At 36.4% G+C, this 69,442-nt stretch overlaps 8 protein-coding genes across 17 annotated transcripts; all 8 read right to left on the reverse strand.

Annotated features, from left to right (window-relative positions):
- Positions 1–413: 413 nt before the first annotated feature.
- On the reverse strand, positions 414–4,961 carry LOC113708874 (G-type lectin S-receptor-like serine/threonine-protein kinase At1g11300). 2 transcript variants are annotated; one of them, XM_072064786.1, is made up of 8 exons: positions 3,557–4,961; positions 3,167–3,274; positions 2,876–3,066; positions 2,573–2,783; positions 2,182–2,419; positions 1,896–2,046; positions 1,410–1,791; positions 414–588 (listed from the first exon to the last, which is right to left on the reverse strand). In XM_072064786.1, exons 1-7 carry the CDS (start codon positions 4,845–4,847, stop codon positions 1,489–1,491), a joined length of 2,493 nt encoding a protein of 830 aa, XP_071920887.1. In that variant the 5' UTR covers positions 4,848–4,961; the 3' UTR covers positions 414–588; positions 1,410–1,488. The 2 variants fall into 2 exon arrangements, with proteins under 2 accessions (XP_071920887.1, XP_071920886.1); XM_072064785.1 differs by having other exon boundaries at positions 1,385–1,791.
- A 6,521-nt stretch (positions 4,962–11,482) lies between these two features.
- LOC113708002 (uncharacterized) lies at positions 11,483–17,289 on the reverse strand. Its single transcript, XM_027230426.2, has 3 exons — positions 17,040–17,289; positions 12,293–16,825; positions 11,483–11,757 (listed from the first exon to the last, which is right to left on the reverse strand). Exon 2 carries the CDS (start codon positions 16,805–16,807, stop codon positions 12,323–12,325), a length of 4,485 nt encoding a protein of 1,494 aa, XP_027086227.2. The 5' UTR covers positions 16,808–16,825; positions 17,040–17,289; the 3' UTR covers positions 11,483–11,757; positions 12,293–12,322.
- A 3,749-nt stretch (positions 17,290–21,038) lies between these two features.
- LOC113708024 (probable RNA-binding protein ARP1) lies at positions 21,039–24,015 on the reverse strand. Of its 4 annotated transcripts, none has more exons than XM_027230453.2 (6): positions 23,406–24,015; positions 23,149–23,302; positions 22,863–23,040; positions 22,715–22,757; positions 21,920–22,148; positions 21,039–21,344 (listed from the first exon to the last, which is right to left on the reverse strand). In XM_027230453.2, exons 1-6 carry the CDS (start codon positions 23,613–23,615, stop codon positions 21,301–21,303), a joined length of 858 nt encoding a protein of 285 aa, XP_027086254.1. In that variant the 5' UTR covers positions 23,616–24,015; the 3' UTR covers positions 21,039–21,300. The 4 variants fall into 4 exon arrangements, with proteins under 4 accessions (XP_027086254.1, XP_027086255.1, XP_027086256.1 ...); XM_027230454.2 differs by having other exon boundaries at positions 22,863–23,025; positions 23,406–24,006; XM_027230455.2 differs by having other exon boundaries at positions 21,039–21,367; positions 23,406–24,001.
- Positions 24,016–30,104: 6,089 nt separating this feature from the next.
- LOC113707646 (nuclear transcription factor Y subunit B-1) lies at positions 30,105–34,114 on the reverse strand. 4 transcript variants are annotated; one of them, XM_072065057.1, is made up of 7 exons: positions 33,906–34,114; positions 33,440–33,697; positions 32,227–32,673; positions 32,059–32,136; positions 31,900–31,948; positions 30,678–30,958; positions 30,583–30,619 (listed from the first exon to the last, which is right to left on the reverse strand). In XM_072065057.1, exons 2-3 carry the CDS (start codon positions 33,670–33,672, stop codon positions 32,445–32,447), a joined length of 462 nt encoding a protein of 153 aa, XP_071921158.1. In that variant the 5' UTR covers positions 33,673–33,697; positions 33,906–34,114; the 3' UTR covers positions 30,583–30,619; positions 30,678–30,958; positions 31,900–31,948; positions 32,059–32,136; positions 32,227–32,444. The 4 variants fall into 4 exon arrangements, with proteins under 4 accessions (XP_071921156.1, XP_071921155.1, XP_071921158.1 ...); XM_072065055.1 differs by lacking the exons at positions 30,583–30,619; positions 30,678–30,958 and adding an exon at positions 30,105–30,392; XM_072065054.1 differs by lacking the exons at positions 30,583–30,619; positions 30,678–30,958 and adding an exon at positions 30,105–30,437.
- Positions 34,115–37,554: 3,440 nt separating this feature from the next.
- Positions 37,555–42,350, reverse strand: LOC113708948 (uncharacterized). 3 transcript variants are annotated; one of them, XM_027231686.2, is made up of 8 exons: positions 42,038–42,345; positions 41,342–41,827; positions 41,096–41,213; positions 39,987–40,105; positions 39,410–39,495; positions 38,724–38,833; positions 38,604–38,636; positions 37,555–38,084 (listed from the first exon to the last, which is right to left on the reverse strand). In XM_027231686.2, exons 1-8 carry the CDS (start codon positions 42,157–42,159, stop codon positions 38,025–38,027), a joined length of 1,134 nt encoding a protein of 377 aa, XP_027087487.1. In that variant the 5' UTR covers positions 42,160–42,345; the 3' UTR covers positions 37,555–38,024. The 3 variants fall into 3 exon arrangements, with proteins under 3 accessions (XP_027087487.1, XP_027087488.1, XP_071921132.1); XM_027231687.2 differs by having other exon boundaries at positions 41,342–41,816; positions 42,038–42,335; XM_072065031.1 differs by lacking the exon at positions 38,724–38,833 and having other exon boundaries at positions 42,038–42,350.
- A 2,402-nt stretch (positions 42,351–44,752) lies between these two features.
- On the reverse strand, positions 44,753–46,216 carry LOC140014246 (uncharacterized). Its single transcript, XM_072064686.1, has 2 exons — positions 45,222–46,216; positions 44,753–44,972 (listed from the first exon to the last, which is right to left on the reverse strand). The coding sequence occupies exons 1-2, from the start codon at positions 46,214–46,216 to the stop codon at positions 44,753–44,755; spliced, it is 1,215 nt and encodes a 404-aa protein (XP_071920787.1).
- Positions 46,217–62,482: 16,266 nt separating this feature from the next.
- LOC113709047 (uncharacterized) lies at positions 62,483–63,119 on the reverse strand. Its single transcript, XM_027231797.1, has 2 exons — positions 62,604–63,119; positions 62,483–62,497 (listed from the first exon to the last, which is right to left on the reverse strand). Exons 1-2 carry the CDS (start codon positions 63,117–63,119, stop codon positions 62,483–62,485), a joined length of 531 nt encoding a protein of 176 aa, XP_027087598.1.
- A 1,856-nt stretch (positions 63,120–64,975) lies between these two features.
- LOC140014247 (uncharacterized) lies at positions 64,976–66,934 on the reverse strand. The gene is made up of 3 exons (XM_072064687.1): positions 65,907–66,934; positions 65,252–65,416; positions 64,976–65,048 (listed from the first exon to the last, which is right to left on the reverse strand). The coding sequence occupies exons 1-3, from the start codon at positions 66,932–66,934 to the stop codon at positions 64,976–64,978; spliced, it is 1,266 nt and encodes a 421-aa protein (XP_071920788.1).
- Positions 66,935–69,442: the final 2,508 nt, after the last annotated feature.

Consider the following 69,442-nt stretch of genomic DNA (forward strand, 5'->3'; position numbering starts at 1 on the left):
GTCACGGATTTAATAGTCACAAAATTTTTTATGACTTGTATAAGAAAGTCACATTATCAATTGTGACTTGTAAGAATACCTTTATGACTTGTATTTTGAATGTAATAAAAAGTCAAAAAAACTAGGATTTCTTTGTGACATGCAAATAATAGTCACAAAAGATCTTTTGTCTATTGGGACCCACTAGTTAAATTAGACCCCAGTAGCCTTGTGACTAGCGGACTTGCGAGTCACAAAAACATCTTCTTTTTTCTTTTTTCTCTTTTCTTTCTATTTTTATTTCTTTTCTTTTTTTTTTGGAAGGCCAAAACTTAAAAGAAATCCATTCACAAGCCTCTTTAGTTGATGCCCATCAAGAAATAAGAAAAAGACATAAATTCATTTATAGCAAATTAACTAGCTACTCCTTCGAGTATTAATGAATGAAACCTTCCATTAGTTAACATACTAATCGAGTCTCGCAGTACACACTAATATTCATCAAAATTACAATACCACAAATACAAATAGGTAGCACCAACTCAACTTCATAGAGAATGGCTCGAGTGATAAGAAAACGTTCTAAGAGCCAAGAAATGATATCCTAACCTGCAAAATGAAACACATTTAGAAAAGGAATTACATCCCGAACATGAACTTTCCATAACAAAAACCAATGATCCCTAAAGTGAGTAATCAGTTTGACCATAGCACCAAGATGATCTTCAATTTACAACATGGTCAATCAGTTTAAGCTTACGATCTTAGTGCTACTAGTATTTTTCAGACTCCATTTATGTGTATCAAAGGAAAATAGGACGTTGATAAATAGACAATCAAATTTAAAAGTGGTTACTTGTTTAATGTTATTTTACCAGTCTTCTGTACATCAACGAATTGAAATACCCACAAGCCAGTAACACTTTAGATTCTTTCAAACAAAGCAAATAAGTAAAGGTGAACTCTCAAGTAATTAGCATTATTGGATTCCATATTCAAGCTTAGTGGTTCTAAGTGATACATGGTCAAAAGTCATGCAAGAAAATTCGTATATAGATAAAGAAATATGAACATAAAAATTTCCTAAAATTGAGTTATCTGTCGACTAGGAAAAGTACTAAAAATCCAATCTAGAACCATGGGTAAGGCATAGACATCCAAATACGTCATCCAGAAACTAATGGTTTTCTGCAAATAATCCAAATTGTGCGTTGAAATCTGCTCTTATCTCTGAGAAAATAATTTGAGATGCATAAAGTCAGCCTAAGAAACGGAGACTAGAAGAAAGTATTCAAAGCAGAGACTATTGCTAAAACTGTCCATGATAGCAAGTAAACAGTTATTTATATACTTTATACCCAGTAAGCTGTCAAATATATGGTCAGACTGAGATGCATAAACATACCAAGCAGTTGATTATATGCTGATACCTCCAAAGCAAACTGATGTTGTGCTACATCCGTCTTGGTGAATGCATTACTAGTACTGCATACTGTGAAGTGGATTCTGTTATCGGCCTTCAACAATCGTTACAGTGACATTGTTAATAGAATCAACCCTTTGCGAAGAAGAATCACTTTCTGAAGATCCTAATCTTCTTGTATAAGCCGGTAATTTGGGAAGAGGGAGATTTGAAATTTCACTGTTAAGCATGGATAGAACAGCAGAGATATCTGGCCTATCTTTTGCAAATTCTTGCACGCACAATAGCCCTGCATGGACGTATCTCAAGACCTCTTTTTCGATACCCGGGACAAACATAGCTGCATCTATCAGTTTAACTGCTTCTTTTTCATTCCACAATTTCCAGGCCTGAGGAAGCAAAATGAAACTGTGAATTTAATTTGCTTTATGCAAGAATGAGATAAGGAACTTTGCCCTTATGATACTCTTCATAGTCGAAGATATTATCTTACATATCCAAGTAGACTCAGCTCATTCTCGTGATAATAGAAGTTACTATTTCTCCTTCCTGTCACAATCTCTAATAGCAGCACCCCAAAGCTGTAGACATCTGACTTTTCTGAAAACATGCCTTCCATTGCATATTCCGGGGCAATGTAGCCACTTACGTTCATCACCATATATATAGGCAAAAAGAGTAAAAAAGTAGTTTGAGTTATGAGGACTACAAGGGGAAGAAAAACAGTTTAGATTTATTATGAACTGATTGAATTAAACAAGAGAGCGAACTGTACTCACTATGTACCCACAACCCTCCTTGTATTGGCTTGATCTTCATTGCCTCCAAAAATTCTTGCCAAGCCAAAATCTGATATCTTGGGTCTCAGTTCTTCATCTAAGAGAATATTGCTTGCCTTTAGATCTCTGTGAATGATTTTTAATCTTGAATCTCTGTGAAGGTAAAGGAGGCCTCTGCCAATCCCATCAACGATGGTGACGCGTTTTTTCCAATCGAGTACACTTGGCTTATCAGAATCTGATAGAGCAATAATGACGTAGATCAAAATGACTCAGTATAAGGTATTACGGAAAATTTGCTGTGCCGTATAGTGCTGCTAGTCGAAAAACCTGGTTTTTTGGAACTGAAGAAAAAAAAAAAAAAAAAGTGCTGCGATGTTCATCAACAAACCAAATAGATGGAAGTCCAGGCTTTTGTTTGCCATGTATTCATAGACTAGCATTTTCTCTTCTCTTTCAGCACAGCAGCCAAGGAGTCTAACAAGGTTCCGGTGCTGGAGTTTAGAAATGACCACAACTTCATTCATAAACTCCTCAATGCCTTGGCCAGAAGTGTTGGAAAGCCTTTTCACTGCAATTTCCTGGCCATCTAACAGCTTTCCCTGCAGATGCAATGATAATTAAGTTCCAATCCTAGCAAACAACTCATTTAGTTCTTGAAGCAGCGTGGAATACCATGAGGAGCTTACATTACCTTGTAGACTTGACCAAAACCACCTTTGCCCAGCTCATTGCATTGTTCAAAGTTATCTGTTGCTTTAGCTAGTGTTTCATAAGCATACAGAGGTAGCTCTTCTAACTTGGCTCGGTCCCCAGTTTTGCTGACCATGTTTTCCACATTATACGCAGGTTCAAACAAAGACACCTGATCATCTTGGTCTTTACCTGTTTATGAGCAGGTGGTAGGTGAATGCATGAATATAAATCACAACACACGAGAAATTAATTAAGCACGGGTTGAGCATATTAAAGTAAGTAATCTCACCTTTGTGCTTAGTCCACCATTTCCAACAAAAATAAAGAGAGACGGCAATAAATAAAGATGCTGCAACCACTATGACTGCAGTGACTGCTTTCGTATCCTTCTTTTTATCTGTATTTCAAGTGTTGAAAGCATAATCTCAGAATTTTCATACAAGGAATTATGTAATATGCCCTCATTTTGGTCATTTTGATACCTTTCTGGTAGAAACACAACCAAATTTCATCATAACTTCAAATAGATCCAAAAAAATGTGAAAATTATCAGTTTTGGACTTTCGGATTGATTGCAAATTAAAAAAAAAAAAAAACTGGGCACAAATCCTTAGACAAGTATAAGCAATTGATAAGTGAAACACCTAACTATAACAAGAGTATGGAAGATATATCTTACCAAGTTCAGAATAAGGTACGCGTACATACAAGTCTGCCCCATCATAGGAGAAGTGCTGCACATCGATTAGGTTGCCACTCCAGTGCATACATCCTATCCCTTTGTAATATGCATAAGCTGTGCAAGAGCAATTTTTCAAGCAAGAACCACCACACGCTTCTTCTGAGAATACTACCAGCACAAGGAAATCTGGAACTTTCATGTTTGGGAGTCTCACAAATCCATCTTCTTTGGCATCTGTACTGGAAGATTGATTTCTCTCACATTTCAACAATTCCTTTCTTATGCATCCACCACTCCAATTTCCTCTGTTCCATTCCTCTTCATCTCTTGGCTTAAAACCTCGCAAACACGTACACATTGGTGACTGTAGACGATTGCAGCTTCCAAAAGGTCCACATTTGCCATAAATATCACATTGGCTTTCTAGACTTGACCACGTTACATTCCAATCTCCTTTACCAAATGAGACCTTTGCCTGTAAAAGCCCTGAGGAATTCAATGCGTAGTAGAACAGATCCGGATTATTTACAGAGTTGTAGGTAAAATAAGTAGATCCTGAATTGTCCTCCGCCCGATCTAATCGACTCTGATAAGCGGAACTCATGCCAGGTATTCCGATGAACGTATTACCATTCCATGGACCACTGCGCCAGCGAGGTACATTACTCTCCCAAACAAAGAACTGCTGCGGTCGGAAAAGGTTAAAGCCTGCAGAGAAATCTCCAATGGAAGGATCAGAAGGGCTTCTCCAGGAAGTTAGCTGGAGCTTCTCTTTTGCACCCGCACTTAATCTCATCGTTGGCACCAAAGAATCAGTAGGAATCTGGAAACTCTGCCACATCGTACTTCCATCTGAGTTGTCTGTCAAGACTAAGTTCCCAGTATCCCAAAGTTTAGCACTTGAGCTTGCCACAGACTTTGAAACATTAGAAGACCATATGGTCTCCCTCTCCCCATTCAAGATTACAAGGTTACCATCTCCTGCAATTGTCAGAATTCCGGTAGAATCCTTAACAGGTTTGTCCCTGTTAGCCACCCATATAACAGTTGTTCCAGGAATATTGTACATGATTCCAACATAGCGATTAGTAGTGTTTGCAGGACTAAAAAAGCCCAACTTGAAGGTTTGCCCGGAGGATACTATAGTTTCATTGTCTTGGACAGGCCTACCGATAGTAATGGTGTCTATGGCAGTACAAACTGTTAAACAGCAAGCAAGTACCAGAACAAAAGATTCCCTCATTGAGACTGGAGATTCATTGTTTCTTTTTCTTGTCAGTGCTGCCATCAGAGTTAGGCCAGAGGAAGGTACAGCAGTCCTGGAGGAATTGTGTTAATGTTGGATATGTCAAATTCATTAACTCCCTGAAAGGGGTAAGAAAGTAGGAGAAATAGGGAGTCCAAAATTGTGGCTGCCTGTATCTCTGCGATGAGCCTTGAATTAAATGGCTAATCCAATTATTTTTTTCTTTCAACTTCTTGGACCTCGTGTTATTAGACCTCGTGTTTTTTTCCTGCCTTTGACGTTTCTGTCCTGGTCCACCTGGATGGCTACGTGACTAGTACTTGAGTTACTGGTGGTCTGTTGACCTTAAGGTCTGCTAGATCAGTAACTTGTGATATCAATTGTCCTTGCTTAGCACATCAAGAATGACTAAACACAGTTTGAATATTTTATTTTATTTTTTTGCATCATTTATCAGCTTGCTCAATATGATCTCCCTTGGAACGACTATTTAAAAAAAAAAAGTTATAGAAAAATCAGGAAAAAAATATTGAAAACATGGCTCAAACAATTTGCACGCACTCCCACTGAATTCTAGCTCAAATAATAAATAAATACGAAGATCAGATGTTCCTTCTAGTATTTTATTCTCTTCTCATTCTTTTTCTTTATTTGGTTGCTGCCCTGCTGGCTACCACTATATCTTTTCCTTGCTTTGCTTTTGATCTACCGAAGATTAATCCACACGGCTCGTATATCATCAAACTTTAACCACTGAAACTATTCTATTACAATTGTAAGCTTATTATAGTGCTAAATCACAGGAAGGGCATACTTTTATGGGCAAATTCCACTTTACCCCCCCTCCGATTTAGTTTTTTTTTTTTTTTTACATGACCCTCTATAGTTTCAAAAGCTATACATAACTCCTTCATGGTTTTGATTAAAGTGTCAAAGTGATGGAAATTATCATTCGTAACGGAGTCACCTAAAATGTCAAAAATACCCTTATGTATAATTGAAATTTATTTATTGACCAAGGGGGGTTATGTGTATATTTTGAAAACTATAAATGGGTTATATGGTAAAATATAAAAATCATACGGGGGTCAGTGTGTTATGTATTTATAAGGGTAATTTCGATATTTTTAGAAGTTCCGTTACGAATGATCATTGTCGTCACTTTGACATTTTAATCCAAATCATGAAGGGGTAATGTGTAGTTTTTGAAACCATAGGGGTTATATAAAAAAGCACTAAACCACAGCGGGTTAAAATGTAATTTGCCCTACTTTTATTACCACTGACAAGACAAGCTCAACATGCCATTCTATTATTAAAGTTGCTGCCCAACATGCTGCGTCATTAAAATTAATTAAGCAAATCAAAGTGCTTTTAGTTCTTTCAAAGACTGGTTCACCTTGTCTTGGCAGTTATCATGCACTGGATGCATGTGCTGTCTTTGAAATAAGCAAATTTTCTCACCCAAAATAAGCTCTTGAATTGACACATTGAAGTTTCAGCCAAAACAAAAAAAAAAAAAAAAAGAAATTTTTGGTCCCGAATATTTGCGATTTGAAGTAGATTTAGGGCCATTGACAGGTTTTCTCAATTACTAACGGAATTAATCATGTGCAATCACGTGTTCCTTAAATCAATTTTTTTTTCTGAAAAAAAGCAATGCAATAGCTAATTTTGAACAACAAAAATAACTCATATGATGACATATAAGTAACTGATGAACCAAGAAATAGGAAAAATTTTGTTAAACTATATGCAAAAAATTGATTGTTAAACTTTGAAGATTATCACGATACTCAGAAAAAAAAAAAGAAGATTATCACGAAGTTAAGTGTTCGTGGATCGAGGAATCTGATGGATATTTTATATATTTTTCTTTTTGATTTTTATCAACTTTTGATTTGTATACCCCTTAAAAAATTAGTATGATAACACTTAGTAGCACTGTAATAGGGTCAAACACATACTAGAGCTCAATATATGAATTTTCTAAACAAAAAAAAAAAGAATTAAATATTAGAGCTTTCTAACAAAAAAAAAATGTAACTATTAGAGCTTAATATATATCCGATTATCATTTGCAAATCTCAGCTCCTGATCCACACTCCCTCATTTGGCTTACCTGAAAAATATGAGAAAGGAAAAATTCAAAAAGAGAATTATTGATGCATGAGAGGACTCTTAGAACACGTTCCTCAGTGTTGATGCCTTAGGCGTTATTGTTGATGAGGAAAGACTGTTTACTCAGTGTTCTTAGAACATGTTTTGTATAGCTTTTCTCGAGCCGTTGCTCGTATATGTACTCTTTCTCATTAAAGCAATGAAAATATCCTATCGTTTCGAGAAAAAAAAAAAAAAAGAGAGGACTCTTAGAATCCTTCCTACTATTGTCAGGTTTAGTGTTGGTTCGAATCTTGAATCTAATAATTGGAGGTAGGAACTAGGAAGGTTTGGAGGGGTAAATTTAAATTTAAAAAAAAAAAAAAAAAAAGGCGGGATAAAATGTGGGGAGAGAGAGAGCGTTGAAGGAGTAGTACACAACAGAATTTGTGTCGCTTGAGTCCTACGGACCTACTCATGGACTTGTATTGGATGAGACAAAGAACATGATAAATGAAACTTCCCTTGGAGATTTTTTGGTTTGGTTTAGCTTTGAAAGTCAATAATGTCATTAATGACAGCCGAAAATCTTTGATTTTATGCATGAGGGATCCAATCCAAGATGAAAGGTGTTGTAGAACATTTTATTATTATTATCTCCTCTCAAAAAGCAGTACGAGGCTCGTACCAACTAGATTTCTTTTGTGCCTTACTTGTGCTATCATGTTGAAGCAGTAAATGTTTCCTCCGGGGGGGGGGGGGGGGGGGGGGGGGGGGGGGGAAGATACCATGCTTACATTCGCATTGGTCTTCCTGACAACAAACATCTCCTGTGGCTTCATGCCTTTTCTGGAGATGATGATCTTAAGTATCACTACTTGAATTGAAAGCGGGGGAAGGTTTTCACTGGACGTTTAGAATGAGAAGTTTTTCTTTGGTCATTTTTGGTTTTCCAGTTTTTGATGGCCATAGATCAAGCGACCATTGTGGTGGCACTGGCACTGGCACTGGCACTGGTGTATGTAAAATCAGATGGTTTCTATCTATTGCAAAAACCATCAACCCTGCTCCCAGTGATTGGGTGGGATACTACAAAGAATGTTGTATGATACAGAGATATTGGATTATAATCTTGTCATTAATGTTCCTCCAATCCATACATCTTTCAATTCCAATTTCTTGGAAGATACCGTGGTTGTCAGGGGACGTTTACTCTCATCAAAATTAATGCACCTGTTCGCCTTTCAAGAACGATAATAATTCAAAAATTTAAGCTGTCCTGTGGGGCTTGAATTGATTTTTCATTCAATAATGCAGATCATCTCAATCTTTATCTTTAGAGAACGAATTGCACTGAACAACAGAATAAATATCTTTTCCCTGTGCTCCTTTAATGCAAATAAAGGATTTGATAGTGTTTCATTTCGACTGGTTTTTTGTCTTTTTTGCTTTGGTAAGTAGGTAGGTGAATTCTGTCCAAGCCGACGATGTTTCAGCATGGGCCTTGGTGGGATAAGTGTCGTCTTCAATTCATGCTGCAAATGACACCGCCCCAACTCTTGAGGATGAGGATTCGTCTTGCAAAAGGTTTTTTTTTTTTTTTTTTGTTTTTTTTCTACTCTATGCCCAAATTTAACAGAGGGGGGGTGGTTTGAAAAGGTAAGATTGAAGGATCTTTAATTGGTTTTGTTGGGTAGTATTGAGCCCTCTTACCCCAAAAGCTAACTCAAGCGAGGAGATTTTTTTTTTTTTTTTTTTTTGACAATTATAGACTAACACACCACAATTTCCATCATTAATGTAAGATAAATTCACAATTTTCTCGTCACAAGGCTGGCTCTGATCATTAACGTGATTATTGTATGATGAAGAGCCTTTCTCTCGCACTTACAGAGTAGCACCAAACTCTATCAACGACCGATATGGCACAAATCCCACAATCTCTCCCTTCACATATCAAGTCCTACGTGATTGATGAGTCTTTCCCTTACACTTATATATATGTTTGGATCAGCTGTTTTTGGAGGTGTTTTTGAAAAATTTTACTGTAGCAGAGTTTTTATAATATATTTTAAAATATTTTTAAAAAAATATTTTGAAATGTTTAAGAGTAGCAGAGTTTTTAAAATATATTTTAAAATATTTTTTAAACATAAAAAAATTTAGATTACTTTTTATAGTACCTTTTAGAATATTTTTTATAAATTTTTATAATATTTGAAGAACTAATTTTTGAAAAATAGAAGGATCCAAACTTATAATATGAGTTATTTTAGCGGGCCTCTAATACTGGAGTAAGGTGTCGTTGGGCCTTCACGCCGCATTGGATGGAATAATCTCTACCTGACACATTAGGTCCTAGATTGGATATATTTATCATACTGGGTAGAGTTCCTATTGTAACCAAAATCTGTTACAAGCTCAATGGTGGGGCTGAAATAAACCCAGTAAGTTGAAGCCATTTTGCTGTAACATACTGAAGTCTCGTTACTTAGTTACCAAGCCACAATCTTTAATTTTTCCTTTCGACTGTTGTGAACAATACATGTGGGCCTCAGCATGGAATCAAAATGGTGGATGACGCATCACCTAGTAATGGAGCTTAGGAGGCCATCCCTGCTGCGTCCATGAAAAAAAAAAATTTTTTGTTTCAACAAATATTAAATTATTTGACAACAAATTTCTCGAGATTCTCTAAATGCTAACTTTTAACTATAATTGTCTTTTTTATTTCACATACATCGCAAGAAACGAAGGGTGCTACAATAACTTATATATATATTTCTCAAATAATTTTTATCCACCAACAACCGCAAATAACACACACACACACTACCTAAGGAAAACCCACGGTCCAACCCAAAAAGCATGCTGACTTTCAGACTACACTGAGGACCTTAAGTAGTACACACACACACACCACTCACAATCGATGTGGAATAATTTTTACCCAACATACTACATAATTGACATCTTTATCATCTGCTAATTATTTCTTGAATAATTTTTAATAACTGCTAATTAGCAGAACTAGAACATTAATCTCCCTTCCATGCCTGTTACAGCATTCCTCCTTTCCTATATTCTCATCTGCTGCTAAAACCCATCATGCTTCTGTAAATGATAGAATCCTCAAACGATGAAACAAATTGAAATATAAGACCCCTCCTAAGTCACCATATGAAACAAGAGGTTACAAGTTTATCTCATTTTCGACCCATACAATAAAGATTTCATGTAACAGTTGTAGGGGACTAGGACAATTCCGGGTATTGACTGCCCTCTGGAAAAGGGTAGTCATTTTCTGATATTTGGTCAACTAACAAGTTTGATCTGCCATATCTTCATAAGCAATGTCAAAGAGGAGAAAAAGGAAATTAAACAATGTGCTGATTCTGCTAATTCATGACATGTTGCTCTTGACTCCCCCAGTAACACATGTTCCATATCAAGAAGATTTCTAGCTCCAAAACAACCAATAATCAATCTTCAAAGGGCCACCGCTGAAACACTTCCGCCTGACCATCTCCCATGATGATACATTCCCCCTTCTCTGCTACCCCAGGAACACACACTTGCACTTTTATGGTACCTCTATCGAGTCAGTGTCTAGCCTAAGTCATTGAAGGGACGACCTTCTGGAAAAGCATATATCACCAATCCACTTGCCCTTTGTTAGTATCTAGTCAGAAACTTGTGCTGTTTCTCGTGGACTTTAACCATTGAGATATATCAGATGAGTATCTGAAGAACGGGACCCTAAAGAATAAAGAATTCTGAATACAAAAAATGGTGTCCTAACAAAAAAAAAAAAAAAAAATTTAAAAAAAATAAAAAATAGAGAGAGAGAGAGAGAGAGATCCTCTTGGTAATCCACTGGAATTTATTCAACAGACATCCTAAAGGGTTCTGGCAAACTTCTCCGAGTCAACAGATTCTAGAGTGAGAACTGCAATAATCTCTAAGCATCTGGTAACCTGCAATCTATCTTATTTGTGCTGATAAACTGATGTCTCAGTACCATCATCCTGTTTACCCGAAAATGTATGAATCAATATCCTAAAGAGTTAATGAAGCCAAGTTGTGGACATACATATGCGCATCTCATACTTCAGATCCTCCTCCACAGCATGGCTCTCCAGAAGGCAGGACACTTTAACAGTAATCATAGCTCTGAAAGTTCAGTTGTTTATTTGGTCTGTTAACGTGCAACTTTGTATTGTATCTCCAAGATTAAGAAAATAAAGCACTTCCATAAAGGATCCATTCACATGAAGCTTTTAAAGATTTCCCTTGCTCAAAAACTAAACAAAAGGACAAACAAATGAATGAAAATAAAGTAAATCATGTTCAGAAGAGGAGGAACTACTGAAGAATCTTTTCAATAAATGATAAGAACAGTAAGAGCAAAATGGATTACAGGCTTGCATCCTTTTAGGGAGTGGCATAAAATTCTCAAAATGCCTGCGATCTGAATTATACCCAAGAACAGCTTGACCAGATTTTAGACTCATCTAGGGCTGCAAAATCCCCTTCATCAATCCACCAATAAAATGTATAAACACTACATACAACAGTGAAAGGGAAAACTAAAGATTAATCTGAATGATTTATAAGTCAATCACAGAAAAGATACTGAAGGTGGCAAGCAAAGCAAGACACCACTTGGATTCAGAACCAAAAGGCAGCACCAGGCCATGCATCTTAATGTAGTATACATAAATACAGCAATTAGAACAAATTTTACATTTTTAGACAACAACCAGAAGAACTAATCTGGTTACCTCCTCCTTCAGTAGCCTAATCCAGTAAACATGTTGCTGAAGCAGCAGCACTCTGTGTAGGCCCTCAACTATATAGAAAAGGATAAGGGGAGCAAGAAAAAGAATAGGTTCAGATATAGAAAGTACATATGAAAATTCCTGTTCAAAGCAAGTGACAATGTACAATAACAAATGTTATCTAGCAATAAACACAGAAATCAGGATACAGGCATGAGAAAAGAAAAGTTCATTATCTATTTTAACATTATGAGATCCACTATTAAACTATAACTCATTTAATTTCTGCAGCAAACTCATAACACTTTCTTCATCATAACAATCTGAAAGGGTCACAAGCGTATGAATTGGTTGACCCTAAAGGGTCCTTTCTAGACAGCTAAGTTCGGGATGCTAGAAATATCCAGAACATACATAACTTGTTTGACTCTGAATAGAAACATCATTCCAAGCACAAATATGGTTAAAAGAGAGAACCCTGAATCTTATCTGTCATCAATTCTTAAAGAAAAAGGAATCCACCTTCAAATTGCACTAGAGTTCCATTGAATGCAATAAAGCAGAAAAATAATCTCAATTCTAAAAGAAGATTAACTATCTAAGTACCTGTAAGTCCCCTCAGCTAAGCAAGTAACATCAGGTTGCATCTTCTGATCCTTGCAACATAAGAAGGGGCAAAGTGCTAGAAGTGGTTGATGAAGAGTAGCTAAGCTGGTAACCGACGACCATTGACCCAAAAATATTGATCCTTCCTGCACTACTACAAGCAGCTTCTGCATCAGCACCCCTTTTAAAAATTACTCTGGCACGATGAGAATCACGATCAACTTCAGTCTCATATTCTTTCAGCGCCCCAAACCTTCTGAACATGTTATTCAAATTTATCTCTGATGGGAGACGATCTCCTTCGGAAAAGGTTAATATAAGTTCAGCTGGTGATACTTCAAACTTTTTCCGATCAGCATCCTCTGGTTGTTCATCTGCTGACATTTCATAATTTCCAGTAGAATATCTCTTTCTAGACTGTGACCTCCGGCCAGATTTATGGACTCTAGTAGGCTCAGAAACCACAAGCTGATAATCCGTCTCACCGTTCTCATTATTCTGTAGTAATTGCTCCTCAGAGTAATTTTGAACAATTCTGTCAGTCCAATAAGAATCATTGACATCATCAAATTCAAATTCTTCAGTATATCCTCCAGTTGTATGATTAGCCTTTCTCTTTCTACTACCCCCAGGTCTCCCAACAGATGTGTGCTTCCTAACAATTGAATTTCTAAAGCCTGAGAAGAAAATAATAATGTTACTCAAAAAACTGTACCCTTTCTTTGGATCACGACCTGCCAACTGAAGTTGGGCTAGCATCTCCTCCAAAGAAGAAATTTCTGATGGAACAACTGTAAGTCCTTGTTGGGATTCCTCGTTTGCTAGCAGAGAAGCATCAGTTCCAGTTTGATCATTATGGCCTTTCAAAATTGGAGCAGACCCAGTCAGTTGGCTGGCTACTCTACGAATACAATCACCAACTTTAAACGATGGCTTAGGACTTGAAGATGTCGTAGAAACTTTTGCAGCATAAAAAGTTATTCTCCTATCTAATCCATCATTCAGAGAATCGACTGCTTTCCTTTTCTTCCCGGATTTACTCAGAGCTTTACCATCTGAATAATCTTCACTATCCGGAGAATATTCCCGGTCACTCATCAACTCTGACAAACTTCTCTCCTTCCGAGTATGCACGCTATCTTTCAAATTCTGTTTTCTCTTATGAGAAGATGGTAGTTGCTCCTCGTCATTGGAAACAGGGACTGATTCATCAACTGCATCATTCAATGCCAAAGTCGTTGCATCCCTTTCAAATGTTGCATCCCTTCCCTCAAAGACAGGTGGTTCACGATATCCCTTGAAATGACAAAAAGCAGTGAGCTGAGCTTGAGCAAGCACCAGTTCTAGTCTATCAACTGAACAGAATGGTGACTCTGCAAGTGATCTCATATACTGCAAAAGTTTATCAGGTTCAAAAGAGTCTGCTCCAGTAGTTTTGTCGACACCCTTTCTTCTGCTTGATTCCTCTCGGATCCCAGTGTTTTCAACGATCTGATATTCAATCTTTTCAAATGCATCTCTTTGTATACAAGAGCAGGCTAGACCTAGCTCAACACGTCTTTTAACCTCATCCAAAGCACAGCTGACAGCATTTTGAAATGCTTCTGAGTTACTTTGCTTCTCTATCTGAGAGAAATGTGGCCGGAAGGGCTTTAGTAGAGATGCATCATTCCAAGCAAAAGTTCGGTCTCCAAAATATGCTACAAGAAAACAGTCCTTTTTGTAATATTTGACTGCCTTCTCCGAAGCATAAGCAGGATCAGATATTTGTCCAGGCCACCAAGGATGGCTTCTGACTTTTCCCCAGACTAAATCTGTTATGGAGAATTCATTTTCATTCTGTGGTGGCGAAAAATATCCAGCTTGATGTATACTCAGCAAGCTTGGAAGCTTTTCTGTTTTCTCTTCCATTCTTTCTGTTGGGTCCGCCTCAGAAGCATTTTCTGGACTTGATAAATCTTGCTCTTTATGGTCAACCTGTCCATCATGCTGGTAATGTTCTCCAACTCCTATATCTTTCTGGTCCTCTAAAGACTTAGTATCTGGAATATCAACCTGCATCAGAGCATTAGGAATATCAATCTGCATTACATCATTACCATTGGTCTCGCAGCATTCACTTTTGCTTTCAACCAACTGAGACACTGTACCAGATTCTGCTGTTCTATTGGTTCGATCCCCATTTGGCTGAAAAGTTTCATGACTGCCAATATCAACCTCGCCATGGAGACATTCAGAAACACCTGCGCCTTCAGATCGATCAGAATCTTGAGCATTAGAGAGAGAAGCATAAGCTCCTTGATTTAATGTATCTTTAGTCTGATCAACCTGCACCTCATGTGAGAGTGTTTCACTTATTTGAGCAACTACCTCTGTTTTATCACCTTGAATGGACGTCGTAACCTCAGCATTTGAGTCTATTCTTTGAAAAGTAGCATTAGATACTTCCACTTTAGCACCTTCTTTAGTATCACTGCTTAAAAAACTGCCTTTACCCTTGCTTACACCCTCTTTCTCAATGTTTTCATCTAATTCTGTTAAAAGAGGCCTCCTGTCTATAGCATCACATACAGGAACCTCCACAGCCACTTGAGACTCAACAGAGGCTTCCATGGGAACAGCATTACCATTTTGTTCACTACATGAGACTGAACTTGACTCCAAGGCAACTTCCTTTTCATCCCCATCAATGACATCCAATGTGTTTAACTGCTCATTCTTTTGCACAGGTTCATTCCCACCTGAAACTTCACTGAAGTTTGCACCTTTTTTTTTATTTATTACTTCAGCACATTCTGTGGCCACCTGTCCATGCTCTTTGGAGATTTCCGAGTCTGATTTCACAACTTCATCATCTCCTCTGAAATCTAAATTAGGCTTGATATCCTTCAAATGAGAGTTGTCTCCAAGGCTGGTGGCCTTTGCAGCACTGTCTGCAGGGTCAGGCGTCATTACTGGTTTCTCAGAATGTTCTTCAGTATTTCGTACAGGACATAAACTTGCATCAGGAGCATCCATGAGAAGTGCTTCATCTTTGAAATCCAGTACCTCGTCAATGTCCATTCCAATCCATTCTCCTCTTTCAACAACCAAAGACTGCTCAACTGATGGCTCTGGTGCAGCGTGAGCATCCCCATGACTTCCACGTACTTTTTCCTCCTTCAAAGCATCTTGTGTGTGGCTTATGCTCTCACTTTTTTCATCAGAAAGTGGAGCTTCAGGCTCAACACCAGAGTCCTGAAAATTCCCACCAGCAGGAATTTCTCCCTCTTCAACATTTTCGGTTTTTCTAATAGAACACTCAGGTTCCATTCCTGCAACAGCCTCACTCTTTGATCCTGCACCAACCTTTGTGCCTCTGAAAGTATCCTCTCCAACAGTATTTAAGCTGTCCGTTAAGGAGACACTGCTAACGACTGATGCAACTCCACCATCAACATTTTCATTAGGCAGCTCAGAAAAAGGCAGTGTCTCTGCTCCCATATTACCTTGACTTGCAATGTTGTCAGCAACCTTGTCATCCTCTATTGCCTGACCCTCTCCAGAAGAATGAAGAATTTGATCATTTGCAATAGTCTGTGTACCTGCAGTGCCAGGAACTAAGCTTTCTTCTGCAGTAGCCACCCCCAAATGCCTGCCAAGAACATCTTCTGCTGGATCATTATTAAATTCAGCGCTTGCATGACTCGAAGTATCTTTATCACAAGCCTCTGAAATTGTCATCTCAACCGCAGAAATCTGATCTTTCCCCAGAGTCTGTAAACTGCTCCTAGTTACACCACCATCCAGAACTTCATCACTGCGACCCGTATCCCCTTCTTCATTCGTTTTAGAAGCTTCCTTCTGACCTACTTTGTCTTGCTCGCGATCTGCTTCTGTACATGAAGATGCAACAACAGTATCGATTCCAGGATTCCAGACCTCATCATCCAAAACACCAGTGTCTTGTGCTATATCCCCCGTTGCTTTATCACCTCCATCAACCAATTCTGCTTCCTCTACCACCTTCCCCTCAACCAACACACCCTCTCCCTCATCTGTAGCACTCGCCTCTACCCTCTGTGCAACATCCACATTTGTTTGCTCACCAGATAAACCTGGAGTCACCTCAACTTCCTCCTCACCAACAACCTCCCCAGATGTGTCATCCAACATCTGCGGAAAATCCTGAAACCCTTCAACCACGGTATGAGTCCTATCATCCCACAGTTGGCCACCCAAATCCCCAACTTCTCTTGACCCAATATCACCCCCTACCACAACTTCATTTGCAAAAGACTCCATAACTCTTCCCAAACCATCACCATGACCGCTCACACCATCAACAAGGACATCAGAACCCACAACCTCTATCATTATCTCCTCTCCATCTCCCCCGTTATAAGATTGCTCATCTACCTGTCCCTCACAAGCCATATTTCCCATCAGGGTTCCATCACGACTAGGCATGGTAACAGTCACAGTAGAAAAGTCTGCAACACTAGCTACTGAACCCACATCATCATGCTCATCCATAGAAGACAGAAACAAAATCTGAGAAAAGATTTCAACTTTATCATGAAAAGTGCCAAACTTTACACAATAACTGAAACTTTAACATAAACCCTATTTACAAAACCACTCGAATCTAACCACAAAATGCATAAAAAACAGAAAAGAAAAGGAAAATTGCAAGAATCTCAAAATACATGTCAAAAGAAGTAATCCCATATTCTCTGAATCAAATAAAGGTAATAAAGATGGTTACCTTGTTTTTGGGTCGTCTTCTGAAGGGTGAAAGCTGAGATTTTTTGAGGGTTTTTTTTTTGGGAAGAGAGAGAAAACTTGAAGGTACAATCCGATGTATCGAGGAGGAGAGTCTAAAAGTGTCAAAATAATAGTTACACTTCCCCGTTAAGAGGTCAGCAGAGGTAAAAGTAAAAGCCGAAAACAGGTGCTCTCTTGTCCTGTATGGTTAAAATTTTAGGAAAGAAAATATGAGATGAGCCTTGGCTATTCAGGTATTAGAAACTTCCCCCACTGACAAAATGACAAGTAGCTGTATGGACCGTGAATTTGGGTACACCCAAAGGGTATTGCGGTGGGACCTTCAGAAATTCTCTCCACCGATACTGAGGTGTTAACTTGCCATTTTCTACTCTGCTTCTTTTCCAACACAGGCATGCATCAGATTCTTGTCTCCCAAATTTTACTGCCCTGTGGTTTCTGGTGGGGTGAATATGACCTCATGTTTGTACTCTCACTTTTCATGGCTTCGTTTAAGACATCAAATACTCACTCTAAATGGGCATGAGGATCCGCCCGAGTTAAAAAGGTTCATGAATATTCATTTTTCCATCCAGCTCGTGAATAACTTTAGAATTTGTTCTCCTAGCGCAGATTATTGGGAAAAATTATCGGGCGTCTTTAGGATAGCAGATTATTGGGAAAAAAATAGCTAATTGGAGCAGGAGATACGAGAGATTTAATGATTCTTTAGAACACTACTATTGTGTCACCTTGTTGTTCGTGTCCTTGTATATATTTGGACTTCATTTTAATTACACGATTGACTAACCAAGTGTTCTATGTGTCAAAAAAAAAAAAAAAAGGTTTTATCCTCTCATTCTTTCTCACATCTTTTCTATTCCAAATTGAGCTATTTTTATAGTCACTGTACCTAGGGCTGCAAACGAACCGAGTCGAGTCGAGTTTTGAGCTAATCGAGCCGAGTCTCGACTAAAATTTACCAAACTTGAGCTCGACGAGCCAGCAATTTTCGAGATTCGAGTCGAGTTCGAGTTCGAGCTCGAAAAAAAATAAAAAATAATTATTTTATTTTTTAAAAGATAAATAAAATAATATTTTTTTCTTAATAAATAATAAAATAGTAAGGATATATAAGTAATTTTACTATGAAAATAAAAAAATAAAAAAATATATAATATACATAATTTTATTATTAAATAAAAATAAAAATAAAAAATATATATATATATATATATACTCAATCTCGCGAGCCGGCTCGCGAGCTAACGAGTTTAATATTCTGAACTCGAGTTCGAACTCGAGTTCGACTCGAGCCGGCTCGAGCTCGATTAATATCGAGCTTGACTCGAGCCGCTCGTGAGCGGCTCGATTCGTTTACAGCCCTAATTGTACCGACTTCAGTGGTTGTTGTATGTATCAAAATTCATATATGGATAAAGGTTGAAATATCGTTATTCTGATTTGAAAGAACAGTGGATTATGTATTTAAGCGTGAACAAATATATAAACTACCAAAGGATGTTTGAGCTTTTGGGCTATGTTCCGAAGCACTTAATTAATATGTGAATTAGCATCATCATCTTCGTAGTAGTAGTAGTTCATGCAGACCATAAAATATGCAGAGGACTTCACTTTTGATGTTACCATGATAAATTGGCACTATCATCTCAATTTAAGTTGAGAAGTAGAGTAACGGCGTACACCTCTTTATACTTTATGATCTGCATTAAATGAATCCCAATGGAGGCTTAAAATCAACTCTAGAAAGGCTCGCAGATTTTTAATTTTTGTAAACACAATGGTGAACTATTACACCAACATTGCAACTGTTGCATACCTAGATTCTCAATACACCAAAAAAAAAAAAAAAAAATTTTTTTTTGCCGCTCAAATATTTAATTTTTGGTGGAGGAATTTGATCTATAACTGTATGAAAGATTTCTGTCACTCTTAGAAATCTCTGATATGTTTTGAAACTTTAAATGGGACTTTTCAAGGTGTAACACCATCTGTTTGATTGATGTAAACTTAATCACAACTAAACTACTTCTGCCATAAGTGTAATGAACTTATTGATCTACTTGTGGTTTAATACAATTTTTTAAAAAAATTTTGACACTCTTAATCACAAGATGTCGATCTCATAGTGTTGGTCGAATTTTGTTCATAAATAATTGGCACGGTGTGTTTAATGAATTGTACTTTGCAATATACAATTCGTATTTTTTTTTTTTTTTTTTTGTGATAACGATTTCAAAATTAGTATTGCCCAATTTATAAAATGCATGTCCATTGGGTTGGAATTCTGTCAACAATTCATGAGCTAGAATAGCCCTAAGCATATAACTCCCAAAAAAAAAAAAAAAAAAGGTTCTAACCATTTATTCGATCTGCCTGAAACAAAACCTTCCGATTGAGATTATTTTCTGCAAGATAACTACAGAAAGCCATGTAGGACCGGTCTTCGTTTAATGCTTGGGACCAACACTTCTGGCGAAGGATAGCCCATCAAACTATTGGCCCAAGTCCATAGCCTAATCTTGACCCCTCGACATTGCTTTCGCTGTCGTTCATCCTCATCCTTCTACTTATCCGGAAAGTGAAAGCCCATGGGTAAGGCCCTAGAAAGTGTTGGGCTAGACATGAATGAATACATTGGCTCCTTGAATGGCGGAACAATCAGAAGCAATTCTACCATTGCTAGGGGCCCTTCATTGTCAAATGCATGAAGAATTTTAGCTAGCAGAACAGTGTCTGGATCCTCATCCTAAATATTTCCGTTGAGTTTTGTCCTCTGAGAAGATTTGAATCATTCATTTGAGAGCCTGTATGGGATGTGGTCTCCATTCATCACCAGGGCTGAATTGCTATTTTCTGAAATTTTTGTAGAAAAATGTACCATAACAATTTTAATGGATATGAGATAAAAAGGTAACTAGAAAAATGTAATAATTTTTGAAAGAAAAATGGCAATCCAAACAATAGCCTCAGACAATAGAATATATGATGGCCATCACATACATTAGAACATTTTTTTGGGCTCCGGAATTATATTTGGACTGGATGTTAACTTGACAAAAATATTCAGTCTGGATGAAAAGAAACTGTGAAATGTGAATATTGTTAGAGGTAGTGAAGTATGATCTTCTTACCCTGAAGAATCAAGAATTTTGGCTGCTGCTGTTTCCATTACTATTCATTTATCTTTTCTACAATTCAATTTTTAAAGCACTGATTCAGTAACATTTTCTATACAAAAACTCAGAGTACTGCTTAATTAGCTCTGGCTTGTATGGCTGTCCTGATATTCTGATTTACAATAATACAGAGGAAATAAAAAAGAAAAAAGAAAAATGGCCCATAGATTCAATTGTGTTAGGCACATGGTTTCTAGAGATCTTCAAGTTTTGAAGCCCGAGCAAGTGACTCTATTCTAGTTCTAGTACAACAAATATATTCTTTCTAATGATCAGCTGTGCATGCTGGCACCTAATAAAGTTTATGCTTTTTTTAAAATCTATGCAAAATCTGTTTAAACCATCTATCTCAATACATTATTGTTTTCCCCTGAAATGTATGTTTGGGTGGCAGGTACCTAGAGGACACTGGTTAAGAACATTTATTTTTGAACACTTGTTCATATAGATAGATTCTAGTGTTAATTTTTCTACAAAAAATGAAACTAATTTAAGAAAGTATTTATAGGTAGTGGAGAGCAATAAATTTGAAGGTATGCATTGACATGGTAAATTAAGTGTAATTCAGGTGCTTCAACGAATGTCCATATATAGTCTTTATTTTTTTTGCATCGGAAAGTGTCTAAATACATAGGTGGAAAAAATATAACTATATGTATTTACATGATAAGTTAGATGTAAACTAGGTGTTCTCATATATATTCAAATACCCAAAAAAAAAAAAAAAAAGAAAAGAGAGTAGGCATTTACTTAGTCAAGCAAGGTTTTGGTTGAGCAATGAAAGCATCTCGATCATGAGATGTGAGAAATGGATAACCCTTGTTACAGTAATTAATGCTTGTTTTTTTGCAGTTGCTTCCAGCTCAAGTTGAGATACATCATGCTTGTTAGAGGAAGAGAGAATGAATGAATACAATTAGATGCCTAAGAATAATTATAAGATAGAAAAAAAAAATAAATGAAATGGAAAAGAGGAGCCACTTCAGAGACTGCAAATAATGTTGTTCTGACCAGCAGCCACCACCTTCTCCTCCTCCTGTTATTTTCATCTCTAACTGCTCTTTATCCACTTTGTTTTAGAGCTCCAGTGCTTTTGCCAACTGTACCTATTATTCCACAGCCAAGCAAACTGCCTCTCCATAATCAGCTTACAATTTTACTGCACATTTCACTGACATCTAAAAGAATAACACAGCTAGCAAAGTTGCAAGAGTTTTATTTTCTTATGGCAGATAATACTACTATTATAATTAGCATGTAAAGTTAAAAGTTTGATCAGATTCTGGTCTCACATTCAGATCCACATGCTCATGTTCAGGTCACAGCTACAAAACTACCATACCATACCATGTGGTGAAAGGTTTCTTTACTATCATCAGAATTATTGAACTAGGTTACATGATTCTTCTTTCCTTAATCATTTAGGACTAAAACAAAAGTTGGAACCATATATAACCCACACTAGCATTAGAAGATTAGACAGTTTATTATCATATGGGCTCCAAATATATACGTTTTAGAAGGATGCAGAGATCAAATATCCAAGGAATGGTCTAGACCAGAACATCCCAACTTGAACAGTACTGAATATAAAAAAACTTTTAATGCACAATTTTTGGCATGAAGATTTTCTTCTCTTGAAGAAAGTGCATGGAGAAGCAAAAGCAAGCAAGCAGCGTACCTGTGCTGGGAGAAATAGATGTGGGCTTTGATATCAAGGCCGGAGCAGAAGCCATCGGGGGAGGTGTGCTCGGAGAGTACATGTGAGCAGGAAGGCCCATTGTCTGGGTTTGATGGAAATGGTAGAGAGGGTACATGGGCATCAATGCATTTGTTCCCACCATTGGTTGACCAGGGTACACTTGTGAGAAATGCCCGTTCATGTAGGACCCCCCAGTGTAGCTTAGCTTCTGTTCATCATCGGAGACAGAAGAAACCAAATCAAACTCTCACACAATAATACTAAAATTGCTTCTTACTTCCTAAGTATACATTAATTGCTGCTGATGTTTTTGTACCTATACTAATGACATTAGTGCAATGAGTGGCTAGCTTTTGGAATTGGTAATTATGTAAAAGAAACTAAGAAAGCCCAATCTGTCCAGGGATTAGAGATAGTAACTGAGTCACAAATCCTCTCTTTTTCTTTCCAGGTAAGGTTTAGAGTTCCATTTCAACCAAAAAGTAAAGAAATCGGGTGCGTTTGCAAAATCATGCAATTTCCTCAAAAGTTTCTGGTTTGAAACGCGATCCAAAACTGGTAAATGTGTCCTTGTGAATTAAAGCCTCCCAATAATAACCAGGCAAATGTGGTCCAATTTTGTGCCTGCCTACTTTTGCCAATTGGATATCTGGAATAGAAGGTAGACTAGTTGAATGGCTTGACAGTTTTGCATCAAACCAATTAATTACACAGTTATGGGAGATAGAGATAGTGAGAGCAATACTCATGGTTTTATGAGATTCGACTACTTACATGGCTGTAACTCATGTCTGTGGCAATATAGGTCGGAGAGTACCTGAAATAAGTTATAAAAAACAAAAGTAAATTAGTAAACTAAGTGGGAAGTATGAAATGGACCACCAAATGGGGCAAGACATCTGATCTCATCTCATGGACATACCCATAGATTGGAACAGCTTGATGGTGATGATGAAATGGTGCTGCAGCCGGAACAGCAGCAGCTGGCGGTGGTGCTCCACCTGGATAATACCATGGCAAGTGATTTGCAGGTGCTGCAGCAGCTGTATTTCCTCCTCTTGGTCCAACTCCAACAACATTGCCACCTTCATATTTTTTCACTTTAGACAAAAATAAATAATCCTAGTAACATTATAAAAAAAAAAAAAGAAAAAGAAAACCCATGACCTAAAAAGACAGGAGCAGAATAGATGTAGCAGTAGTAGTACCTTGGAGTTGGGGAGGAGGAGGAGGCATATTAGAGGAAGGCCTTGCACGTTTTGCGCCGAGGGAAGCCAGATTACAATTGGCACGCCGGCCGTTGATGACTGGGGTGGCATCCTCACAAGCCTTCTTTGCCGCTTCTGCATCCTTAAACGTTACCTACAAACAATTTGTAGTATATTTGATAAAGCATTCGTGACCTGCCAATTGCAACTATCCGTACTACTGTTGCACATGATCATAATTTAGTGCTAGTACTTACAAAGCCATAGCCCTTGGATCTGCCGGTGACTTTGTCAGAGATGATGACAGCCTCCAAGATCTCGCCGTATTTCTCAAAATGCTCCCTCATGGCTTCTTTGGGAGTCTCCCATGCTAACCCTCCCACGAACACTTTTGTCAACGTTGTGTCACCCAAGTTTTGCTGTCCATTACTACTTACATTGTTGTTGTTGTTCATCATCATCGTCATTGTTTCTTTTATTAATATCCAAAACAACCGAAGAATTGATCTCAATAACCAATATCTCCTAGTACAATCTATATATATATAGATATATGTATCTGTACCCTTAAGTTTCTTGACGTCTTGTTGCAGATGAAACGCTTTTCAAGACTGTGAAATTGAAAGAGCTGTTAAGAGAAAGCAAAAAAAAAAATGGTGGGAGAAGAGTGAAGAGGGGATTTGAGAAGGGGGAAGGGAAGAATATATAAAGAAGTTTAAAGGGCTTAAGCGCTGAGAATTGAGAGAGATTAAGGGAAGTGGGGTAGATGAATATACTACTGTCTGTTAGTGTTATATTATTGTAAAATGTTGGGGTTGAGTGGTCATACACTCATAAATACATGTAGTAGTACATCGACATATACAACTATCAATGTGATGCGAGAATGTGTATATGAATGATGTTGGAATATAGTAATGGAGGAAAGCAGAGGGACAGAAGGGCAGACAGATGGATTTCGGGTTGAGGCCATCAACAACTTGCCCTCCTTTTCATCTCCTTCCTAGCTTCCGCTACTATGTGTCTGCGTGTCTTTTTCTTTTTTTATATTTTCTTTCTTCTGTTTAACATGTATAAATTGTACCATGTTGCACTCATTGATTGGTTTAATTGTTTTTCTCACTGGATGGATGGATGGTTAATAGTTCCTATTTTTGGTGATCAAAAGTCCGGAAACAAAAAAAAAATGTACTCCCTTTTTTCCATATATTTAGTTATATTTGGAAATATGTGCTTTTTATGCATGGTACACTCCATCAAAAAAAAAAATTTTATTTCTTTTTTACCCTTAATCACGTGCCGAGTAAAGAGTAGAAAGTAATTCCATCATAGTTGTCTTTATGCATCATTAATGAAGAGTATAAGGAAAATTTCAGAGTATAAAATAGTTAGAAATGTCAAATGTGACAAATATTTTGGGACAGTAAAAAAAAATATGACACTTTCAATAAGACGGAGGAGTACTAATGTATTACAATTATACCAACTATTCGGTTTGCATTGTAATTTTTCCAAGTGTAGGAGATATAAATATGTCTAATTCACCACAGTTAAACAAAAGTGCAATTATAGACTAGTATTTGCATATTTTTCACCCAACTACTTGTCATGTTCAGAAACGAGACTGCGAAACAGCAGAAGTATCAATTATATCCTTCCTCGAGTTGCTGCGTGCTGTCGCTGGTGGAAGAGGGGCCACCATTTACCCATTAATACGCCTGCCGGCCCCCTTCTTCTGCAACCAAATTCAGTCGCCAGTCAAAGTCAAGTTACCCAAACGCATAGGAAAGTAACCCACATGGCTTGTGGAAACTAATTACTACTTTTTTCCTCCTCCTCTTGGGAGAAAGAAAAAGCTTAATACTTGAGTGTTTATTGCCCTGTTACGATGATAAGAGCTCCCTATTTTTCAAAACTAGAAACGTATTCTTTTCAGTTCCAGAGGCCCGTGTTGAACGTCACTTGTTTTAGACTTCTAGCAAATGAGTTAATTGTTCAACCGGTTGTTGGCCACCACCAAGCCTTAAAATAGGTGATTCAGACGAATGTGTAGTGCATTTGTTTGGTGCGATGGTGGTTCAGTTCTTGTCGATTTCCTATTGATCCAGTTGAGTCCTCTTAAAATAGGTTAGAGTAGGAATAGGAGTAGGTGTAAAATAGACTATTATCGACTGTCAAAAAAAAAAATTAATTATTCGTCTTAGAATAGAATAATGTGCTGTCACATGCTTCACCAAAAGAAAAGAAAGAGGAAGAATTTTAGCACAATTTGTTACAGTAAAGAAGAAACCTTCTGCTCGTATTAAGAAATATTGTACAAGCAAAGATGAGCAGTTAATTGTTCTGTAGATAGTATTGCCCTATATCTCTGTGTGGATCCTGATGGGGGAATGAGTAATGAGTTTAAACATAGTAGACATGCAGTGACACAACAGGCTTCGATACAAAGAAAGGAGAAACGGCAAGAAGAACCTTTTTGCACCATGATCAAAGGGTCCTATCCGAAATTTATCAGAGGCCTCTCCTGCTTTGCTAGCAGTGGGCTATAAAATTATGCCAAAAGCAAATCAATTCCATTTTCAAAGAAGAAAAATTGAGTCAGAAGAAAATTCTAACCAAATATGAAATTCTTAAGTAAATTAATTCCCTGCAGTCGTCCCTCTCTTGAAGAAAAGAAATATTCGAGTAGGACAGACGAGAAACACTTTAACAATTTCAGACGTGACATTATGTATATGCTGGCCAAGCTTTGCGAGCACATCATTGATCCGGCACTTGTAAAACCAGTTGAATATTTCGTTACCAGCTTGTTCTGGCAAATTTATTTTTTTCAAATAGCTCAAAATATCAAATTTAGTTAACAATTATGGGTCGAGTAAGTGTCAAATTTTGACCAGTTATGTTGAGAGTACAACTTCAAAACAAAATGTGATGCATTGCCGTCCTTGGCCGAGCCCTCTAAAGGGCTCCCGGAAATTCCAAAGTTGGAAGAACAAAGACAGCAAATTCCAACAAAGAGGATGCACCCAAAAGAAGAAACAGAATGATAAAGATAAAGGGTATAGGAATTCTTGGTTCGGGGAGTATATTATGCAAGCCCACAAGACGTACGTAAGTATTATTATTGTACAAAGTAGATGGGAATAATATTAGAAACCTCCTTTCTCATAATATTACTCAATTTTCCTGAAATTTTTAAAATCACACTTGTCTCTCCCATCAGCTTGAAAAGACTAAATATTCCTATCAAAGATAACAAATTGATAACATTAATAATCTTTACTCTTAGTAACTATTTAACCAAAAGACTAGAACAAAATAAAAAGTTTAAATTAAAAGTATAGATTAAAAAATCTACTAATGGTCCATCTTTCTCTATATCAAAATTGTGGTGGGACAGTAAAGGATGTGGGTAAATTAAATTTAGTCAAAATCGACCATTTAGGAGGATTTTGATGAGCCGTTAACACCTTAAAATTTTTCAAGGACAGTTATAAGGAAGTCAAGAAATTTTTTAAGGAAATATGTTTTAACACATGATGTAGTTTAAATTGTACTGAAAACTAAAATAATCTCTTCATATGTGCGGTTTGTAATATAAATCCTACTTAGAGAAAAAAATAACTTTATAAATAAGTTAGAATTAAAAAATAATCAAAAAATAATGTGATGACCAAATATATATCTAAGATATCCCTTTTTTCTTTTTATTAAACATTATGCGTTACATTAGGTAATAGTTATTGTGCATCTATAAAATTACTTATTATTGCATTTATAATTGCTCATATTTTCATATTTTTACTTTTTAATCTTATTTTATTTTTTATTGTCATTGTAAATTTCATAAGTAATATAGTGTAAGGGTAGTATTAGAACGAAAGTTTTATTTTTTTTGCATTTCCTCTAAAGGAACTAAAATGTTATAAGAAATGATAATCCAAGGGAGGTAGGTGAGATTTTAAAAAAAAAAATCTAAAAGATGCTAAGTGATATAATGAGAAACATTAGAGGAAGTTTCTGAAATTATCCCAAATAGATGACTACAACACACGTTATACGTAGTAGGTTGCTGGCGGAGTCAAGAAGACAGCTAAACGCCGTACCAAGAAAAAAATTAGTACTATTAACCTGCGGTAACGGATTTAACGTACACCTTGACTACGACGCGTTGTCTGGCCTTCAGTCCTGCGATTCGCAACAGTTGTGATTGGCGTCAGGAGATATGATGGACTCTTTTTGCTTCAGCTAGCTAGCCTAGCCATGGTCAAAGACTCAAAGCTAAGCATATTTTTCGCTACGAATATGTTCTGATTTCCCAGCCAGATTTAGGCTGCATCCTGCATCTGCATGGATGTACTTTGGACATTTTTTTTCTATGTTCTTTTGGGGTCAACTCGAAGCAAGAATAGAAATGGAAAAAGCTTTTAATTCTTCTTTGCCTGTTTTCTGGTAAGAAATCTTCAAGGCCTAAATTGGGAGTTTAGAACAGAAGGGAAAAGAAAGGAATGATAAAGTTGTGGCCGTTGTAGTCTAGAAGCATGTGGGATAGTCTTCACAAGGTTTGATGAAGTTTCAATGACAATAGAATAGTGTGTAGTAGCACTTTTTGTAGGTGAATTTTACATGAAGGAGTTCAAGTGAACGTACAAGATAAAGAGGTTCTTTTAATCTTTGTTTATTCTTCCTTAATATTTGATGAGTTCTGAACTATATAGTACACTAGCACTGCGGAGTAGTTTCCCCTTTTTTTTCCCCTTGTTCTTACCTTCTGAAGTTGTATACCATGGAGTACTTTTGATGAATTTGAAGGAATATAAGGGTACGTAAGGACGGTCAGACTTCAGTATCCCCAAAAACTATAGGCTAAAAAAGGCCAAACAAAAAAAAAATCACTAAAAGAAATCGCTCTGGATCCCACTCTTCACTCTCCAATGCTTTTTTTTCTTTTTTAAGTCATCATTTGTCTACCCTAAATCTATTTTAAGGAAAAGGGTTCAATTGAACCTACGAAAGAACCGACGGACTGAATTAATCTCGGATCAAACAGATGCACTATGCATCCACGTGTTATGCTTGAATTCTCGATCTCCCATCCCATCCGGCCTGTACTCCCCACTGCTTGACTGTTCTTATCTCTTACCACTCTAAAACCAACGTGGCCAGCTGTATACCAAAATGGGTTGGCTAATTTGGTAAAATCAGTTAGTCGCAATTGACCATCATCATAACCAAGGAACAATTTGACCCTTTCTTTAAGTAGGAGGGATGTGTGTGTGCCACAGTGTTTTGCGTAGAGTAGACTTGATAAATCATTATTATTATTATTAGAGGTTCGTAAGACAGTAAAGAGTAAAGAGTATGGATGACCATGAGGAGTACTGAGGACAGTGAAAGGGGTGCAAAGTTGGAATCCCTCATGGGTCTGAGTTGGCCATCCAAAAGGGCCATCCCAATGTGCCCAAAACAACACAAAGAAATCAGATACTACTACAAATTAAGGCAACAATCAAGGCAAAACAAATGGGGACATATCATACAAATTGAGTTGCGAATTGGGTAGGGATACAGAGGGGTGTGCGTGTGGGATTGACGATTTGAGCTGGCAAGCTCATATGCAGGCAAGAAATGATGGTGAGGATGTGGGTTTTGTGTGGTGGTCTTGTGGGTGCTGCTGGCCGGCTGGCTCTGGAATGTGAAGGGAATAATACACAGTTTTTATTATACACAGGAGGGAGAGACACCTGTATGACATTCTCCATGCGATGCTGTAATTGCCACCACCTTTTCTTGATAATTGATTGACATCTTCACTTCTCACGTGCATTCGTACCAAAACAAGAAGTGTCCGCCCGGTGAATAAGACCACAGTGCATTGGGTACAATTACTTTTCCTGTTAATTGGTTGCCTGGCCCGTCGATCTCAGATGGGATATAACAATAATATCTTTGCTTGTTTGGTTGATTTGTTGCCTTAGAGACTTTTACTAGGATAAATTAGTGAACTACCGCTAACAGCATCTTGGCAGCACAGCTTTCTTGAAAGGTTCAGTCAGAAGGATTAAAAACCGGAAATTCGATGTGTTCACTGATACTAAAATTCAGCCCAGCCCTGCCTGCAGCACAATTTGCCTTCGGACACTCTCAGTCTCACTTCTGGATTTGGTGCGCAGACTCGAAGCGAGACAATGCCATTCGAGGATCAATTTATGGTCCTGATTGCTCCAGCCTTTTTAAGTTTTGTCCGAACAAAACTGGCAAATCATCTAATGTAGGGATCATGACACAGATTTTTTGGACTCTGATATTAGCAACCTCATTCTAATTGTATTCAACGGCAGTGTTTTTTTTTTTCAAAATCAAATGCTTCCCCCCCCCCCCCCCCCCCTTTTTTTTCTCAAATTGCAACCCAGCTATTGCTTCCCGTGCCACGACTAATAACTAAGGACAAATCTTAGTGCCACAACACAGACTTAATTAACACCATCAATCATGGCCGAACCAGAAATATTGGATCGAGAAAGTCACCCACAAGGAGAATGACTCTTTCCAATTCACACGGAAACATTGGTTTTCATGACCTCCAAATTTTCAAAATCATAAATCGTAACCTAGATTGCAGAAAAAGAAAGAGAGGGTTGAAGAAATATGTCCACAATTTTACTTCTACAATAAAAAAAATTAGAAACAAATACTCACCAAATCAATCAATTATATGGAGGTTGTTACCTCACGCAAGGATTCCAAACAGTCTTATGGGTAAAACGTAGAAATGCTTTTTTTTTTTTTGGGGGGGAAGAATTTTCAGAAAAAGCTTGGACTAGTAACAGATAACTGACGATGAGAAGGCCGTACCTCAGGAGGCTACAATAAGATTTTCAATCGGTTACTAAAACGCATTCCGAGCAAACAGAAGACAGCAAGCAATTGACAAGAATTTATAGTTGCCATGAAAATTACCAAAATACCACAAACCTTCTATTAACTTCACTATAATAAAATGTCCAAAGGCAAACTAGAACCTATTCAAATATTGTCCAAAGCCATTTTTTTTTGTAAGATATTCCACAAATCTCCCTTTAGGATTACACAGGTAAACTAAATATAGCAGGGAAAAAAAAATTCAAAATACTCCTCTGAGAGCAGATGCCACGTACGGTGCCAAGTAGACAGTCAGTTTCCACGAGGTGCCATCCCATTGTGCAGTGACTGACATCAATGAAGGAGGAGGAGCACGACTCTTGCTACAGGTATATCATCCATAAGACATTTACAAGATGTTCTGATGACTACAAAATTCCAGAAGTAGGGGAAAAAAATTAACAACTCCACAGGCTAATCAATAGCATATACATCTTTATTTTCTATTCTTTCAAATCTGGAGCAAATATATAACTAAAAGAAAGAAAAATTTGTTTCCCCTTTAAAGAGCAATTTGACAATACATTTGATGGGGAAGTCATTTGTTAACCTGTAGAGTGTTGTTATACCCCATAAAATGCGAAAGAACAGATAATAGATTTGTTAACCTGTAGAGTGTTGTTATACCCCATAAAATGGGAAAGAACAGATAATAGATTTGTTAACCTGTAGAGTGTTGTTATTCCCGTTGCTTGGGAGTCTGAGTGTTTAGGGCATGGAAGTCTATGACACTCATGGAGCATTGCATCACAGGGATTCCTAAGTTCTTCAAACACAGTTAAGTATGTCAAGCATTATGACAGCTGGTATATGCAACACCTTTTCTTCCTTATTGGACTTGGTAACAACCATCTCCAAGAAACCAAAAACTGCACACACTCATTGCCAACTGAAGGGACAACCAACATTGGACTGGTTAATTGGATTCAAACCATTTCTTGAGGTGGGTTAGAAAGGAACAACAACATTGGAAGAGATGAAAGATTATAGGATAGAAAGTAGGGCATTGTGGTTACAATGCACTAAACATTGAGATTTTGCTAGTTACATGTTTGATATTGCTGAATAGAATCTATATATCTCATACAGAATGGGACTATCAGACTGTGGGCACATCAAATGAAGCCATAAAGCACAACTAGAAAATACCACAAGTACATAGCAAGCAGCTAGGGCATGTGGGATGTAGATGGTTTTCTAAAGAGCATCAAATGCTGCTTGGAGAAGCCTAGTCAGTGAAATGACATATGCAGAAATACTAGGATAGAGATAAGTCCAAACTTTCAAGAAGTGACTAGCAAAATAGAGAAACTAAATACTTTTTTGAATCAAGAAGCCACCTAAAAAGGATAAACAATTACTCTTTGTTTCAACACTGACCTTATCTGAGATGAAAAACCACGGAAGCTAATTAATTTGTCCACTCGTTCAAGATAAACATTTACACTTTTCCTCGGTAATCCACTATTACTAAATAAGAAGGTGAATCTAACTTGTCTCAACCAAATTAGCTATACCTTCCAAATGCACGCCTTTACATATAATTAAATCTTGCATTGAAGATGCAACAACGCAAGCTGAATAGACTGAAGACAGAATCCATGGAAAAAAAAACTTTGGATTTGAACACATAATAGTTGATCCACAAGGGCAAAGGTCCAAACTGACACTGGTAAAAGAAACAAGGCGGAATGCAACCAAACAGCATACAATTTAAACCTTCAGACTTCAAAAGAAGGCAGATCCTATTTTCAGTCATCTGTAGCTTTGTAAAAGATAATAGAAATGTAATACACGAAAAACAACCACTTCGCAAAAGAGAAAACTCACCAACATCTTAAACTTGAGAATTTGCATAACCCACATGTGTGTAAGGGAGCTGCATGATGAGCCCAGATAGGCCAAAATCAACAACAGTGAAAATAATAATAAAATTGCTTGACCTATTGAAAGTACTACAGTAGAAAATAATCCACGCATATCTCTCACCTCGGCATTAGAGCCCATCTGAGTTCCAACTGTATTAGAAGCTCCATCTCCACCCCTAGCAGGTACCCTGGTGTCACCCTAGCAATAGGTATTTTATCATCATTAACTGTTGAATAAAAGGGAAATAAGAAAAACAATTAATTAAAAAGCTATCAGCTAGTTAAGTACCTCTAACTGTAGCATCATGGTTGTACATGTATCAGCCAAGCCCAAAACAACCAGTCATTGAATTAAACAAAGTCAGTTGCTCATCAGTGACAAACAAAATACACCAAATTCTAAGACCAAAAGAAAGTAAATCCTGCAAAAGTACATTAAACAAGATATATAAAGTGAAATATTCGCCATTTGTTTTCATTTATACAGCTAATGGCACCATAGACAAGTCAAGAGCCATAAGTCTTTTGTTGCTCCAATAACTTAAAGAGATAAACAAGAAACCAGACAAAGCAATCACAACTAGAAAAATAAAAGGAATTGCATACCTCCCTGTATCGAGCCAGATATGCTTTCAGTGGTTCTATGTAATCCTCAAAACCTAAAGTTGCCATTGCCCAAAGCAGATCATCACCATTTATGGTTTTCCTTTTCTCTTTCTGACACTTGTCACTTGCTCTGCGCAACAGAAGGTATGAGAAAGAAACAAAACAAGCAAACCAAACCTATATCAAAATGACTTTTCAGACACCACCAAAGCATTTTTATTGTTCATTAAAAAGAAGCAATAGCATGCCAAAGTGAAGCTCATAAAATTACATCAATAGCAAACTGTGAGATCTAATTCTAACAGGTATATAATTTCAAGTAGTTACTGCATCAGTATACAAACACATTTGTTCATTCAGGTGAACTTGGGTTGTCAAATTTCTACATCTTCAGAAAGAAGTGTAATCAGGACCCTGTCATACTACATGTTTCTACCTAAAATCTAAAAACAACAAACAAACGTCAAACCCTCACAAACTTCAGTGGCTCAAGTTAAATTTGCAGAACAAAATATTACAACTTTGTGCATGAAAAGGTTTTCCTACAAAAGTAACTGAGTTCAAAGGGGAAATCTTATATGCGTATGCAGTCTTAATTAATCACACGCCATATCTTGATTCTTGAGTTCTTTTGAATTGTTTCCGCTCAGCCAAAATTAGATTCCATAAGCCAAAAACCAGTAACAGACAACAAAAAATGGCAAAGATTCAAAATTTTCTAGTTTCTGAATTAACATCCTAAAAAATTTCTCAAATTAGAGAAGTTCTACAATACTACTGTAATAAACTTTCTTCATTAATCAACTTAATAATCACAATCATCCAGACATAGTGATAACAGCAGTAAATATCACATATCTACTACAAATTTTAACAAACAAAATGAAAAATCATACTCGCTAGTGATGAAGCTGATGAATTCGGACACGCATTCCTGAACAGTATCCTTAGCATCCTTTGCAATCTTGCCGTTAGCAGGCAAGGCCTTCTTCATTATGCGTCCAATGTTGGCAATCGGGAGAAAACGGTCCTGCTCCCGAACGTTCGACTGAGGGCTCTGCTCGCCCCCGCTCTCAACGCCGCCACCACCAGCGCCACCACCAGGACTCACAGGAGGAGCTTCAGCCATCTCCACTAAAACCCTAGCCCTTGCCCTAAAACCAAAAAAAATTCACCCCAAAAATTCCACACATTCACACAAAACGACAAAATGCCAGATCATTCAAGTCTTCGCCTTATTCATCATACATCAAAATGAACAGAAAAAAAATAAAGAACCTAATCCCTTTGATGATCGTCCACGTTGACTGTGTGTATTGTGTGTGAAGATTGAGAACGGTGACTGTGTGAAGAATCACTTACCAGGGGGTTGAAAGAGAGGTCGGTGGGGTGGCGGGGGTTTGGGAGAAGTTCGTATTTGGCGCGAGAGATGGGGATTGGTTGATGGAGATGATGGTTTAGAGTTGATTTTGGTGAGAGGAAGGGAAGGGGTAATCGGACGATGGAGAAGAGGGGAGAGCTGAAACAGGAGCCTGCCTAAGCTGCTTCTGATTTCGAGATGGTGTGTAAAAAAAAAAAAAAAGTACTACTAATGGGGGTCGTATTTATAGTAGTACTAAAATGCAAGTATTTGTGCCTTCTTTTCTGATCATGGAAATGGAAAAAATTAAATTGGGGAAAACAAACTTTGACCTGAATTTATTAGGCGGATAAGGATGTTAGAAGTTAATTTTGCTTTGAAATATTTCACCTTGAAATGGGATATATTGTTCTTCATCACCCTTAAAAAGAAAAAGGAAATGAAGTAATATATATTCGTGGAAGTAAATTAATGTTGGACATAAATATATTCATGGATGGAAATGAAGTAGTATCGAATTTGGATGAATTTCTTGCATTATATTTTTGTTACTTGGTAAATAGTAATGATATTTGAACTTATAATTAAGCAGAAATCATGAAAAAAAAGAGGATTATAATTGTTGTTTGAATTGACTCTCTAGCTCATACACAATTCAAAAGATACACATTCATACTATCTAATACAACAATAACTCTATACTCATTCACTCACAAAAAAAAAAAAAAAAAAAAAAACTATTTATGGTATCTATTATATGTGGGTTTTACCACTTCAATTGCAAAACATAAAAAGCAGTTTGTGTAGAAAAGGAGCTATTTACCTCTCAATCTTTTAATAGAATCTTGATAGCAAGTAGGTCTTTTAATGGAAATTATTTAACCAAAAGATTTAAGTGGTTCACAGCACATTCATTAGATAGTGAAAAATGATGCCTTGCCTAAATTGGGGATAGTTGGTAATGATGATGGTGATATGGCCAATTTCACCAGCACTGGTCCTGTGGTAGAAAGTAGAAACTACAAAGAAACTGCGATGTAGAAAGCCAGTTTTAGTGGTCTCAAGTATGAAGAATTCAGTTTCAGTAATGGTTTTCACAAGAAAATATGCAAAAGAAATACTAAAATGTTTTAGAAACAACTCCAGATTAACCAATGAAAAAATGCACTAAAAGTAAAACTGGTACAACTAGTATATTGACATTAACTGCATGTTTTTCAGTACGGCGGTGACCATAAATTTGTGTGATAGATAAACATTGTATGTGCATGGATCTTTCGGATGCGAGGCAAGGACGGTTGATCTACTGTCCCTCAATAATATAATATTTTTTGAATATTTTATAATTTTATGTAAATTTCTTGTACATTCTTATAATAAAGGTGCGATATTTTGTTACTGTTCATATGAGTCATATATATAATAATTGCGTATCTGATGTTAAGTTTTACAAATAATTCACGTAGAATTACACCTTATTTCGAATAGTTATTACTGACAGCCGTCTAGGCCCCGTATCCCTTTCTTTTTGCCTTTTTTTTTTTTAATATTCTGTTCCATATAGTAATCTTCGTGGGCCTTTAAATTTGATAATATAAACTTGTATCAAACTGGTTTATTACCACATTCTTCGAATTTGGAACAATTCATGTAAACGTAACACCTAAATTGAGTAAGAACTGTGTAGGAGGGTCTTTAGGGTTTTGCAGTTCCCTTGATAATTGTATAGCTATTACATGCAGGGAAGTACAATGGTGATTTTTGGTTACTGACTTTACAAAATTAGAAGTAGAACGGTAGTGGACGTCACTAAAAGTGCTGATATCTCCACCCATAAAAGTATTGCTAACACCTCACACTTAGACTCCATAGTTTTACCACCCAAGAAGAGTTCGTGATATCCTAAACTTCTAAATATACTATTAGCAAGTTATGATTATCCGAAAAGTAAATTTGATGTCAGACCAACGATTGGATCATAAAAGAAGATTTCTTGACATAACAAATCACTTAATAAATGGAATTCGTATCACTAGAATAACTATGGTTACACAATAGGGTTTAGGTCCATATGCATCCAAATTTGACCAATTTGTAGTGACTACGTATCATCAAAAGTTAGGTATTTAAAATACTTAGAAAATTAGAATAAAAAACTACTAATTATTTCTTGTGATTAAATTAGGCTAACCCCCTATTTTTCTAAAATAACTAAGACTCCTAAAAATAAATCCCGAGATGAAAACTCAGAATTTGTTTTTTCGGAGGGAAAGTTGATATTTTATTCATTAAAAATTTGGTCTTGAGACTATTTTTATTGAATCCAAACGGCGGTACTTCCTTATTTACATGTAATATTTAAGATATTACATGTAAATAAGTCCTGAATGCTAGTAATTTGAATTACCTATGGCTTGAACACAATTTATTCAAACATGAAGGACCAATGTACAAATAATAAATAATTTCACCACCTCCCTTCTAGTAGCGACACTTGTCAGACACATGTTGCATAATTTGATACATTCATGTAGCAACGCTTGACTTAGAATTGTAGAAGATGCTTCGCATTTGCTCTTTGAGCTGGTTAGCGAAGAAAGCATGACAAATAATAAAAGATTAAGTTTTTATGCCTTAGGCATTATTGTGGATGAGGAATGGTACTTTCCTCAGTGCAATTGAGCACTAGTTGTAAAGCTTTTCGAGTCTTTGCTCGCACATGTAAATTCCTTTTAGTGAATGAACAATCTTATCGTTTCAAAAAATATATATAGCAACACTTGACACGTGTCATGTAAACTGATACGTGTCATGATCTTATGATAACACATGTCATCCAAGTCGACATGTGTCATGACCTTATGATACGTGTCGCAATTTCATCTCCTCTTAATGCACTAATTGGAGCATATATCAGGCCAAATATATCAGCAGTATACCTGGTTACTATACTGATATCCTATATTATAAAGGGATGTATTTGGTTTGATTTGTAGGGGACATTTTAAAGTAGAAGGTGTATAGGAGGAGAACGATGCACATATAGAGGAGACCCTTAACACCGTTGGTCTAACTGATTGTGAGGTGCAGGTACGCTTCATAGTTGCAGATTACACGGTTTATTCAGACCAACGGGTGGTTGAGCCTCTTCACAACTTTTCAGTTGCATAAAGTATGTGGGCAGTTGCACATTTAGCAGAATCTAGTAATGGTAAATTATTGCTCATAAGAGACTTCTTGATGTCTATTCTGGAATGTACTAGGAACATGCTGCTGCAGATCTGATGTATCTTCAAAAAAGTGACTTCACGGTTGAAGCTATCAAACTTAAAGTCGTATAAGGATTGAAAGAGTTCAACTAGTTTGGGCGAGGACCAGGCATTGTTCATAGCCACAAATGGCTCACTATCTCGCAATCAGAAATATGTAATGGAAACCGAATCTATTTTGTAGCAGAGCAGAACAATTCGTATTACTGGGAAAGTCGATATGTCAACCGGAATCTGGTCCATGGAGCATCCTACAAAATGCAACATAGAATGGTTCACACCAACACTGCACTCCAAGAGCCAGAATGAAGCTTAATTCCAAAGAAAATGCCATTTTTAAATGTATTTTTGTAATGCATTGTAGCTACAAAGAGAAAAAGAATGCATAGAAGTTGAATTCATACCATTTTCTTGAGATATTGAGGCCATTGTCTTAGTTCGGTTTGTGTTTTCAGATGGCACAATACACAGAGTCTTAAAATTTTGAGACATTTGCTTCGTACATCAATCTAATATCTCCCTAAAATGACAAACAGGGAGAGAGCTAGACATGTACTAAGATCATTAGACCACCCTATTCATCAGTATTGCATAAAATCATAAGATAGTATAACATGCACAAAATGGCATCTGATTCGTACATGTCTGTCGAGAAGATCATAACACCACAGTATTCATCAGATTTGTCAAGCATTGAATCTCATAGTGGCCACCATCATATATGGTAATTCTGATACTCCATTTCCCTCTCACAGCTTACAGATGTATGCTGCCTTTTCATAACCATTATAAAACGCGTTCTTAGCTTTTAATATGTTGCCTCATCGTTGTTCCCTCGACCATGCAAGAGTATCAGTCTTTGTATAAAGCAACTGCGTATGCTTCAAATCCTGCTTTTTCCATTACCTCCTTCTGTTCAAAGTCAACAAACAGTAAATGTGACTGCCTAATCCATGAAAGTTGTAGTGGTTCTACAGGGTTCTAGTTTTTAGGTTACTTGACAATTGCCTGATGTGCTAATGTTATTTGTCTTTTGTAAGTTCAAAAAACTATTACCACAATAACTTATTAACAAAAGAATAGCATCTCCACACAGTGGTAAAGTCTTGAATGAAGCATTGAAGTCCCTAAATAATTGTTTGCAGCAGCCTGCGATAGAACGTAATTAAAGGAACCTATTTTTAGCATGCATCTACAAATTGTAATGAGTTCACTACATCTTAAAAAGAGTATCCTCCATCAGTGTTCACAAGTATTGATGCAACTTTGTCATTGCACTGGCATAGTTGCAAAAAATATTTTTTTTGCTCCATAAATCCACTGGCATGATTTTTCAACAGCATTCCATTTTGATCTAACATTTTACATCAATTATGCATCAGGCTATTCCTTTACTTAATTATACTAGAGCATTTGGCCAGCAAAAGTTACCTGTATTATTGATGTTACCCTCCCGGGAGTGACCTGACATTCCAAAAAATATCAGACAGATAATCAGTTCTTACAGAAATTTAATTTCCTACTCTTCAGTATAAACAAAAGTTCACACACCTCAAATTGTTTCTCCTCCCATCTTATTTCCGTTGAAGTTTTTGATTCCATGGATTTCCATGAACTTGGGACTAGAATTGTCTCTACATGTTCTACAATTCTCAAGCTATCTGCAATACTACTCAAGTTAATACCCTATATGCAAAACATGATCGACAAAATTTACCATTTGTTATGTAAGTAAATTAATTCACTAATAGATTGCATACTATATCAGCTCATAAGATGGCAAAAGGTTAGAAGCTAATAATTTCTTTGCAGTAATGCCATTACCATAATATAGTTTCAACTGTTTGGCAAGTTAATCATGTGAGCAAAGAGCAGCTAATCGTGGAAGACAAGAGTGACATCAGAAAGAGTTAGTCTTATCATGAGATTTTCACAGAATAAATTTCTCCATTCCCCAAGCACATGCAAAGAAGATAAAAGAGGGAAAAAGAAACAAACAAGTACAAGATATAAGACATTCTTGAATAAAAGCACTTTGCTCCACAGTTCTCATGCTAAGTTTGTGGATAGTTCAAGGCATAGGGAGTTGAATATAGGAATCAGAGTCCATCACCAAAGTAAAATACCCAACACAAGCAACTAGAAATTTTGCTAGCTGCAAGCTCATAACTGCTGGCTGTATAATAGGATCCAACCTGTTAACTCTAAAATAAAATCATAATATCAGGCAGACTTACTTGTAATGAATGCTTCTCTCCACATGTTATGCTGTGACCATGATGGCGCAACTTCTCTAAACGGGATCCCATTCCTCAAGCATATCCTGCAGAAAGTAAACTCATAAGACATATATGCTGCACAAACTCAAGCCTACAAGACCCATGGTAGAGAAGAATGGCTAAACAGTTTTGGTTATTATGTTCCAAGAATCTGAAGATTCTGGGACCTCGAAGACAAAAAAGATTTAGTTTGGACCGCTAAAAATCTTAAAAAAGTGTTTGACCACAGATTGTTACCATTAACTTATGATTATGCATGACCAGGTCAACTTTTCTGCACAAACAAGTCCACATTTTGTATGTGCATTATGTATGCCAGATTCAAAATCTCCACAAACATGCATAATGGTTAATTGGTAAGCAATTTTGTAGTTGGAAATAATGTTCCCTAGCCCTAGTGGCATGCAGCACCATATTGGTAAAGTAAAAGCATCCTTAAAAAGACAGAAATAATGTCCACAGCTGACGTTTGAAATGATCCATAGATGACTTATTTTCTGCACAAGAACTTATAAATCTTTGAGAAAGAACATACTCAATTATTACTTGGCGTATAACTCCAGGAAGCACACCTTCACTAACAGGAGCTGTCTGTACTTCGACAGATCTTTCATAGTCGAAATCATTCTGCTCATAAATCTCTCCGCATTCATCCTGCAGACAAGTTTCACTAGTGGACTAAGTTGAAATATCATATGCCAGCACAAGACTTTCCAGTAGTAAGAAAACAAACAGCTAGTTGAAACTGACTTTTGCATGTCTGTGCTGACTGCAGCAAAGATTCTTCCACAAAGCATTGTTCATATAGAAAGTACCAAATTAGAGTTAATTAGTGCATTTACATTGGACTTTCTTGAAGGGATATAAGATGCTAGTTCCTGCAGTTCCCTTTTTTTGAGATGGTAAATGTATCATGCAAGTCCCAGGCTGGTAGAAAGGCATAACCTCTGAATGGTACTAAATACAATTTTTGGTTCAGTATGTCCAATTCCACCAAGCAAAGAGCTATAGGTTCTACCTTTATGTTGTCATAACAGCTTTCCAGAATAGGACTTTAGGAACCCTTTCATAATGTAACAGGTTCTATTGGATGAATCTTCGATGACTTAAAAGAGAAGGGGGGAAAAAACAAAAAGAATTTGTGAATAGTTGTTTTTTGTCAAATTAACATAAACACATAGTTAAGCCAATAAAAAGGGACAATATATGGATGAAAGGGTTCTGCACCTAAACTTCCCTTCCATTATCTTATCCAAGATATTTCTTATTACACTATTGTTTCCAAATTCCAGCAACCAAACATTGGCCTAACTCAAAAAATTCAGGCAAGAATGAAAATTTAGAATATGTAAAAACTGCACAGGTGGTTCATACGGATAGTAAAGACTTGAATGGAAATCATGTGACAATACTCACCAAATAGGTCTACAGAGTGAACTGCAAAAGCGTAACTACGTATAACTTGATTAAACAATATCAGCACATTCTACAACTAGTCTAAATGTGGCCTCTCATGCCTGTGTGCTTACTTTTGAAACAAATTTCATAGTCTAAAATGAACAAAAGTTACACTAACATCAGTAAAATTTACAAAAAAGTTGATCCATGCAACCAACTTGAAACTTCAAAATTTCAACTACACACCTTGCCACAAACAACAAAGAAATTCGTTAGGCATCCTTCTAAGATGTGATCACCATTGTTTGACAATAGAAGCTCAGTAGTTGAAGGTGGCCTCAGCTTCTCCAAATCCTTCCTAAGCCTAGCTATAACAAAGTACAAAAAGAACCCCTCATGCACTAAAACATTAGCTTACATGCATTTTGCCATACTAATGTGATCCAAATGCAATAATGGACAATCAGAAAGAATCAATTCAAACATAATTACCTCACCCAATCCGAATACTTTGCATTAGCGATATCCCTACCGCGTCCCACCACAGCTAAACGCGCACCATTCCCTTGGATTCCAAAAACACGGGGAACATAGCCACCAAAATGCAAATAAACATCAAAGACTGCTTTCAGTCTTTCCTCATTGACGTCCTCAATCTCCCTTAAAGACTCCAAATTTCCACTCACTAGTGTCGTAATCGACATTTCCTCCCCACATTTCCTCTCTTTCAGCACAAAAGGCAAAGCTTTTCCCATCGAATCATTGACTAGAGCACGAATGACGAGATCCCATTTCAAAGATTTCTCTGACACTTTAACAAAAGGTACCATATCTTCTCCAGCTTTAAACAAAAGTTCGGGCCTGGAATTCAAGAGGACTTTAACAGAATTTGAGAGCCTGGATAAATGTCTTTGCCAAAACATGATTTCCGCCCCATTATTGTGAGTACGAGTTGTCGTATATGCACCTGAAATCAAACTAAATTTCTGTAATTTTAGCAGCTGCTTTTTCTTTGTCACCGATAATTCAAGAAAATTACCCTAGAAAGACTAATATCACAAACTAATACCGACGCTTTCCATTTATTCTTCCTGCATTTCATTCCAATCAATAATCGAATACTAGTGTGTGTATGATACTCTTTTGAGGTGGGATTTAAGGGAGATGCAGGGTTTAAGAAATTATTACCGGGACACGATTGCAGCAAGGTTGCAACCGGGGGTGTGTCGGCCGGAGGAACTAGGACGCCGTTCGTGAACAGAAACCTGCTGAAATTTGACATTTTGTACTTGCAGTAGTAGTAGTAGCATTCACTTTTCAGTGAGCAGCGGTGGCTGGCTCAGTGGTTGCTAAGCAAAATTTTCAGTCCAGCCGCCAGCTGCAAATGACACCCGTCCTTTTGAAGAGGAGCCCTTTGAGTTTCTACAATTGCACTTTTAGCACTGATTTCTTTCTGTTTTCACTTTTCTTTTTGCGAGTTGAATTTTGTGGTAGTGGTCATGGTAAAGAATTCTCAGCCTGAAATCGTTACGTCAAATTATGAATTAACGAGCGTTAAGGGCACACTCGGTTTGGTTATGATTCAAAAATAAATTATTCTTTTTAAACTTCTTATTATTGGGAAAGCTTTTTTTTTTTTTTTTTTCTGTTGATTGCTTTTTCTATAAGATTATAATTAATTGGGAAAATGGCCAATTTAGTTTCCAAACTTTTTTTTATTGTCAATTTGATCCATATTTAATTTTTTTGATCAATTTAATCCCTATACTTACTTATCGATTCCAATTGAGGAACACCGCGGTGGCGCCACCTTGTAATTTCGATCAAGCTTCTAATTGAACACTTAAGCAGGGGTATTTCGGGTACTTCACTGATGAGGATAAACCATTGTCGGCATTTCAGATATTTCGATTACTTCACCTTGTAATTTCGATCAAGCTTCCATTGTTGGCATAACTCCTCCTCCCAGCAAGTAAGCTACCATCCCTCGAGTACCTCCCGCAACAATAGGCTATCAGGAAGGAAGCATTTGGTCGCTATCTAATTAACTTCTAATATACCTGGTTCAGAAAAGCAAGGAACAAATGCTTGAAGTTAGCTGCAGTGACAGGTGTTCTGGCCTCGTTGGTATGATCTATGCTTCTGCACTTATCTTAGCCAGTTGTTTTGTGAACTTCCATTTTTTTTTCTTTTTTGTTTCTGGGTCTTGCATCTTTGTTTAAACTTTCCTGTTGATTTAAATCAAGGATTAATCTTTCCTACACTGACAGTGTATACACTATCAACGTTGGATGATTGACAACTATGCAAAATTTGAATTTGAAATTCAACTTTTGTACACATGTCATGAATCCAACGATGATAGTGTATACACCGTCAGTGTAGGAAAGATTTACTCTTAAATCAATTCATTGTTTGTTTAAAATTGGCAAGTCAGCCCGGCAGCCTGCATTTTATTAAAAAAAAAATTTGCAAAGGCTGCAATAAAAAAGGGAATTAGCTCCAATATTCCTTGTGAGGAAAAGACGTGGCTTTTCTGCTAAACCAATGAGATTTTAAATTTGACTCAACCGGAGAAACAACTTACTACAAAATAGGAAATGAAAAGATTGCTTAAAAACAACAAAAAGGGCGGACCATAAAGAAAAGAAAACGAAAGTACAAAATTTTTTTTTTGAGATAACCTTGATTGTTTCAAACTGGGATGCTATTTGGTCGTGATAAAATGTGAGCACCTGATTGTTGTTTCAAACTGGGAAGTGATCTTTGCAAGAGACGAGCATTCATCTTCCGATTATTTTCAACATTTTCCGTTTTTACATGTCCTCTCACTTTAGGCTAAAAGTTGCAGGGCCCATCCCACCGGCAAAGGCAAAAGGCAGCAGCAGATGGGTCGCGGCAAAAGCATGAGGGAAATTACCGAATATTAATATTTTTCTTTTTGGGCTTTTTCTTTCTGTTGATGAGAGTTCTGATGGGATTTCGTCAGAGATGTCGTTGCTGGAGAGATAGAGGAGCTTGAGGTTGAGGCAGCATGTGAGAGGGTTGAGGGTGCCATTAAGACGGTTGTCTTGGAATGAGGAGGCGGAGCAGGTCAAGGGAGGAGAGGGAATCGATAGGGCCTCGGAGTTACCATTAGAAATACCTGAAATACCCCTACTTAAGTGTTCAATTAGAAGCTTTATCGAAATTACAAAGTGGCGCCGCCGCGGTATTCCTCAATTGGAACCGATAAGTAAGTATAGGGATTAAATTGGCCAAAAAAATTAAATAGGGATCAAATTGACAGTAAAAAAAAATTTGGGGACTAAATTGGCCATTTTCCCTAATTAATTTTGTAGTTATATTACTAATAATTAGTTGTATTGGCAAACACATAATTATAATTTTGAAGAAAATTAGTTCTACTGTGAAAAAAAAAGGTGAGAAGTGGGAATTTTTTTTTCACTTTATATATAGAGGGATATCAAGGATATAATAATGATTGAAATTATGAAACACTATGTACATATGTTTCATAATCTTGCGTTTTCTCTCCCTATTATTATCTGATCTTCTTGCCACTTCCCACGTCCTTGCCTTTTCTCCAATCATTTTTGTTAAAAAATTATTATAGGTTGCATAGGCATGTCGTGGATTTCTATGGTGTTTTCTAGCAATACTTATGTTCCAATATAATTTTCAAAAATAGAAGGATAAAAGAAATTGTGTTATATGAAAACTGAAACATGAGATACATTATATATAGGGTTACATTATTAAAAAGACAAGTGTTTTTGCTAATGACCCCCATAAATGAACAAACTTCAACTACAACAGAAATATACAAATCCCTTATTACAGCACTAACACAACTGTAATTGCAGTTTTGATTGATTAGTCCCCTCCCTCCTCAGGCGTCGTTCATTTTATAGGTAATGCAACATTTCTTGGAGGGGGCTTCTGCTTCCTTACATACTTCCTCGCCCAGACATGCTTCCCATTGATGGTGTACTTGGCTCTTCCGCCTCCCACCACCGCATCAAGAACTGAGGCTGACCTTGCAACAATTCGGGCGTACAATATTTGCTCATTTGGTGGAACTTCTTGCGTCTGAATGGCTTCGATGAAATCTCCAAATTTCCTGTCAACAGATGAAGCATTTGACAATGGAAAAGATCTTTGACACACACACACACACACATAAAACTATATTTTTGAACACGTTTGCACAATGCAATGCAACTAAAATATTTCACGCTCTCGGGCAAATTAGTCAATGATAATGCCCCCAAAACACGTAATCAAATGCAACAAAAGACAAATTGAATGATCCAAAAATCAACTAAAAGTAGGAGAGACAATGGAAGTAATAACAGATGATAAGAGATACCTAGTGAAGAACTCCCTAACTTCAGTTTCTGATATGGGGTAACCCTTGGAGAAAGTTAAGAAGATTGTCCTTTCATCGGGGGAGACTTCATCATTCTCCTCCACCAAATCATTCAGGCTGTCCAACCTGTGACACAGTTCATTTTCCATAATCTGATCTTCTGTTAACTGTACTGATCCAGTAGGCCGCATACGATTATATGAAGGAAGCCAGTATGGATAAGCAGCAGCAGCATCAACATTAACAGGTGGCGTTTGAACCACACTCACCATCACCCCGCTCCCCATAAAATTTGAACTATTTCCAACATGATAAAAAGATGAACTTTGGCCAACTTTATCCCCCGATGGCAGATTGGGGTTTCTAACACCACCATGGCTTCGCGAGAGCATCGTTCCAACTTGACCAAAAGACGAAGAAGTTTCGCCAACTTTCTCCACCAATGGGGTGTTGGGGTTTCTAACACCACCATGGCTTCGCGAGATTGTCCCAACTTCACCAAAAGATGAAGAAGTTTCGCTAGATCCTTTTAGGCCCGCGGGGACGAGCAAGTCGTGAAATGCCCTGGAACAAACTTCCCCGATCATTTTCGACACCCCACGAAGAACCCCAATTCGATTCTCGTAGAAGTATTGAAAGCTGATGTTTCTCTCCACAAAACTAGGGAGCAACACCAGTTCATGTGGGTCTTTTTCTCCAAAAGGGAAAGAATCACTTTCCACACATTTGAGACACATCACGCTTTCATCTGCTAATTCGCTCATGAGCGTTGCTGGCAAGGACAACATTTGGTTCACCAAGGTCAAGTTGTCCACGACTTCTTGTTCTAGCCATAGCCAAAACGCCATGAGTTGCACGGACTCGGATGGGTCTCGACCCAGGTTAGTCATCAAGCGAATGAACAACTTGCGGTCGATGGAATGGAAGGAGTTGAATTCTTCATCATTTACTGAAGAGGAAGCTGTGGTGTAAAGGAGAGGAAGAAAGGATACCATTGTTGATGTTTGGAAATGATAAGATGATTTTTGCAGTAAAAACTTCGTGAAAGAAAAGGCAATACAAATCAACTTGTCTGAAGATATAAGGAAGGCAAGAGGTACAAAAGGTGGCTGTTGGGAAACGACTTGGATATACAGGGCAGCATTTCTAATTCTGCGGTACCATTACCAAGAGGCAGCCACTCCAAAACGTTGCACACTTCCAAAATTTGGCAAAATTTTTTTTTCTTATTTTAATTTGTTTCTGAATAATACCAAAGATATTATCAATTTAAGCTTTTTTTCATGTATTGCCTTGTTTGTGAGCTATTGGATGGAATTTTCGCGATGACATCAAAATGGGTAAGAAACATTTTTAAAAGATAAATGCCTATGGAAAATCTAAAGTGTAAAAAACTAAAAAATTCTCTGTGATAAATTTAATATACGGAAAAATCTATCAGATTTCAAAACATACATTACGACACCTTATACTTTTGAACTAAATTGTAAAGGTGACGGAATCCGTTAAAATTAACGGGAACGGATGAAATGACAAAATACCCTGATATAACCAAGCAAAAGGTAGTTCAACAAAATCATTTGTTTCATTCTCTAGAGAGAGAGAGAATTGGGGGTTAAGGGGTAAAACGGGTATGTTTGTTAAAAATTAGGTACAAAAAATTTATTTTTAGGGTTCAATAAGTCATTTTCGTTAATTTTAACGGATTCTGTCATCTTTACAATTTAATTCAAAGTATAAGATGTTGTATTAAAATTACGGGAGATATTCTATATATTAGGTTTAACATAAGGGTTTTTTTTTTGTTTTTTATCCAAATCTAAAAGGTCCAAAGCAATAAGAGAAAGAAAATAAAGGAGGAGAACTCTGCATCAGCATCTATCCATCTTGCGTTTCTTTTGCTGCCATTTATTACTAACCTTCTTTGGTGTTTTAAAAATTATTCATCCGCTTCTAGCCCAGGTCCACTTACCAATTTATCGTCCTTCTGTAATCTGTATCATAATCGGCATTCGTTCATTATCAGCTTTGCGTTGAAGTCTTGTCTTGGAATTGCATGAATCTGGCTATAAAATTTTTAATTAAGACAGCGGTAATGTACACTTTTTTTCCCATCTCCCTCCCACAATGTTACAACTGTAGAATCCGGCCGCAAACTAAACAAAGCTTGAAGGGGAAATTTTTACCACCTTGGTAAAAAATATACGTGTAGGAATAATTTCAGGCACCACCCCTAGAAGTTTAATTAGGACTATTTCACATTAACGCTCTGTTTGATAATCCAATTCAACAATTAAAATTAATGGATTTAGATATTAACATATTCAGATACGTTTGATAACAAAAAAAATTGAACATCTCAATTAATTAAGTGACACTGAATTTTTTAGGCAAAACTTGTTCCAAAAAATAAGCAATAAAGTATTCACCTATCACTTAATATGATATATATTCAAATATATGAAATTTATTACTTAACAATTTAATAACTTAATGGATTCAAATTTCATATTACAAATTCGAGTTTTCAAATTTTAATTTTATCTAATGCACCCTAAGTTTGTTTAAATTTTCAAGATTATAGTGACCGACCTCAATTTAAGTTTCCTTAGAATATTTAATTTTTGTAAATTAAATAAGTTCTATTTTTTGGGGATAATTTCATAAACTTTCCCTAAGGTTTCTATCAATTTCGCTGAACTTCCTTGAGGTTTTAAAAATTATACTTACCTCTCTTGATTTGATACTTTTGGTAACCAAACATTAGACTTGGTTAAAAATTTATATAAACCCTAAAATACCCTAAGTTTGTAAAGTTTATATTACTTTCCGAAACAATTGAAAAATATATAGCACAAATATGAAGAAAAAGCAACAAGTTTTCAATGCCTATATTTATTATTTAATAAGCAATTATTACAATAGTTTTATTACTATAATAAGTTATTGTATATGGTGCTCTTTTGGGATACATATTCCTTCTAAATTGAAGAAGAAAGTATAGTTATAATTCTTTTAGACTTATAAATTTTTTATTTGTTGGAACTATCATAGTTCAGTAGTAGTGTTGCACAGTTTCTTTTTAAGTTATTTCTGCCTTTGATACAAAGAAAAAAAGATCAGAAAAAATTGGATCACATTCAAAGTTATCCAAAAAAAAAAAAAGATAACTAGTTCAACATCTAATAAAGATAGTGACTAGAGCCAAATTTATAGTTTATTGTTACGTAGTTTTACACGCAAAATATTAAAAAAAAAGGAGTAAGAAGAGAAAAGGAAAAGAAAAATAATTATAAATCCTATTCTTTCTATATGCATACCTAACAAGGGAGTTCTATTAAAATGGTAAAGCCAATATTGTCATTTTTGGTGGGCAAGGGAGATAAGTGTAATTTTTAAAATTTCAATGGATCTCAGTGAAATTGTTGGAAACTCTAGGAGAGGTTTCTAAAATTATCCCTTTTTTTTAATTTCCCATCTTTCTCTACACACTTTCTATCCCCAACTATTAAACCCAGAAATCGAATCCTAAATCTGCCAGAAGAGAGACTCTAAAAACCCTATCCTGATCATTGGGTCAAAAGATTTGTGAAAATGACGTGCTTTTTTTTTCATATATTGTTTTCAGCATGGGAGGATTGGAACTTAAATAGTGGGGAGGGGCCAGGGAATTTGAACCCAAAATTTCAAATTTCTAGGAATGTGCTTGAATAACTAACTCGTGAACGGAGCATAATTTTTGATAATTTCATATTGAGGGCGTTTCTATTGAGTATTGAACACAATGTAAAATTTTCCTTAAACTCTGGAGTTGAATATGTACAATAGGAAGTACTTAAGTCCTTTGAAATAAGTATCCAAAAATTTTTCGCTTTTAATAATTTTGCCATTCAACACTTTTTTTGGTAAAACTTTCCCAATTTTCTAGTTAGAGAAAACAGTCTGACAATTGGATAAACAGAAGTGGTTACATTTTTACAGCATGACAAGAATAAGTTTGAAGTAAAATTTAGCTTGATCTTTGGAAATTCATGGACCAAATATGTCAAAGCAACAAGGAAAAATGTAATTTTAAAAACAAATAATCACCAAACTGTAAATATACAGAATTGTTAAGAGAATAGCTTTTATGGGATTCGAGTGGAAATGAAATAACGTGATCTAGTTTTTGCTTTCAATGAAGAATTTTATGTGACTCAACCTGGCTAATAGATTAAATTGCCTTTTTCTTTTTTGCGGTTGCAAAAGTAAATGGCCTTTGAATATTTTTTTTGTGTTAAAAAAAGGAATACCTATTCTTTGAACAGTGGAACTGTGGAAGTTTCAAACTACAAAGACCAATCTTGGGTGATTTTAACATGTATGTCAGTTTCTTTCTTTCTTTCTTTCTTTCTTTTTTTTTTACTTTTCTATCTTTTCATCTAATCTACTCGCTATTAGAGGTGGCAATTTGGATTGACATCCATTTATCCATCCATATAATCCATAATTAAATGGATTTGGATTATCCATTTATGGTATTGGTTTTAAATGGTTGACCAAAATAAAATCATTAAATTAAATGGATTTATATGGATTATCCACAAAAATCACATATATCCATTTATTTAAAAACCAAATAAAAGTAGCCAATCATGATCAAAACTTGCAAGCAAGAAATATATGACAGTGTAATCCCCCATGCTCCCCAATCATGCGGCGGACCGCATCAACGAACTCAATTTGGGAACCCCCCCGCCCGCCCGCCCCTTTTTGGTGCCCCACCATAACCTTCCCTCCTATTGCTAGCTGGGTTCCCTCACTGTTTCTTTTATTTAAACCCAGAAAATTTTCCAATCACTAGTTGTATTTGAAAGAATATTATAAATTTTTTGTGACATGACATGTATGAGATAAAAAAAAAATTAAAAATTATATTTATGATATAGGTTAAATAACATTTGAAAATTTTATTTATAAATTACGGTAACCAAATTAGACCAATTGTTCTTAAATTAGACCAAAATACTACCTAAATTCTTAAATGAAAAATCTAAGTATTTTGCCATCTTTCTCATCCAACTACACCTAAAATTTACAAGTACATAAAAAAGTATCTTCATATTACAAGAAATGGTAATACAAAAAAAAAGTAACCAAAATATTTAAATGGATTATAAATGGATAATTGATTTTTATTTAATCCATTTAGATCCATCCATTTAGATCCATTTATTAAATGGATCTAAATGGATTGGATAAATTTCATCCACCATCCATTAAGTCAAAACCAATTATGAACCATTTATCCATATTACCACCTCTACTTGCTATTCAGTCCAACAAAAACATTTATACACGGAGTATAACATTTCAAAGCTCCATTAATTGGAAATAAAGGAAAATATATAAAGATTACAAGAGCAAAGTGCTTCATTCAACTTGATGTGCCACTTAAATGACATCAAAACAAAAAACATCAAGTCCCAGCATCGGAGCCACAATTGATCGAGGCTATGTATGTTTCTTCTTATATTTTTTAGCCCATACTTGCCTCCCATTGATGCTGTACTTTGCTTTGCCACCTGCTACAACCACATCAACCACGATAGCCGAGTGAGAAATCACTCGTGCATATAGTGGTTGTCCACCCGGTGCCACTTCTTGCATGTAAATTGCTTCTATAAAGTCACCAAATTTCCTAGGAATAACACGCAAATTGTTAATTAGCTCATCAATTAACTTAGCGAACAAGATAACAAAGTGAGAGAAGAAATTGACAATTACCTAGTAAAGTAATTTCAAAGTTCCAATTCAGAAATAGGGTATCCTCTCGAGAAGGTTAAGAAAATTGTCCTATCTTCTAGTAGGGCGTTGTTTAAATTACCGATGACACTTAAGAAGCCAAACTTGTCACTTAGTTCCCAGCTGTGGGGTTCCTTCTGCACTTCTGACGAAGCCTTGTCAGGATCCTGGATTCATCATTAGGGATTATACACTCGAATTTGGGGAAAAGAAAGTACAGATAGGAGAGAGAGCTAGAGGAAACAGAGCAGAGAGAGAGAGAATGAGAAATAGAGAGAGAAAGAATGAAAAGAATGAGATTCTGTGATTATTCTTGCATGTGATTTCTGTTGAATGTTTACGTACAAATAAGTGTGGCTAACCGACTCTAACTAATCCTAACTAAATCTGATACGCATGAAATGCCACCGTTCCACTTATTCTGAGTTCTACTAATTGATCCTAAAACGACACCGTTGCACTTATCCTATTTCCCTACTGATATGTTTGATTGGTTACAAAACGATGCCTCATGATGGCTTAACTTCTGCATCCTGACATTGCCCTCCCCTTTTAACAGTCTTGTCCTCAAGGCTGAAACTGAGGAAATTGTGCGTGTATGAAGTCTTTGTCTTCCCAAGAAGCTTCTTCCTGATCGAGTTGGCACCATTTGATGAGGTATTGTATCACTAACTGTCCATTTCACATGATCACCCGCCGTTGCAGAATGGATTCTGGTTGTAGAGGACATTGGTCATCAGTGTCAATCTCAGGCAGTGTAGTTGAAATGGGTTGTAGAGGTCCCAATTACTTCTTAAGCAAAGAGACGTGGAATACGGGGTGAATCTTTGCCCCTGCAGGTAATGCAAGACGATAAGCCACTGGCCCTACCTTAGCTGCCACTTGGAAAGGGCCATAGAACCTTGCAGACAGCTTGAGGCACTTCCTGATAGGCATTGACTGCTGTTTATAAGGTTGCAGCTTCAGGAAGACCCGGTCTCCCACCTCAAAAGTTCGTTCAGTACATTTCTAGTCAGCAAAGAACTTCATCCTTTGTTGTGCCTTGAGTAGGTGATCCCTGATGGTGCTAGAGATCCTCAATCTCTCCTGGAGTAGGTGGGAAGCTGCTGTTATGATTGTGTCAAAATGAGGTCCTAAAGGCAATGGGATAGTCTGGTACCCATACAAGGCTTCAAATGAGGTCATTTGCAGATTGGAGTGATAGGAAGAGTTGTACCACCATTCAGCTAGTGCTAGCCACCTATTCCAGTGATGGGGTAATTTCCCAGTCATGCATCTCAGGTAGGTTTCGACACACTAGTTGAGACGTTCAGTCTGTCCATCAGACTGAGGGTGATAAGCTGAGTTGTAACTCAATTCCGTGCCTAGTAACTTGAAAAGCTCCTGCCAGAAAGCACTTGTAAAGATCCTATCTCTATAAGATACTATGGATTCTGCAACCTGAATATGTGATCCATGAAGAGTTGAGCTACTTGCTTGGCAGTGAATGGATGAGCTAATGCAAGAAAATGTCCCACTTTGGTGAATCTGTCAATCACCACCATCACTGTGTCATAGCCTTGTGATTCTGGTAGACTCTCTATGAAGTCCATAGTCACATGAGTCCAAGCCATACGAGGAACAGGCAATGGTTGCAATAGACCAGGGTAGTGTACATGCTCAGATTTGTTCCTCTGGCATGTATCACAGGCTTGAATAAGTCTGATAACATCCTTCTTCATAGTAGGCCAATAGAACAAAGCTTTTAACTTCTGCTAACAGCCTTTTTGTCCAGAGTGGCCTCCAACTGCTGATGCATGGAATGTTTGGATGAGCTTGTCCCGCAATCCACTGGTTGAGCCTACATAAAGTTTGCTATTGTACTTCAGCAATCCCTTGTCCCACTCAAAAGGTTGGTGAGCCTGAGGGTCTAGCAGTAGCTATGAAATAATGTCCTGGCATTGAGAATCTGATTCATAGCTTTTCTGGAGTTCTTGTATCCACAGTGGTTGGATAGTAGAAAGGGCAAAACAAGATCCTGGCTGAGTAGACGGTTCTTGAGTCGTCCCATGTAATCTTGACAGTGCATCAGCTACCTTATTTTCTGTTCCCTTTTTGTATTGAATTTCATAGTCCAGCCCCAACAGTTTGGCTAACCATTTGTGCTGTAGTGTTGTAGTGAGTTTTTGATCTAACAAATACTTTAGGGATTGATGATCTGTCTTAATAATAAAATGATATCCTACCAAATAATGCCTCCACTTGGAAACTGCAATCACTAATGCTAGTAGTTCCTTCTCATAAGCTAACAGCCCCAAATTCCTGGGAGACAAGGCCTTGCTCAGGAATGCAATGGGATAGCCTTCTTGCATCAGTACAGCTCCAATGCCACTCCCACTAACATCAGTTTCGATTGTGAAAGGCTTCTGAAAATCTGGCAGTTTGAGAACAGGAGCAGTACTCATAATACGTTTCAGTGATGTGAAAGCCTTCTGCGCTTCCTCATTCCAACAGAAATTGTCTTTCTTGAGCAACACAGTAAGTGGTTTACAGAGGATCCCATAATGCTTGATAAACCTCCTGTAGTAACCAGTTAACCCCAAGAAACCTCTCAGCTTTTCAATTGTACTAGGGACAGGCCAGTGTATAATGCTTTCCACCTTGGACTGATCCATGGACACTACATTCTCAGATATGGTGTGACCAAGGTAGTCCACAGTATGTTGTGTAAATGAGCATTTCGATTTCTTAGCAAACAGTTTGTGCTCTCTTAACACAATCAAGACTATTCTCAGATGTTCTAGGTGTGATTCCAACGTGGGACTGTATATTAAAATATCATCAAAGAAAACCAACACGAATTTCCTTAGATAGGGTTGAAATACTTGATTCATAAGGGCCTGAAAGGTTGTAGGTGCATTAGTCAGTCCGAAAGGCATTACTAGAAACTCATAATGGCCACAATGAGTTTGGAAAGCAGTTTTGTAAGTGTCCTTGGATTTGACTCTGATCTGATTGTAGCTAGAAGTGAGATCCAACTTAGATTTATACCTTGAGCCTGCTAATTCATTGATTAACTCATTTACGTTTGGAATAGAATAGTTGTCTTTGATGGTCATTTCATTCAGGCGCCTGTAATCCACACAAAAACACCATGTCCCTTCCTTCTTTTTAACCAACAGCACTGGTGAGGCAAATGGACTGTTGCTATGATGATAACCCCATGCTGCAACATGTCTGTGACCTGTCATTCTATCTCACTCTTCTGCGAATGAGGGTATGTATATGGCTTCATTTTAAAAGCCTGGGATCCCTGTTTTAGAGGTATCTCATGATCTATTTCCCTGGAAAGAGAAAGATCAGAGGGCATCTCAAAAACATTAGCAAATTCATCAATGATGCCTTGAACCTCAGTAGGCATATCCCCCTTCTCTGATTGCGCATTTTGTCCCATCCTCATTTCCAGACACATCTGCTTCTTATATTCAATAAAATTCCTTAGATTACTCCCCCTAATAAGATTCAAGTCACAATTCCCAGCTTGTCCCCTTAGCTGAACTACTTCACCTTGATTGTGCAGGAAGATGGTTAACTGGTGGAAATCAAAAGTAATGAGACTAAAGCGAGTTATCCAGTCTACTTCCAAAATGATATCCCAGCCACTCAGGTCCATTACTTTTAAATCATAGCAGAATTTGTACTGATTGATCTCCCATACCACCTTAGGACATATGGCCTTACTAGTTACACAAGCTTCATTCCCTACTATTACAGAGAAAAGTTCAACCATTCGATAAGGAACATCAAAGGCAATTACTTTTTCACTGCTGATGTAGCTGTCTGAGCTCTTGGTGTCAACTAGTATTAGCATTTCTTCCCCATCTAGTTTCCCTACCAGTGTTATTGTCTTCCTTTGCAATGCATCTGACAATGTATGAAGGAACATTTCCATGATTTGTCCAGGATTGCCCGTAGCTTCATCTTGTTCACCTACTGCATCCTCAAACTCAGAGTCCTTTTTCTCTTCTGTGATCAAAAGATTTAGGTAACCTGACTTGCACTGATAATCTTGTCCAAATTTTTCTCCACATTTGAAACAAAGTCCATTGCTCCTTCTGTACTGTAACTCTTAAGCTGATAGCCTTTTAGGTTCAGTATCTGCAGCAGAAATCGGCTTCCCTTTGAATGAGGTATTCCTGAAGGTATTGATAGAAGGAACTTTATAGTGAGGACTATGGCTCTGTTGTTGGGCAGGACTCCTGGAAATTCCAAACCTGCCTTCAGGCGCCATTTTCCAGCTTCTGACCTGGAGTTTCAATGCATCTTCTTGTAGTACAGCCATCTCAAAGGCTTCGGACAAGGTTGCAGGTTTCAACATTTTCACCATTGTTTTAATCTCGTTCTTGAGTCCACTGATAAAGCTAGATACAAAGTATTCCTCTCCTAGGTGGGGATTCTTAAGCATTATGAGGGTTTTGAGCTCTTCAAATTTTTCCTGATATTCCTCTACCTATCATAATTGTTGCAGTTTATTAAATTCTTCTACCACATCCCTGCCACTCCTGTTGTCAAACCTTTTATACAACAGTTCTACGAAGGTTCCCCATACTAGACCTGGTTTCTCCAGTTTTACTCCTTGGAACCAGTTATCTGCCCTTCCCTCTAAGTACATTTCTATAACTTCCATTTTATCAGGAATTTGATAGTTTAAACAATACTTGTTGCATTTTCTAATCTATTCCCTCGGATTCTCCCCATTGAACATAGGCAAGTCAATTTTTGGAGGATTAGAGACCAAGAACCTACCTACCTATTTCCTTGCCATCCTGTTGTTATCAGCTCCTACTGGTAGTCTCTGATTCAATGGTGGAGTGGGCAATAGCGGTGTTTGTTCAATCCTTAGCCTATCTTCCTCTGATACAGCTTTCTCCTTGTTCATCAATGCCTTCATAAAGGTGCTGAGTTCTTGCTTCATTTCTACTACCAGACCTTCCATCCTTAGGTTGCTCCCTTTTAATTCCTTCCGGAACTCCTCCCTCATCCTCAGCTGCTGCGCCGCGAGGCTTGCAATCCTTCAATTACTTCCTAGAGCCTGAGATCTTGCTTCTTGATTTGTTCCTCCAAGATCTTGAACCTGGTGCTTTCTGCCATGGAATTCCACTTCCTCCAAGGATCCGTCCTGCTCTGATACCAAATGTCAGGATCCTGGATTAAGCATTAGGGATTATACACTCGAATTTGGGGAAAAGAAAGTATAGATGGGAGAGAGAGCTAGAGGAAATAGAGCACAGAGAGAGAGAGAGAGAATGAGAAATAGAGAGAAAGAATGAAAAAGAATGAGATTCTGGGATTATTCTTGCATGTGATTTCTATTGAACGTTTACGTACAAATAAGTGTGGCTAACCGACTCTAACTAATCCTTACTGAATCTGATATGCATTAAACGCCACCGTTCCACTTATTCTGAGTTCTACTAATTGATCCTAAAACGACACCGTTGCACTTATCCTATTTCCCTACTGATATGTTTGATTGGTTACAAAACGATGCCGCATGATGGCTTAACTTCTGCATCCTGACAAGCCTGCACATTTTCAGCGGGCAAAATCTGTTGTATGTTAAGCGCTCTGCCAGGAGGTATTGGATAAAATCCCTGCGCAGGTGGAAAAATTGGAAAACCAATAACAGGAGCATTATATGGAAATTGAATGACATGCTTCCCTTTTAAACTGTTTACTCCTCCAATAAAACAGATGGATTTATTGCCAAATGTTGTTGAAATTTGCCTATCACCAATATTAGTACTGAAGCTAGTAGATTCATTACTAATGCGATAGCAATTTTTTTGGCCATTTGCAGCTGCCAAGGTTCTTCCATCGCCATTAAAAGGACAAGTTCTTTTATTGCCATCAGCTGCCGTAAGATTTCCATTTCCTTCCTTATCAACGTTGCATGACCGAGTTTTGTTGATAACAGCTCTTGCAAAAGAATTGGATATTCCACAATCATGCGACCAACCAACTTCTCCTGCACTATCTGTTGTCAAAATACTATGGCGCCTTCCAGACACTCCAGGAAATTTTTCATCAACAATTTTTTCAAGGATGTCTTTGAAAGCCCTAACATAAACATCTTTTACCATTTTTCTCACCCCATTAATCACAGTAAATCGGTATTCATGCAAAAATTCAAGACTAATGTTTTCGCATACCAATTATCGGAGTAAAACAAGCTGAAAAACACCATCTCTAAAGGGTAAGATCTCACTCCCAATGCATTTCAGGCACACAACGCTCTCATCTGCAACCTCATTAAGTACTGCAATAGGCAGCTTCAACAAGTGAATTATCAAATTCATCTTGTCACAAATGACTAATTCTAGCCACATCCAGAACCCAATTACTTGCATGGATTGTTCAGGGTCTCTGCGAAGATCGAAGATTAGGCGCGAGTTGTCGCTCCATCGAGTGAAATGCATTGAATTGGTCATCTGTAATTTCAGGGCAAAAATAAGTGAAAAGTGCACCGGTAGACAACGACATCGTTCAAGGTTGAACCAAGTTAGAAGTTTTTCTTACGAAGAAAAAAAGATTAAATTTTGTGAATTTATACTAGATAGGATATAAGGTTTATGTAGACAGTGTCTCTGGAAGGAGGATAGTTGGGTGCTTCTACTTGAGAAACGTTGTCAGGCTTATATAGATGCAAATGTAGTTAAAGGCCATTAAATTTGAGCACAGAGTTTGTTGAAGAAAAAGCTAACAAAATAGGTGGATTTAATGCTTTCATATGCTTACTCATTTTAATAAGCTTACTCACTTGCCATTTTATATATATAGGTGCATTCATGCTCACATAATCTCAACTAGTTACATGCATTGGCAATTAAAATTTTTCTAAATGTTTTGATCTTGTTGCCATTGCATATAGCTTGAAAGATTGGAGTTATCTAAGATTTTTCTTTTTTTTTTTTTGGAATGGAAGAAACAAAATTGTTGTGATTCACTTTTATACTACCGAATGTACCTGAAGTTTGAAATTTGTGGACACAAATACATGTAGAATTACTAACTTAATTAAGTCAAGCTTCGACCAAAATAAATATGCTAGATCTTTGTACATGTAGGAAATGTCCTTTGTCATGGATCTATTACCGCAACAACTACTTTGACAAAAAAAAAAGATATTTCTAAGTATTGAGTCTTCTTAATTTTTTTTTTTTGTTGAAAATCTCCTACTTACAATCTCTCTCGCCTTACCACTCCAGTCAATCCTTCCCCCAGTCTTCTTAACTTATATGATGTTTGACGGGTAACTAGTGTTAATTTTTTAATAAATTAAATAAAGTAAAAGAAGTTATAAATGACAGGATGAATAAATGTGATTGCGCACATCTAAATGATAAATTAAATATAAACTATGTGTGCTAAAAAGTGTTCACTAATTTTTTGATCCATTTGATAGGTAATGATATCAATGATACCTAAGAAATAAAAAAAATGTTAATGATATATGGAAATAGTTGCATTTCTTTATTTTACTATAGTTAATCTACAAGAGCAATAAATATAGCTAATTCAGTAGTGACAGTTGCATACCACAATGGTATTTTCCAACTCAATACTTCATTAAATGCGATGAAACAATAGATAGGGATTGTAAGGGAATAACACTCTCGAGACATAGGCCATAGTGTTCTGCGACCAGGCTCCATGTACGTAATCAATAAAAAAGAGGATGAATACTTTTTACCTGATGTAACATGGGAGATGGAGAGAAATTCAGAAAGGAAAAAGGATAGAGTAACTTTCATTTGGTACTTTGATTCTATACCAACTGCTTTTCATCTTCTACTTTGAATTTTCTAAATTAGAATTATGGTGTTCAATTGTCATTTTGCATCAGTGTAAGTACCTTTGGTGCTTAGCAGATCACATTAATATTCATATCATTTTGAGAAAGAGAAAAATCCATCAATAATTATTGTGCTGAATTATGGTGTTTGTGTTTCTGGCCGGTTTTATTATCCTTAGACATTATAAATTGCACAATGGTACGCCAAAAATATTGAGCCATCTCAAACAAAATGTCTGTTACTGATAAATGTACGGCTCTGTTTCGATCAAGGAGTTTTTCAAAAATTAGTTTTCCAAATACTATAAAAATTTTTAAAAAGTATTCTAAAAGGTATCCTAAAAAGTAGTCTAAATTTTTTTAATGTTTAAAAATATTCCAAAATATATTTTAAAAACTCTACTACTCTTAAATATTCCAAAATATTTTCTAAAAATATCCCAAAATATATTTTAAAAACTCTGTTACAGTAAAATTTTTCAAAAATACCCCAAAAATAGTTAATCCAAACGCAGCCATCTCAAAGAGAGAAAGAAAACTCCATCTTCAAATTCAATTCTTGCTTGAATCCTTGAAATTTCATCCAAAGCTTGCAAACCACTCCATAAAAAATGACATTTAGGAAGGATTAAGGACTTTGGTGGAGAGATTTTGGAGGAAAGGGAACTTTTGGTTGCATTTCACCTTAGGGCTTGAAGGTAAACATATCAAAAAACCATATTTTCTTTTATTACTTGCATATGAGTAGATTTAAGGTTTGATTTTGGTAGATTTCATGGAAAATTTCCTGGTTTGTGTGGTGGTTGGAAAATTTCAACTTTGAGTGAGAAATTTCAGCTTTGATATTTGATTTGAGTTTGGGTATGATCTAGTAGTTTTGCCATGTGAATTTTCTAACTTTTATATGTTATTTTGGCTTCATTATAGATATTTTCAGCTTGTAGAGGTGAATTTCAGCTTAGGATTAACATTTTACAGCTTTATTATGGTTGTTTTTGAGTTAGATAATTGTCTATTTTAGATGGCTTTGTGGCCTTAAACAAGTGTCCTTTATAACCTATGACGTGTAGTCTTGATTGAGGATGGTTTGCCATGAAAATAAGTATTGAATTTGGAAGGGAAAATTAAGGAAATAAGGGGAGGTGCTACTGAAATTTTTGTTACTTTCTTTCTTGTGATATGAGTGATGTTAGAGGGGTGATTTTAGGTTGGTTTGGACTTAGGTTACTTATGATTGCTTGAGAGCACCTTGATAGTGACGTATAAGCTGAATTTTATCAAAAATCATGTGTAAAACAAGAGGACAAGTAATAGTTTCTTCTAGCATGCTTTCTAGTTTCATTTGTCCAACTTGAAACTCGAGATTGGTTGTTTTTCTTCTTAAAGTTGTGTGTATATCTTACGTATATTTTGCTAAGTTTCATGGGTTATAAATATCTAATTTTTTCTCTTTTGGTCTCTTACATCTTTTGAGTCTAAGTGTTTTCTTTTCACATTAATAACTTACTTGAATCATAACCCTAGATGACATTTGGATATTCTTCGATTGGCACTTTCAAGTTTGTCTTTGAATTTTGAATTTTGAGATGCCAAACTTGGATAGGCGTTTAGCTCATAGTTGAGTCTAAAATGTGCACTTCATTAACCTAAGTTTTGAATGGTCGGATCATGACATCTTATCTTGGTTACTTTTAGGGTTTGACGGTGAAAACGAGTACAATCCGGGATTGAACGTTTAGCGTTACTCTATTTTAAAAAGATGAGTGTATCATTTGCATAATTTGTTGCTTAAGTGAGTTGCTTTGTGACTGAGATATATGATTTGTATGACTGTGATTTTGGTTTAATCTGAGTTGGATGAGTTTGTACATTCAAGTTGCTCTGCGTGGAAATTAAGTAGACCAATTCGTCAAGTTGACTTTATCACACTCGGTCCCACTTGACTGTTTGACGGGTTCATAGTTCATTTGAAATATGTTATTTGTGCATGAATTTGACGTCGTTTGGAACTTAATATCCAATGACCACACTGTGAATTTGGACCCAAACCTCATTGTTAGTTAATCGACTCGAACTAGCAAGAATTTGGTCGGGATAGATTAACAGGCCATGAGGAAAACTGTCACTGATTCACTGAGTATTGGATTCTTCTGATATTTGGTATACTCGAGTATTACCACCACTGTTTCTATTTGGTATTCGGGTTCGGTAAGGGATATAATTGGTGGACGGAAACTGGTGTAAAGCAGGGATTTTGCGATCAATGTTTCTGCTTCTCTAAACATTGATGGAGTGTCAACAGGTTTGGATCAAACTAATGCGACTAGGAATTTGGTTCTTGAGAGCCAACTGCATCTATTCACTTGAATCACTCTGAGTTAATTAGTTGTGGTGTTTACTTATCTCTCTAATTGGTGCTTATATTTGATAGTTTAAAGTCCAAACTATGTGATTTTCTATTGCATGACCCTGTGGTACCTCATTGAGCGAAAACTCATTCCGTTATCCTTGTTTTTATTTAAGGGGCGAAGACATGGGCCAAAAATTTTGGGAAGAGTTTGACCTAGTTTTAGTTTTTAGGCATTTTGTTCGAACTCCTCTGTATTAGTAAACCTTACATGTATTTGTATAAAATTGAATATTTTGGTTTGTACTTTAAGTTTGAATCGTTAATGACTCTATTGTATATAGTTTTAGGTTGACAATTTGAAATTAATTGTGCGTTTTAGTACTTTCTGTGAATTTTTGAATTAGTAAGTCCTGGTGAGAATTGGACAGATAGTCCGCTAACTCTTAAGGTACGCCCTAAGGGAAAGTGGAACTATCACATACAGTATCCACGGAAGTTAGATCCCTTTAAGTGTCATCCTGATCGTAATTTTTTGGTAGGCAAACAAAAGATTGGTAAAATCATTTTTGTCATAATTAATGACCGTAGAACGTTTCAGTTTTGGCTACCAATTAATAGCTGCCTAATCTACTTTGTGACAATTTGCCTCTTAGAGTGCTTAAGGCCTCTAAGAGTAAGTAATTCAATATTTTTTTTTCTTTTCATAATATTGCCATTCAACATGCTTTTGGTAAAACTTTCCCAAAGAAAAGAATCTAACAATTGGATGCAGAAAAGGGGGTACAATTTTTCTTTTTTACAGCATGACAAGGATAAATTTGAAATTAAAATTTAACTCGTGCTTTGGAAATTTATATTTAGTTGAAATGGACCAAATATGTCGAGGAAACATGGAAAATTGTAATTTTCAAAGATACAAATAATTAATAAGCACTAAATATACAAAATTATAAAAAGTGGAGCTTTTTCTGTGCTTGAGTGGAAATGAATTAACATGATCTAGCTTTTGTTTTCAATGAAGAATTTTATGCGACTCGACCTGGATAATAGAGTCAATTGCATTTTCCTCTTTGTGGATTAAAAATTAAATGGCCTTTGAATAGCTTCAAGAAAAAAAAAAAGGAATAGTTATCCGTTGGACAGTGGAAGTTCCCAGCTACATACACTTATCTTGGATGATCACAGAACATGTATGTCAGTTAATTTTTTTTGTTTTTTGGCTTTTCTACTTTTTTTCTTTAATCTACTTGTTACTGAATACAACAAAAGCATTTATTCATAAAGCTTAACATTTCAAAGTTCCATTAACTGAAACATAAAGGAAAAGATATAGATTACAAGAGAAGTGAGAAATTCAACTAGCTGTGCCACTTCAACTAGAATTGGGTATTCCATAATCATGTGACCAACCAACCTCTCCGGGACTAGCTGTTGTTGAAATGCTACCAGATCCACCACAAAACTTATCATCAACAACTTTTTCAAGGATATTTTTGAAAGCCCTAAGACAGACATCTCTGACCCTTCTTCTCACCTCATTAATCACAGTTAATCGATATTCATGCAAGAGTTCAAGCCTAATGTTTTGGAGTACCAATTTTGGAAGCAAAACAAGCTCAAAATTACCATCTGCAAATGGTAAGATTTCACTCCCCATGCATCTCAGGCACACGACACTTTCATCCGCAACTTCTTTAAGTTCCTTAATAGGCAGCTTCAACAACTGGATCACCAAATCCTTCTTGGTGCAAATTACTAATTCTAGCCACATCCAGAACCCTATGACTTGCATGGATTGCTCAGGGTCTTGGCCAAGATCAAAGATTACGTGCGAGTATAATTGTCTCTCCATCGAGTGAAACACGTTGAATTGTTCATCTGTAATTTTAGGGCAGCAATAAAGGAAAAGTGCACTGGCAGACAATGACATTGTTCAAAATTTGACCAAGTTAGAAAATTTTCTTAAGAAAGAAAGAATATACTCTAGATCAGATATAGTGTTTTTTTTTTTAATTTTTTTTTAGTGTAAGCAGAAGAACTCGAATCCGAGACCTCTTGCTTACGGTCCCTCAGCTTGCTTAATTTTTTTAATTTTATGTAGACGATGTCTCGGCAAAGAGGACAGCTGGGTATATCTACTTGAGAAATGTTTCATGCTTATATAGATGCAAATGCCGTTACAGGCCATTGAATTTTGGAAAAGAGTTTGTTGAGTGAAAACTTAAAAAGAGCGGTGGTATTTAATGCTTTCGTACATGGAAAGTTTAAACTTTTTTCTCGGATTAGTTAGTTTACTCATTAATATATTTTTTAAACTTTTTTTCTTTGTAAGTGGGATGGTTTGGACTCAATACCTCATACTTAAAATTCCTCTTATATTACCACCCAACTCAACCCTTCCTCCGTTTACTCATTAAGACCCTATTTGATAACTCAATTCAACACTTAAATTTAATAGATTCAAATCTTATTATATTTAGACGCTTTTGATAACTAAAACTAGAACATTCAAATTCATTAGGTGGCATTGAATTTTCTAAACAAATTTACTTAAAACAATAAGTGATAAATTATTCACTTATGATTTAATGTGATATAAATTCAAATATATCAAATTTAGTACTTATCAATTCATTATTTTAATAGATTTAAATTTCAGATTTCAGACTTCAGACTTCAGTTTTTAAATTTCAGTCTTTTCAAATGTAGTCTAACATGCGTATTCACATCCCCATATTATATGGGGAGGAAACCATCCATCCAACCCTTAAATATTCGCTTTGTGCAGTTTTGACCCCTTAATTATAAACCTTGAACAAAAAATGTGTCAACTTGAAGGACTTCGACCAAATTTACGCGTTAGTGATGGTAGAGTGAGGAGCAAAACCGACCAAACACAAAAACCAATAGTGTTACTAAAATAGTATAGAGGGCACAACAGTGCTCTGAAAATATTTTTGACTCATCTTTTAAGTTGCCTTTTTTTTTGTGCAGTAAATTTTGCCCCATCATTCCATCACCACTAACAAGTAAAATTGACAGAAATCTTTGAACTTGGCACTTATTTTGTTCAAGGGTTTCTTTGAGAGAATTTATAATTGAGGGGTCAAAATCATATAAAGCAAATAGTTTAAGGACGGAAAGGATTGTTTCCTCCTATGTAGGTGCATTCGTGCTCGCATAATCTATATAGTGACATGTATTGACAATTAAATTTTTTCTAAATGTGCTGAGCATGTTGTTTGTACATATATCTTGAAATATTGGAGTTATTCATCAAGAACAGAAATTTTGAATGAAGGGAAGAAAATTGTAGTGATTCACTATTACTTTTTTGAACGTACATGAAATTTGAAATCGTAGCCACAAATACATGTAGGAACACTAATTCAATTTACTCATGTTTTTGACCAATATAGCTACAGCAAATTTGGAAATGTCCTTTATCATGGATCTATTACAGCAACAGCAAATTTGGTAAAAGTATTTAGTCTTCTTTACTTATATTGTACGTGTTCGATGGAAACCAGTGTAAATAATTTATTACTGACGTGGTTTATATTTGATATAAATGAATACTCTCTATTCATGCAACATAAAAGCTAGAGAGTCGAGTCGAGTCACTTAAAGAGTAAATGAAAGACCACTTTTGGTTTCAAAATGAAGGGCAAATGTCAAATCTATACCAAGATTTTGGGTTCCAAAAACTCTTGAACTTGAATAAATTTGTAAAAGATTTGGAGCAACTAGGATGCCAGACAAGATAATTGATGTTTATCCTCATCACTAAAATCCACGGACTACTGCAGCATTCAGTCTTAAATCCAAAGATGCTTCAGCCCTTAAAATGTTCCAAAAGCTAAAACCGATAAACCAAACAAACATCCACACCATAAATGAACAAACTTCAAAAACAACAACAGAAACACTCAAATCCCTTATTACAACACTAGCACAACTGTAATTGCAGTTTTGATTGATTAGTCCCCTCCCTCCTCAGGCGTCGTTCATTTTATAGGTAATGCTACATTTCTTGGAGGGGACTTCTGCTTCCTTACATACTTCCTAGCCCAGACATGCTTCCCATTGATGGTGTACTTGGCTATTCCGCCTTCCACCACCGCATCAAGGGCTGAGGCTGACCTTGCAACAATTCGGGCGTACAATATTTGCTCATTTGGTGGAACTTCTTGCATCTGAATGGCTTCAATGAAATCTCCAAATTTCCTGTCAACAAATGAAACATTTGACAAAGGAAAAGATCTTTGAAACACACACACACATATAAAACTATATGCATGATAAAATATTTAAATAAAAGTTAAATGTTTATCTTTGATATGTGATATCACCTTTCAGTGGTTATGGAATGTCGGGCTTGTAGGGAGTTGAATACAAAAATATCATAAGGAAGGAGTCAATTAAGTTTTATTCTCAAGTACCAAACATCAATTAACAAATTAATCAAGTTTGTGTCCAATATTTTTTCTAGAGAAATTGTCAATAATACTGCACACACGATCCAGTCCAGCAAAAACTAATTGAACACGGTTGCACAATTTTTCACTCCCAAAATTTTTCACGGGCAAATTAATCAATGATAATGCCCCGAAAACATGTAATCAAATGCAACAAAAGACAAATTAAATGGTTCAAAAATCAAATAAAAATAGGAGAGAGAAAATGGAAGTAATAACAGATCGATGATAAGAGATACCTAGTGAAGAACTCCCTAACTTCAGTTTCTGATATGGGGTAACCCTTGGAGAAAGTTAAGAAAATTGTCCTCTCATCAGGGGAGACTTCATCATTCTCCTCCACCAAAGCATTCAGGCTAGTGTTCAACCTGTGACACAGTTCATTTTCCATAATCTGATCTTCTGTTAACTGTACAGATCCCATAGGCCGCATACGATTATATAAAGGAAACCAGTATGGATAAACAGCAACAGCAGTAGCATTAGCAGGTGGGGTTTGAGCCACACTCGCCGTCACCCCGCTCCCCATAAAATTTGAACTATTTCCAACAGGAAAAAATGATGAACTTTGGCCAACTTTCTCCACCGATGGCAGATTGGGATTTCTAGCACCACCATGGCTTCGCGAGAACATCGATCCAACTTGACCAAAAGATGAAGAAGTTTCGCCAACTTTCTCCACCAATGGGGTGTTGGGGTTTCTAACACCACCATGGCTTCGCGAGATTGTCCCAACTTCACCAAAAGATGAAGAAGTTTCGCTAGATCCTTTTAGGACCGCGGGGACAAAAAACCCGGTTCCACCGGTGTTTTTGTCGAGCAAGTCGTGAAATGCCCTGGAACAAACTTCCCCGATCATTTTCGACACCCCACGAAGAACCCCAATTCGATTCTCGTAGAAGTATTGAAAGCTGATGTTTCTCTCCACAAAACTAGGGAGCAACACGAGTTCATGTGGGTCTTTTTCTCCAAAAGGGAAAGAATCACTTTCCACACATTTGAGACACATCACGCTTTCATCTGCTAATTCGTTCATGAGAGTTGCTGGCAAGGACAACATTTGGTTCACCAAGGTCAAGTTGTCCACGACTTCTTGTTCTAGCCATAGCCAAAACGCCATGAGTTGCATGGACTCGGATGGTTGTCGACCCAGGTTGGTAATCAAGCGAACGAACAACTTGCGGTCAATGGAATGGAAGGAGTTGAATTCTTCATCATTTACTGAAGGGGAAGCTGTGGTGTAAAGGAGAGGAAGAAAGGATACCATTGTTGATGTTTGGAAATGATAAGATGATTTTTGCAGTAAGAACTTTGTGAAAGAAAAGGCAATACCAATCAACTTGTTTGAAGATATAAGGAAGGCAAGGGGTACCAAACGTTGAAATAGGGCAGCATTACTAAGGGGCAGCCACTCCAAAACGTTGCACACTTCCAAAATTTGGCCAAACAAATTATTATTTTAATTTGTTTCTGAAAAATTCCAATGATTTTATCAATTTAGTTTTTTTTTTTCCATGTCTTGCCTTGTTTGTGAGCCATTGGATGGAATTTTTGGGATGACATCAAAATGGGCATGAAACATTGTTAAGATAAATGCCTACGGAAAATCTAAATGGTCGAAAGCAGTAAGAGAAAGAAAATAAAGAAGGAGAATTCTGCATCAGCATCTATCCATCTTGCGTTTCTTTCGCTGCCATTTATTACTAACCTTCTTTGGTGTTTTTAAAATTATTCGTCCGCTTCTAGCCCACCACTTTCCAATTTATCGACCTTCTGTAATCTGTATCATAATCAGCATTCGTTCATTATCAGCTTTGCGCTGAAGTCTTGGAATTGCATGAATCTGGCTATAAAATTTTTAATTAAGACAGCGGAAATGTACACATTTTTTCCCCATCTCCCTCCCACAATGTTACAACTGTAGAATCCGGCCGCAAAGTAAATAAAGCTTGAAGGGGGCTTTTTTACCACCTCGGTAAAAAATATACGTGTAGCAATAATTTTAGGCACCTCCCCTAAAGTTTAATCAGCACTATTTCACATTAAGGCTTTGTTTGATAATCCAAGTCAACAATCAAATTTAATGGATTTAGATTATAACATATTTAGATGTATTTGATAACCAAAAAATTGAACATTTGAATTAATTAAGTGGCACTGAATTTTTTAGCAAAATTTGCTCCAAAAAATAAGTGAAAAGTATTCACCTATCACTTAATATGATATACATTCAAATATATCAAATTTATTGTTTAACAATTTAATAATTTAATGGATTCAAATTTCACATTTCAATTTTCTGTTTTCAAATTTTAGTTTTATCTAATGCACCCTAAGTTTGTTCAAATTTTTAAGATTATAGTTACTGACCTTATTTCCTTAGAATATAAGGTTACCAACCTCATTTTCCTTAAAAATTTCAAGATTATAGTTACCAACGTCATTTTCCTAAATTTTCACATTATAGTTTCCTTAGAATATTCAATTTTGTAAATTAAATAAGTTTTATTTTGGGGGGATAATTTCATAAACCTCTCCTAAGGTTTCTATCAATTTCACTAAGCTCCCTTGAGATTTTAAAAATTACACTTATCTCCCTTGATTTGACACTTTTGGTAACCGAACATTAGACTTGGTTAAAAATTTACATCAACCCTAAAATACCCTCAGTTTGTAAAGTTTATATTACTTTCCAAAAAAATTGAAAACTATATAGCACAAATATGAAGAAAAAGCAACAAGTTTTCAATGCCTATATTTTTTATTTAATAAGCAATTATTACAATAGTTTTATTACTATAATAGGTTATTGTATATGGTGCTTTTTTGGGATACATATTCCTTCTAAATTGAAGAAGAAAGTATAGTCATAATTCTTTTAGACTTGTAAATTTTTTATTTGTTGGAACTATCATTGTTTAATAGTAGTGTTGCACAATTTCTTTTTTAGTTATAGCTGCTTTTGATACAAAGAAAAAAGATTTAAAAAAATTGGATTACATTCAAAGTTATCAAAAAAAAAAAAGATAACTTGTTCAGCATCTAATAAAGATAGTGACTAGCATCAATATTTATAGTTTATTGTTGTGTAGTTTTACATGCAAAGTATAAAAAAAAAAAATAAGAAGAGAAAAGGAAAAGAAAAATAATTATAAATCCTATTCTTTCTATATGCATACCTAACAAAGGAGTTCTATTAAAATGATAAAGCTAATACTGTCATTTTAGATGGGTAAGGGAGATAAGTGTAATTTTTAAAATTTCAATACTCAGTGAAATTGTTAAAAACTCTAGGGGAGGTATCTAAAATTATCCCTTTTTATTAATATCCCATCTTTCTCTACACACTTTCTATCCCCAACTGCTAAACCCAGAAATCGAATCCTAAATCTAGCCGAAAGGAGACTCTAAAAACCCTATCCTGATCATTAGACCAAAAGATTTGTGATAATGACGTGCTTTTTTTTTTCATATATTGCTTCCAACATGGGAGAATTGGGACTTAAAAAGTGGGGAGGGGTGAGAGAATTTGAACCCAGAATTTCTAATTTCTAGGAATGTGCTTGAATAACTAACTCATGAACGGAGCATAATTTTTTATAATTTCATATTGAGGGCGTTTCTGTTGAGTATTGAAAAGAATGTAAAATTTTCCTAAACTTTGGAGTTGAATATGTACAATAGTAAGTTTCAAACTACATAAACCAATCTTGGGTGATTTAATGCATGTATGTCAGTTTCTTTCTTTCTTTTTTTTTTTTAAACTTTTCTATCT

This window comes from Coffea arabica, chromosome 9c, assembly GCF_036785885.1.
Source record: "Coffea arabica cultivar ET-39 chromosome 9c, Coffea Arabica ET-39 HiFi, whole genome shotgun sequence".
NCBI lineage: Eukaryota > Viridiplantae > Streptophyta > Magnoliopsida > Gentianales > Rubiaceae > Coffea > Coffea arabica.

Excerpts from the sequence above, each read along its gene's own strand:
- LOC140014246 (XM_072064686.1), bottom strand. The coding sequence starts at position 46,216 with ATGGTATCCTTTCTTCCTCTCCTTTACACCACAGCTTCCTCTTCAGTA. Across the intron at positions 44,973-45,221 it reads GTTAGGGAGTTCTTCACTAG|GAAATTTGGAGATTTCATCG; the intron begins GTATCTCTTATC and ends ATCTGTTGACAG.
- LOC113708874 (XM_072064786.1), bottom strand. The coding sequence starts at position 4,847 with ATGGCAGCACTGACAAGAAAAAGAAACAATGAATCTCCAGTCTCAATG. Across the intron at positions 2,420-2,572 it reads CCTGGACTTCCATCTATTTG|ATTCTGATAAGCCAAGTGTA; the intron begins GTTTGTTGATGA and ends TTGCTCTATCAG. Across the intron at positions 1,792-1,895 it reads AGCTGAGTCTACTTGGATAT|GCCTGGAAATTGTGGAATGA; the intron begins GTAAGATAATAT and ends TTGCTTCCTCAG.
- LOC113708948 (XM_027231686.2), bottom strand. The coding sequence starts at position 42,159 with ATGCTACTACTACTACTGCAAGTACAAAATGTCAAATTTCAGCAGGTT. Across the intron at positions 39,496-39,986 it reads ATACGCCAAGTAATAATTGA|GATATGCTTGAGGAATGGGA; the intron begins GTATGTTCTTTC and ends TACTTTCTGCAG. Across the intron at positions 38,834-39,409 it reads GAGAGAAGCATTCATTACAA|ATAGCTTGAGAATTGTAGAA; the intron begins GTAAGTCTGCCT and ends GTAGTATTGCAG.
- LOC113707646 (XM_072065055.1), bottom strand. The coding sequence starts at position 33,672 with ATGGCTGAAGCTCCTCCTGTGAGTCCTGGTGGTGGCGCTGGTGGTGGC. Across the intron at positions 32,674-33,439 it reads ATCAGCTTCATCACTAGCGA|AGCAAGTGACAAGTGTCAGA; the intron begins GTATGATTTTTC and ends TCTGTTGCGCAG.
- LOC140014247 (XM_072064687.1), bottom strand. The coding sequence starts at position 66,934 with ATGGTATCCTTTCTTCCTCTCCTTTACACCACAGCTTCCCCTTCAGTA. Across the intron at positions 65,417-65,906 it reads GTTAGGGAGTTCTTCACTAG|GAAATTTGGAGATTTCATTG; the intron begins GTATCTCTTATC and ends ATTTGTTGACAG. Across the intron at positions 65,049-65,251 it reads AAGCATGTCTGGGCTAGGAA|CTTTTGGAACATTTTAAGGG; the intron begins GTATGTAAGGAA and ends TATCGGTTTTAG.
- LOC113708024 (XM_027230453.2), bottom strand. The coding sequence starts at position 23,615 with ATGACGATGATGATGAACAACAACAACAATGTAAGTAGTAATGGACAG. Across the intron at positions 23,041-23,148 it reads TCCTCCTCCCCAACTCCAAG|TGAAAAAATATGAAGGTGGC; the intron begins GTACTACTACTG and ends TTTTGTCTAAAG. Across the intron at positions 21,345-21,919 it reads ATCTATTTCTCCCAGCACAG|GTACAGTTGGCAAAAGCACT; the intron begins GTACGCTGCTTG and ends GTGGAATAATAG.
- LOC113708002 (XM_027230426.2), bottom strand. The coding sequence starts at position 16,807 with ATGGATGAGCATGATGATGTGGGTTCAGTAGCTAGTGTTGCAGACTTT.
- LOC113709047 (XM_027231797.1), bottom strand. The coding sequence starts at position 63,119 with ATGTCATTGTCTGCCAGTGCACTTTTCCTTTATTGCTGCCCTAAAATT.